The sequence below is a fragment of the Papaver somniferum genome, chromosome 8, assembly GCF_003573695.1.
Source record: "Papaver somniferum cultivar HN1 chromosome 8, ASM357369v1, whole genome shotgun sequence".
NCBI lineage: Eukaryota > Viridiplantae > Streptophyta > Magnoliopsida > Ranunculales > Papaveraceae > Papaver > Papaver somniferum.
This window is the reverse complement of record NC_039365.1, coordinates 85,715,161-85,787,249: the sequence shown is the minus strand read 5'-3', so window position 1 is coordinate 85,787,249 and position 72,089 is coordinate 85,715,161. Positions and strand designations below refer to the sequence as shown.

Below are 72,089 nucleotides of genomic sequence, written 5' to 3'. Positions count from 1 at the left end.
ATTGAAGGAAGTTGAAGAGCCAATGAAATCAAGCATGATGGATAAAAATCTACAAAGTTTATTTATTTTGTAATCCATATATATTGAAGGGGAGATTTTTAGAGCATTGCTCGATCGAACTCGCAAGCATTGCTATCTCAGGCTTGTTTGTCACTTTGATAAAAACTATATACTTGATTTCTAATCTACTTATAGCTATGTCTCTGTTTATGGGTGAAAAAAATTTCTGCTGGTTTTGGTAAATTTGTATGTGTGTGGATGAGAAACGAATCTAAACCCTAAAAAAATACACTGCACGGGAGTACTTTAGATTCGAGAGATCAATCTGTACAATCCTGGCCTAAACCAAGAAATGGTCGTTCCAGGCTTGCTTCGCTCACAAAATGAAGGAGAATGGTTGGTCTTAGGGAGGGAAGCGAAGAAGGTGTTGAGACCAGAATGGTTAATTCTGAAGGTGTGGCTATTTTATGACTTGTATCAGAATATGAACTTGCTTGCGAATGTAAGCTATCAGTTCTTTGGTGATTTCTGGATACTGTGTTGTTGTTCTGACCAAAACTTGTTGTTTGGTGGAAAATAGGTGAAACCTATTTATACAAGTCATAACTGAACGCACCCTGGTTTCATAGGAAGTGGGAGTGACTGAGTGATGGAAGAGTGGAGAAATGTGTAACCGCCAGAAACCACGTTACCACGATGAAGGAAACGGGTTTGTTTGCACCCATTACTTCTTGCCACCACTAACGGCCATGTTTCCTGACACTTTCTTATAATGGGCGTGTTGCACGCCGCACGTTGTAAACCGCCAGACCAATACCCTGATGACTATCCCCCAGTTTGTGACATGTTTGATCTATCGAGTGTTTTCGTGGAAAACGTGTAGCAGTCTGCTACGTGCGGCAAGTCAAAGTCAAGATACTTGCCACAGGAAAATAGCATGTGGTGCTATTTGGCTTGTCTTGGATGGTTGCCTAAAACTTGCCACAGGCCTGTCAATTCCGTTGCGAATTTGGACGGCCAAGATTCCATCTTATGAGAAAGGGTGGCCATTAATTATGGCCACAGCCTATTTGTGCCTGAAAATAGCATAGTAGCGCCATTGGCACATGCCAACAGTGTAGTGGCGCTTTTAGCACATGCCAATGGCATGGTCTATGCATGCCAGCGGCACGATGGTGCAAGTGGCGCCTGGCGTAGCCATGGCCGTCAGATTTGGCACATTGGTGTTGGACTCAAATGTGGTGTGGCAACATCAATCCCAATGTTATGTGGAACATTATTTGGCTTGGTTGGCGTAACAACTTTTCCTAAATTAGGGGTTGGCATGTGAAATCCTAATTAGCGCATATGGCATGCGGCATGTGACCGTGGTACATCGGCTTTTTGTGCAAACGATGCCAGAGCCACGCCAAAGGAACCATAGCCAGGCCATCATGTGGAAATGGCCACAGGAGCAAGTATTGCCACGAGTGGCTATGGTATGGCGCCTTTATTAGGGTTTCCTAAATCCGCACGGGTCGTGGCATGTTTTGGGCCCGAAGTGGCATAGTTTGTGCCACGACCGGAAATTAGGGTTTCGTCCATCGCCACTAAAGCAAGATCGTGCTTATGGCTAGAGTAACCACGTTGAAGTCCATCATGACGTTGGCCACGAACCGAAAGTGGGTTGGCACGTAGGTGCGCCATTCATGGCGCGTTGGCGCGTTTGGCGTGCTATTGCGGCAAGGTAGCACGTTTGGCATGCACGTTTGGCATATGCGTTTGGCATGCTTGGAATGCCGTTAGCATGCCATTGGTATGTTGGCGCGGTATTTGGGAAGCCAATTTTGCATGGTGACCACTTGACGCAATTCCGCCTCTTTTAATATTGTGGCAGGTTTAGAGCAACCTGATTGGTCAATAAAAAGAGGGGGCCGGTCAAGCACGGGCGTGGCCACACTTATGGTGCGCGTGCCAGATTTAACGCGACCTGATTGGTCGATGGGGAATAGGGTCGGCAAGTATGGGCCCAACCACAACTCATGTGTGTGTAGCGGGTTTAAGGCGACCTGATTGGTCGACGGGGAACATGGGCTGGCCGAGCAGCATGGGGTGTGGCTACCTGCAAGTGGCGCCGGCTGGCCTATGGCATGGCTACACCTCCCTTTGTTGCTTCTCTTATTCCATGGCTGCTTTTATTCCCTGTTTTCTGATTTTGGGTAGGATTTTGCACTACTAATCCATGGCGGATTAATTACCTAGTTCGCCTAGGCTTAATTTCGACAGCCAAGGTCTAATATACTGCGCAGGGCGCAAAACCCTAATTTTTGCAAATTAGTCAGGGTAATATCTGAATCTTGTGAATTATCACAAAATTGATTGAACTTTATGCCTTAACCTTGATACTTGGAAATTCGTGCTACTCTGCTGCGAGTGAACACAAATTGTCATGCCATATCAATATTAAGGGTTCATCCGGGGAACATAGCATAGGAAAAATAATCGGCAGGCTCAGGCATTAGTGAGTAATGCATCTAGGAGCTTATATACTCATTAGGCTCTATACTAGTGAACAATTAATCTAGGGGCTTGAGTTTCAATATAATGTGAAGAGAGATATAGGCACTCATCAGATTTTGATATATTCTCCAAATTCCCTGCGTAATATAGACATGTCAATGTCTACTACATCTGATGTCGGGTCAGATAGATAGACTTTTACAGTTTTCGCCCTATACTCAAAACCACCATCAACAGTCTCGGATTAGGATAGAAGTGTGTAGTTGAGCTTTAGACATCATAGCGTTCACCAATTGAAGAAGAAGATCTACTGAAGAACTTGGAGGAACTTCATCAACAAAAGGTATGTGGAGACTAAAACTTATCTATCACTCATAAGTTTATTCTATTATAACTATCTTCTATTGAGACTAAGTCGTATAGCTATATAAACTTTTACATTATACACATTTGATATTTCGAGCCGAATTTATCTCGTATATCTATTTATCGAAATATGTGTTGGAAGCTTTTAGATTTAGACAAGTTCATCGTATACTTGACGAGTTTCGTTGGAGACAATTTATTTGTTGGAAACTAAATATTAGGTCAAAGATGATCATGTGAAAATTACCTTGAAGATATTACATGATTTGTGTGAGACGGTCATTTGATGTTAACTTGTAAAGTTTCGTATTGATCGATTAATCACTTGAAAATTACTTGAAGCTAGTGGTATGTGTAAGATTACCATTGTCGTCTTCCATGGTTGTTTCAATGATTAAATGAGAGTTTTAGAACGACTACCAATGCCTGGATATATCATAATATGTATACTTTGTATGTGCACTGTGGAAGTCTAGTTCATGTCCGGAACTCTTGTTTGCAGACTATGTTTACAAACGGGATTACCTGTGAAAAGGTCCGGAGCTATTGTTCGCGTACCCTGTTTATGAACGGCTAGACAAGGCCCAGTCCGGAACTGTTGTTCGCATACTCAGTTTGCGAACACAATGGTCAAGTTCTAAATTCGGTAAGTATGGATTTACATACTCATAAACTCAGTTTCGTTTGCGAACTCAGTTTGCGAACTAAAGTCCCTGGAACTTTAATGTAATAACGTATGTGAACTAGTTTTACAAACTGTGGCATTATTTTCATGAATTGGTTCTTGTATAAGTACTTTGTACAATTACAAACCAAACCGATTTTGTTTCAAATGGTTCATATATATATATATATATGAGATGATGAACATTTGAACAACTCTCTTGAAATACATTTAGATTCATTTGATTATCTATCATGATTAATTGATCATCATATTTGATCTAGAACTGCTAGATGAATATGGCTAAGCTATAAGTGTTAATATGGCTAACTTAGGTTAACTATTATTGAGCCAACAAGGTATGCACGTTTGGGTATGGTTCATCCATATATAAATATAGGTATATTTCATTTGTGTGTATCAAGCTAGTACCATCTAACGGTGGTGATTGATTGCCTAGTTTCTAAGCAGACTTAGCTTGAACCTTAAATCAGGGGTTCATCTAACGGTGAATATCAATTGCTTTGTTACTAAGCTATCTTAGCTTTTATTGTAAGTAACCCTGATTTGAAAGACTATATAAGGGAGAACTCTAGCATCTGGGAAACCTAATCTCGACACTTCCGTCTGTCCTAGTTGTAAACTAGAATGGATTCTCCTTAAACCTAGGTTTTCCAAAACCATTATTAGTTTAACGACTTGAAGATTTCATTTGGGATTCGTGAAGCCAGATCCAACTATTTTCTCTGTAGTTGTGTATTCTGATCTTACTTGTTTTATCGTATTGAGTTTTATCTTCTCAAAGATTTACTCGAGAATCATATCCGATAGGTAAGATATAAAAAGTAATCACAACAGTTATTCATCTCAGACTCCTGTGATTCCGAAATAACTTCTTATGTTAATCAGTTAGGTTATTATGAGGTGACCAATATTTCTAGGCTGCTCTTCGGGAGTATATGGCCAGATTATTAGTTGACTTTCCTGTTCACCTTTATTTATCTAAAGACGGAAATAAAACCGGGATAGACATATCTGTGGGAGACAGGTTTTTTTATAAGTCTTCGACTTTGAGTCGTAGAAATTATTAGTTGTGGGTGAGATCAGCTAAGGGAATCAAGTGCGCTAAGTCCTGCTGGGATTCAAGAGGCGTAAGGAACGCGACTGTACCTTAATCGGTGTGAGACTTGGTTGGGGCTCAACTATATTCTAGTCCGAAGTTAAATTGTAGTAGACTAGAGTCTGTAGCGGCTTAATACAGTGTGGTGTTCAAATCTGGACTAGGTCCCGAGGTTTTTCTGCATTTGCGGTTTCATCATTAACAAAATTTCTGGTATCTGTGTTATTTCTTATCCGCATTATATTTGTTTATATAATTGAAATATCACAGGTTGTGCGTAGTTTAATCACAGTTGATAAATCCGACCTTGTTTGTTGGATAAAACTTGATTGACACTTGGGCATTGGTCTTTGGTACCGTCCAAGTTATTCTCACATAAGTCAGTCTCACGGAATTCTATCTAGTTGATTAACTGATTGTGTTGAAAAAGAGATACAACTCTTAGATATATTTCTTGATTGAGTCTCACTTTTAAGTTGGTGCTCTCAGAATTATATTGGAATTTAGTCGTACAGATTGTCGAACGAAATATTGGGTGCGGTTGTTATACCCCGCGTTTTCAGTTTGGGGGTTCAATCTCTTAAGAACATGAATAAAGCTCTTTTCTTTAAGTGGTTGTAGCGTTTCAATCATGAAAAAGACTCCCTTTCATGAAAAGTTATCGATTCGAAGTTTGGGTGAACTAATTTCGATAAAGAAACCAAAGCTACTAAAGTTGGTAATGGTTACGGTGTTTGGAAGGCCATAAGTATATCAAATATTTCAAAGAAAATTTTATCTTGCAAATGGGAGATATTACTACATTTTGGGAAGGTAAAGGTACGAATGTTTTCTCCATTCCTTCCCCTGAAGTGTATGCCATTGCTAGTCTAAGGAATTGGACTATCAACAGTTGTGCTCTTCGATTAAAGGAAGGGTGGGGGTGTAATTTGGGCTTGGATAAACGAACTACTCAAACTCAAATTGTTGAGGTATGCGATTTTACTTCTACTCTTGACTTGGTTACATGTCATGGTTGTATCAAACATGCATAGCTTCGGTAATTTCTTTGTTTAATCGTGTTACACCACGTCAGGAAACGAACAAGCTTCTCCAAACCTCCATCTCAACATCTGGTCTAGGTTGCGTCCTCAAAGAACTGGGTTCGTATGGGTTGTGCATTGTAAAATACTTACTACGATGGACACTCTCTGCCAAAAAAGGTAAGTTTATCGTCAATGGGTGTTTGTTATGCTGTCAAGCTAGCGAAACAGTGAATCATCTATTGTTCCACTGTAACTTTTCTTTGAGATTATAGAAGCATTTCAAGGACGCAGTGAGGTTTATAAGACCATTTCCAAATGGTATCGACCTCATCATCAACGGGTGGATATCTCGTTTGATTCATTAATTACAGAAATTGGTTCGGTCACTTAGAGGTGTAAAACGTGCCGGCCCGGCACAGCCCGGCATACTAAGTCGCGTGCTTCACGTGCCATATGTCGTGCTGGGTTGTGCCAACGATTTAAATGTGTTGTGTCGTGCTGTGTTTTACTAGTCAAAAGCTAGGCACAACACAGCCCAAAGGCACAGCACGTGACGTGTTGTGCCGTGCTGTGTCGTGCTGGCACACGTGCTATAAACAATATGAGATCACTTAATAGTATACATTAAGTCGGACATTATCACGATATCTAAATAGACAATATGTCAATTAATGTTCTAGTCAAGTATATATGGGTAATGACATTATAACAACGATATTTCCAAATATTTAGGTATTATATGTGTTGTTATAAAAATAAGTCGATATAAAAGGTCAAAAACTAGATAGAATAGTAACTCTTCTGTAAAATATACACAAAATGTGATGTATTATACCTTGTTATATTATGTATTTGTGCATGCTATGACGTGCTTTCTTAACGTGTTGTGCTGGGCTTGGCCACATGCTAATCCGTGCCGCGTGTTGTGCTGGGCTACTGTGCTCATTAGTCAAACCCATCACGTCCCATTTAACTAACGTGATGTGCCGTGCTGGGCTGTGCTCGTGCTGGCACAACCCAATTTACACCTCTACGGTCACTCATTCCTGCCTTAATTTGCTGGTTAATTTGGAAGTTGGATTATAGTCCGCTTTGAAAGAGTAGAAACTAAAACAACTCAGTTACCAACTCAGTGAAATTTCGCCATTAATGTGATTCATCTACCTCTGCGTGTCCTAATTTGAAGAATCAAATTACCGTTAGCAACTTTAATTGACACTCTGTCGATGTCTGAAAGGGCTCTTTTATCCATAAAAGCTTTTTATCAATTTAAATTCTAGATTCCATTTATTTTGTTCGTTTCTTCTTAAAATATTCACTGTTTCACTCATAGATTCTTTCTCTTCTTTTATGGTTTACAGGTGTTGATTTCGTTTGAATTTTATTGTCTTGTTTAAAACCTTGATGTTGATGTTTCAGACGTTTGTCCCAGTTAAATAGAGTCTTCTTGGTTCCATGGCAACTTCGAAATTTCCTTCATCTCGATTTAACGATGGACTGAACCAGTTTGCAGAGGTCCTATCTTGTTGCTCGATATTTGTCATTGCCGTTATGACAACTAGAACACGTCTCAAATGGAAGTGAACACGTAGAAAGATAAGATTGCTAAAATCCTCTATAAATCCAGTAACTCTGTTAGTCAACAACATTATCATCTCTTTGTACTTTCAAAATCAGCTTTACCCAATCATTGCAATGGAATCTGAAGATATTAACAACCTTACTGATCAATTGGATTCAGCTTCAATTGAGTCTTTTGATGACATCAGACAAGTTGTCAATGTCGCTCAAATAAATCCAAGATTTTTCCTTCAAAGAAATGGATGTAGTGTTATTGGAAAAGTTATCTCTTCCACCAGCATCAACAGAGGTTTTGCTGAAAAACAAGCTAGACTGATCTGGGGAAATAAAGTAGGCAATTTTGAGCTAAGGAAGAAGAGAAAAAACCTGTTTACTGTCACTTTTGAATCGAAAGATGACTGGAGATGGGTTCTAACTGAATCCCCATGGTGTTTAGATGGTTTTCTTTGGATTCTCAAACCATGGAATCCAACTCAAAACTACAGAGATATTCCCTTTGACAAGCAGCAGTTTCGGGTCACATTCAAAGATTTGCCTCAGGAATTTTTCAATGTTCCAGTGGTTAATGAAATGAGAAGTATTTTGGGTGAAGATAAAGAATTGGATCCTGAGGATGCTAAACCCGTGGAATCTAATGATGTTGGAGCTTGAGAGACACATTTTTGTGTCTAATTTGTCCTCAATGTCCGTATTGTTGGAACTCTATTTTTGTACTAATATTGTGTTTTTATGTATTTTTAGGAAATAAACATTTTTGGAAAATTCGGCTCGAAAAGTTGATTTTGGCACCCGGAGGACAAGTGTTATTCGGACTCTCGCTTTTGGATAAGGGGTAACCTAATTACTATGGGGCACCCCCAGGTCACCCCAAGGCAGCTGCTATTCGCACTCCTACTCTTGATAGGGGACTACCAGTTTCTTCCCCATTTGAAACGATTTTGGCGGGAAATTTCTAAACAGTTCTGGCAGAATTTCGATCGTTAAAATGAAGGGGTTATGGGTCGATTCAATGGCTGAAATTGGGTATAGAGATGTGATATAGGTTAAGGAACAAAGTTTGGGTGGTGGTTTCGATCAAATTTGTCTGGAATACGTGTTTTGATTCTCGAGTTCAAAACAGGGCAAGCATGCACTGGAGGATGATAATCACGCGTCATGGAGAGTTATGGACGTGTTCTGATGATGTGGAATGGCTCGAGCATCACTTTGGGTCGTGAAGAATCGATTTGGAGCATGGAGGGAGGAAGTTTACGAAGAAATTCCAAGTTTGGTAAGAAAATATTCGGAAAATATTGTTATTTACTGCCCGCATAATGAAGAATTATATTGGAGTTATTGGCGAGATTTGGAGCTGTTGTTGGGTATAAATAGGCTCTTTGGGTCTACTAGAGAGGGCATCGAGAGTCTGGGGGCTGAGGAGAGCCAGAGAAGAAGAAATTCGAGTTTTCCCAAACTCGGTTTCTGCTGCTGCTGCTGCTGAAGAACACGAAGAACGGACCTGCACCATCAGTCGTTTTTCTACAGAAATAACGACTCACACCTGTGGGTCGTACATAAGGAAGACTTATTTGCTACAACGTTTGCGACACAGCTGCAGCAGTCTTATTTTGTCACTGAGGGTCGTAGTTCTCTGGTTTGTAACAAATATAATTGTTACAAACCCGGTTTTATTGTATTTCTCATATTCTCATCATTTGTAAACCATTTTTGAGCATCAATGAAATATTTTAAGAGGTTTTCCAACATGATGAGCGGCTAATTCCCTCGTAACCAAGGCAATGGAGGAAGCTATTCACGCAACATAAATGGGTAACTATTTCATTTAATTATATAATTCACCTAATCGCTGCTTTTGCAGAGTTTTAAATTATTTGAATGATCGTCTTAATTATTTGTTATTCAGTTTGATAGGTTATGCTTGGTTTAATCTCTTGATAATCTATGCTTAAGGTTTACAAATAATGTTTGAGAATTTGTATGATTGATAGTGAATTAAAGATAAAAGAGGACTTAAGAATTGAATAGAGTTTTGAAATATTTATCATTCAATTTTGCATAATAGTGGAATCTAGTGTCTTGGTTACCTCTCGCACCCATTTTTAATAATTTTGTATATAATTTTATTAAACCTTTAAATTTAATCTTCACAAGTCCGAGAGTTTGAACCTCATTACTACAACCCACGAAAAATCTATAATCATTTTGGCGCCGCCGACGCGGATTTGTGCTTAGGTAGAATTTTTAGGTTTTTATTATTTTTTTACTATTATTTGTTCCTTTTTACGTTTCTTTTTGTGTCTTTGATTTACAGGTTCGAAGTGGAATACCAAGGACTTGGGAATAAAAAGCTTAAAGCTAAAAGCTAAAAGAGAAGAAAAAAAAGACATAATTGTTTTTTAGGATTTGTAAATAGGCTTTATTTTTCATAATTTTTGTAATTTTTGGACTTTTTATTTGGACTTTATTCTGGACAATTGGACTTTATTATTTTTTTAACCCTATGGAAGGGTATTATTAAAATATATATATATATAAATTGTGTGCAGGGAAGGACGACGATTACTATATCGTCTCGGCCCCTCGGGTTCGTACATGACATAGGAGTCGTGGCCCGAGTCGACTTCAACGGTTCATCCCCCGTCTGGTACGGGAGGTAAGTCCATCGAAACACTCGCGAATCTCCTGTCAGCGGGTTTACTGTATTCCTTAAGGTGATTCATTGATTGAGGACGAATTTGGACTGTTTTTAAATTCCTAATAAAGGGCAAGGCCTTGCCAATACAAGATAAGGGTTCGGATTTCATCACCGCTCCCTTCTTGCCCGCCTTAGGAAAACGAAACCTAACGCGAACCCAAGCTTTAAAATTTGGAATAGAACGAGACCGATAGGGTAACGAGCTTAATAGGAAACTCGTTCGAAAAATATTGGTTGCTCTTTAAGCACACTTCAAAGTTCATGATGGTTTCTCTGAGTTGAATGCGTGACTGCGCCGCCTTCTAATGCGGTGAGGCCTTGGGTATCAAAGCTCTACTAAGCTTCCCTCGCCTCGATTCAACTTACATTAACTCGGATTAATTCCAGAGGGGTGTGCTCAAATTGTAACGAATTCCTTTTCGAAGGAATAGAAGCTGGTCTAGAAAACAATCTAAGTGAAGTCATCATGCTTTTTGTTTGCTAGAAATCTTTAGGTTTGTTTTGGTAGAGTCGAGTCGGCCTTGTTTGTGGTTGTGTAGAATTCCCTTGCAATTAAGAATGTCGAACTGGTATGATAGAAGCTAATACAATGAGTATCGACCTGAATTTGAATATGGACATTATTAGTTTTATGACAATGGTGGGAATAGTAGTTGGGAACGCCAACCTTTTCAAGGTTATGGTTCATACCATGGTGAGCCCAATTACTATTCACACGCGAATTGGTCTTACGAGCAAGAAAATCAGGAACACTGTAGTACTGGTTACTCATTTTTGGAAACTAGTCCTGATTATGATATTTCTGAACTCGTTCCATCTCTAGAAGAGACCCAACAACGGATTGAAAGGACGTATAAATACTTAGTTGCAATGAATAGTTCAAAAGAAGAGTGTACACGATATTCTGAGATGATAAACGAGAGTGGTGAACGTATAAGTGTTATACTCAGTGAAATTCAGGCACGTCTAGAGGCAGAAAATGAACAGTTGGCTAATGCTGCTCGAAATAATCTAAATTTCCAAAATAGGGTTTCTAATTCTACCCTTGATATCAATAGTGAATATTTGCCTAATTTAGAGGACGAGGTTAGAATTGGTAACACTACTTGTTTTGATAAGGTTCGATCATTTTCATGTTATTATAGTGATGATTATGATGAGGATAGTATTGATGAAGAACATGAAATATGTAGGCATAGTGATCAGGAATTTGTTACTCCGATTGAGATTTATAATGATAGTGTTGTTTCTAATACAAATCCAAATAATTTGAATAATTATTCACCTATTCAAAAGGATGTGGATTTGACTAGAGATACCACCGTTTTAGACGATGTAGTTCATGATCCTTTAGCCTGCAGTATGTTGGATAATCCATTATTTGATGTGCCTATCAGTGAATCGGAGGAGGTAACTATGATTAAAACCTTAGTTTATGAGCCTTTCTATGATAATCCTTTATATGATTGTGATGATGGTTTAGAGGAAAGAGTTTACCCTGATAATACTGTTTTAGAATCTAGCGATTCTTAGAAGATAATAAACTCGTAGAAATGAGTGGGGATGAACCCAACTTAGAAGAATCTATTGACCATTTCCAGGAATCTGATGACCTAGAAATTAGGGAAGTTGTGACTAGTCTTTCTAGAGACACAGAAAACTCTAAGTTTGGGGGTGATTATCATTCTCCGTGTGCTTCAAATCTTAGAAAGTACCCTCCTGTAGGACTTGACATTTGTGCCTCAACCATCTTACAAGATTATCTTCATACACGTTTTCCCGAACCTAATGATGTCCAGAAAGAAGCCCAGTCGTTAGAAACCCATCCTCTGGTTGATGTGGTTTGCCAGGCTATGATCCCCAGATTGACTTTGTTTTCCCACCAAATAGTTTTCTTCCAACTGTGGGAACGTTTATATTCCAAATGTGTCGAATATTAAGTTGTGAGACTAAACCTAAATGCTTTAGGAAAATCGACACATTTGCTTAAGAAAGACCACCTCTTTCACTATGGTCAACTATGTAAGTCATATCTGATTGACTTAGAGGATCCGCAATTATTTAGGTTATTACTTCGTGATTCTAAGTTCGTATTTGAGTTTTTACAGACTCTAAGACCTAGTGATTCGGATCCCATCTATGAAGAAACGCAGCCAATGAAAATATTCTATTTAGACCCTTTCATAGAACCTGAACCGCAATTAGCGATAGTTTTCAGGAAACTAGGTAAGGGCATGCTTTTCTTGTCCATTTTCTTGGTTCACTGCAGTTTCCTATGGTCAGCTCTATTTGATTTTGAAGACCCACAGTTATTTCGACTGTTACTTTATGGTTCGAGTTGACCAATCCTTTTCTAAGTCTGGCTGAAGACTTTAAACTTAGCACTTCTTGGGAGGTAACCCAATCTCATGCAACACGGTAATATCCTTCCTTAACTCTTTTGCTTCAAATAGTAACCGTTTCTCCTTGTTCATGCTTTTAATTTCATCTTTAGAACATTGAGGACAATGTTAGATTTAAGTTTGGGGGTATGGGAGAAACTTTTTAGTTGCAATTAGTAAACTCCAGAGCCTAGAAATTTATGCCTATTAAGGTTTGCACTAACCAATCTAAGTGGATGGGAACATCTTGGTTATAGGAGTTGAGGAACCAATCTGATTAGATGAAAACATCGAAATAGTCTATTCATAAAAGCACAGAGCTCAGGTGTTAGAAATAACATGATAGTTGCACCATATCTCGTTGAGTCCTTTTCATTTTTTTTTATTTTTTTTTTTCATTTTAAACTATGTTTCTCTAAGTGATTAGGTGGGGCACACGATTCAAGTTGTTACCACTGCTAGGGTGAATCAGAGTGACTGAGTTACTAAAAAAAAAAAAGACCGGACCAGTTAGACCAATCGGAATAAGTATTAACACTTGGATAGCAATATGCGTGTGTTCTCCCTGTTTCCGTCGCCTAAGCAAGCGTGGGATGCAGGACCCGTGGGAACTATCGTGTAATCTGCTGACAAGAAGCATGCGCTTGGATCAAAAAGATCTATTCATGCTGTTAAGTTAAAAATAAAAAAAAAGGTTATTGTTCTGTGTAGTCAACTGCTGGTTCCCTTGTATTTGCCAGTTTGTTGATCTAGATTTAAGTTATCGACCACTGGTTCCCTTGTATATGCCAGTTGTGTTGATATTAGTCAGACCGGTATCGCAGTCCATTAGGATAGGTTCATTCTGGCAGTGGCCTTCAGACAGATATGTGAAACATCGATCATTTGGTTAACATCAAAACCATCTACATTTTTCTATTTCCATCTCCTTTTTTATATCCATATGATTAGTTTGACTCCGAATATGATGTCCATAGTGCAACTATCTGAGTAGAGCTCTGTCACTTTATATGAATTTTAGTATGCTTGAGTGTAAACTCGTGTACAACAATTGGAATTTCGCATCAGGGTACTTCCTCCTGTAGTCAGTGATTGTAAGCCAACCAAGGAGATTCTTTAGTGCCTTCCAAGGTTCTGCGTAGATAATCTAGGGTATGGAGTAATGGTTTTATGGGCACACCTCTGGTAAACCCTCCCGAGATTAACTCGGTTTTATTTGTTTTTTATTAGTTTTGCTCGAGGACTAGCAAATAATAAGTTTGGGGGTATTTGATAGACACATCTTTGTGTCTAATTTGTCCTCAATGTCCGTATTGTTGGAACTCTATTTTTGTACTAATATTGTGTTTTTATGTATTTTTAGGAAATAAACATTTTTGGAAAATTCGGCTCGAAAAGTTGATTTTGGCACCCGGAGGACAAGTGTTATTCGGACTCTCGCTTTTGGATAAGGGGTAACCTAAATACTAAGGGGCACCCCCAGGTCACCCCAAGACAGCTGCTATTCGCACCCCTACTCTGGATAGGGGACTACCAGTTTCTTCCCTATTTGAAACGATTTTGGTGGGAAATTTTTTCTAAACAGTTCTGGCAGAATTTCGATCGTTAAAATGAAGGGGTTATGGGTCGATTCAATGGCTGAAATTTGGTATAGAGATGTGATATAGGTTAAGGAACAAAGTTTGGGTGGTGGTTTCGATCAAATTTGTCTGGAATACGTGTTTTGATTCTCGAGTTCAAAACAGGGCAAGCATGCACTGGAGGATGATAATCACGCGTCATGGAGAGTTATGGACGTGTTCTGATGATGTGGAATAGCTCGAGCATCACTTTGGGTCGTGAAGAATCGATTTGGAGCATGGAGGGAGGAAGTTTACGAAGAAATTCCAAGTTTGGTAAGAAAATATTCGGAAAATATTGTTATTCACTGCCCGCATAATGAAGAATTATATTGGAGTTATTGGCGAGATTTGGAGCTGTTGTTGGGTATAAATAGGCTCTTTGGGTCTACTAGAGAGGGAGTCGAGAGTCTGGGGGGCTGAGGAGAGCCAGAGAACAAGAAATTCGAGTTTTCCCAAACTCGGTTTCTGGTGCTGCTGCTGCTGAAGAACATGAAGAACACGAAGAACGGACCTGCACCAGCAGTCGTTTTTCTACAGAAATAACGACTCACACCTGTGGGTCGTACATATGGCAGACTTATTTGCTACAGCGTTTGCGACACAGCTGCAACAGTCTTATTTTATCACTGAGGGTCGTAGTTCTCTGGTTTGTAACAAATATAATTGTTACAAACCCGGTTTTATTGTATTTCTCATATTCTCATCATTTGTAAACCATTTTTGAGCATCAATGAAATATTTTGAGAGGTTTTCCAACATGATGAGCGGCTAATTCCCTCGTAACCAAATTAATGGAGGAAGCTATTCACGCAACATAAATGGGTAACTATTTCATTTAATTATATAATTCACCTAATCGCTGCTTTTGCAGAGTTTTAAATTATTTGAATGATTGTCTTAATTATTTGTTATTCAGTTTGATAGGTTATGCTTGGTTTAATCTCTTGATAATCTATGCTTAAGGTTTACAAATAATATTTGAGAATCTGTATGATTGATAGTGAATTAAAGATAAAAGAGGACTTAAGAATTGAATAGAGTTTTGAAATATTTATCATTCAATTTTGCATAATAGTGGAATCTAGTGTCTTGGTTACCTCTCGCACCCATTGTTAATAATTTTGTATATAATTTTATTAAACCTTTAAATTTAATCTTCACAAGTCTGAGAGTTTGAACCTCATTACTACAACCCACAAAAAATCTATAATCAGAGCTCTAATTGAAATTGATATTTCAAGATCACTCATAAGAGGAGTTTTAGCTCAGAATGCTGCAAACTGCACTCAATGGATTCCTTTTTATTATCAGAAACAACCTCACCAATTATGCCCAGCTTGCTTCATTATTGATCATGATGCTGACGACTGCAAAAATAAGGCTAAGGATGTTAGAGACTTGTCTCAGAAATTGTTCAGGTTCCTTTACAAGATTCCATTTAACATGACAAGTAATGAATATTGGAACATTTATGATGCTCCTACCAGAATCTCTCCAAAGAAGAATAGCAAGAACAGAAAGTCTAATATGGTCTTATTTTTTATACCTAAAGATGGTCAGTACTTCAATTCTGTCTATACTGAGTACTTTCAAGAAGAAGAGAACATCAGTGGAAACATCAACTTTGAAAGGGGTCGGAGCAGCAGGAGTGGAAACATTAGAAGATTCAAAAGAACTAGAGAGAATGACATCTCCAGAGTTAGCTCTAATCAGATGGAGGAAGTTGTTGAGGAAGGAGGGCCAAGTCAGCCAAAATGGGAAAATAATCAGCAAATGAATATGCAAGAAACTGGATACCGGGAAAAATACATAATCAACAATCAAGGCTCTGATGCAGGACAAGGAAATTCTACGGTACACCCTCAAAATCCTTGCTTTCAAAAGTTTTCTCTTCTTTTATTTCAGTTCACTGTTTGGAATTCTAGGAGCATACACAACATGAAAATCCTAGCTTGGAATGTGCAGGGCCTAGGAAATAAGTTAACTAGAGACCATCTTAAAAACTGCATATACAATTATAACCCTGAAATTATTTTTCTATCTGAAACAAAATCTGATGTGGAAAAGGCTACTTATTTTCTGAAACAGATGAATTATCCCAACATTTGGTGCAATGAAGATAGGGTAAGAGTAGGGGGATTATCTCTTCTATGGAAAGATGGTGTAGAATTAGAATTTATTTATTCTTCTAACTATATGATTAATGTGATCATTAAAAATGGAGGCACTAACAAAGAATGGTTCATAACTTGCTTGTATAGCTCCTCTTATGATAATGATAGACAGGTTCAATGGAGTTTTATTAATGAATGGGAAGAAATATGAACATTCCTTGGGTTATAATGGGAGATTTTAACTCCACTCTATACAGCTATGAAAGACATAGCTACTCCATCAACCCCACCCAATCAAACCCAATAATTATCAATGGTGTTACTTCATTGGGACTAATTGATATCCCATTCACAGGTTGTCCTTTTACATGGCCAATCACAGAACACAACTCTATCAAGTTAGAACCAGGTTAGATAGAGCCTTGTGCCTCTCTTCTTGGATGGCTTTATTTCCCAACGCTATTCTCAAAAACCTTATCCCCTCTGGCTCAGACCATGCACCTATTCTTTTAACCACATACCCATAAAATGAAAACCTCTTTAAACCATACAGACTCTATGAGCATTGGCTGCTGAAGAGCTCTTGCAATGATGAAATAAGGAGACACTGGAGGTGCAACAAACAAGGAACTGAAGCTTTCAAGTTCACTATAAACTCAGATCTACAAAGAAGGGGCTTAAGAATGGAGAGTTAAGGAGTATGGAGACACAGATAGAAGGATCAAAGAAACTCAAGATTCAATCCAGCAATGCATCCACCATCAACAGATAGACATTCAAGAACACCAAAGACTTCAAAATCAGCTAAAGAATCTGTATGATATAAAAAAAATTATTGCTTTTCAACAGTCTAGAGAAAGGGTAATCAAATACCAAGACAGAAAATCTAAGATGTTTCATGATCAGGCCAACTACAGAAGAAGATGTAATCAAATACATTCCTTGAAAAGTAAGGAGGGAGAATGAATAGATATAAGAGAGGAGATAGCTGAAATTCTTAAAGCTCACTTTCAAGAAATTGCTATAACCAGTAATCCAGAGGAAGATGATGAAGTTATGAACTTAATCAATCCCTGCATCACATAAATTGAAAATCTTGAGTTAATATCTATCCCAACAGTGCAGGAAATCAAGAAGAATGTGCAACAAATAAGAGCTTGGTCTGCTCCAGGTCCAGATGGTTTTCAAGCTGGCTTCTACCAACAAAATTGGGAAATTGTGGGTGCAGATGTTGTCAACATGGTGCAAGAATTCCTCAGAAAGGGTAAAATTCTCAAAGAACTTAATCATACTTTTCAAACTTTAATCCCAAAGAACAATTGCATTCAAAGTCCATCAGACTTCAGACCTATCAGTTTGTGCAACATATCTTACAAAATCATATCAAAAATCTTGACAAATAGATGAAACCCCTCTTACATAAAATAATTTCTCCATGAAGAAACATAATAGATAATACAGTTATTGCTCATGAAGTCATACATTATATGAAGACAACAAAATCTAGCAAGGGAGAAATGGCAATCAAGTTGGATACGTCAAAAACATTTGACAGGATGGAATGATAATTCATTATCAACATTATGAGGAAGTTGGGATTCTCAGAACAATGGTGAAATTTGGTAAATAAATGCATTACTACAACAACTATCTCAATTGTTTTAAATAGTTCTCTAATAGAAATAATTCAGCCAAAAAGAGGTCTTAGACAAGGTTTCAGTAGAATGATAAATACTTCAGTGATCAATAAAATCATATATCCCATCTTCCCTGCTATGAAGGGTCCCCCAATATCTCATCTGTTCTTTGCAGATTATTGCATATTGTTCTCCTCTACCAATGTCAGATCTATTAACAATCTGAAGAACATAATCAATAAATTCTACAAGGTCTCAGATGGTGAATCTAAATAAGTCAAGCTTACACTTCAACAAAAAACTAAGTGATGAAAGAAGAAACCAAATCTATGGCATTCTAGATATGAAAGTGATGCTACTGGAGGAGAAATATCTGGGGATTAATCTTTTCATGGGAAGAAAAAGAACTAAATGCTTTAGACACATTCAAGAGAAAATGCAACACAGACTGGTTCAATGGCAAGCAGGAATGACAAATCAAAGCTGGCAGGAGTACTCAAATACAGTCAGTGACCAACTCTGTGGCTCAATTCCAAATGAGCTTCTTTTTACGTCCTCAACAAAACATAAACCAACTTGAATCCATATAAATAAGATATTGGTGGAATAAGAAACAGGGCAGGGGAGGTTACTTCAAATCATGGGAAAGTGTTGGCATTCCAAAGAGATGGGGAGGCCTGGGATTCAAAAATTTAAAAACATTCAATGAGGCAATGATTACAAAACTAGCTTGGAGATTAGTTCAGGAAGGAAAATGGGTGGAAATACTGAAAGCTAAACACTTTTCTAAGGATAACATTCTGCAAACAATGGTAGTGCTATATGGAGAAGCATATGTACTGGAATCAACTGGGTCAAGAAATTTCATATATGGAAAATTGGAAATAGGAATTCTGTGTATGTATTTAGAGATAACTGGATTGAGGGATACACTGCTCAGCAAATACAGCAAAATTTCTCACCATATGAAGAGTTTCCATATTGCATGAAAGTTGCAGAGTTATTGGATGATTACACTCAAAGTTGGGATTTAAACAAGCTTCAAAAGTATTTCACTCAACACCAGATAGAGAAGATCCTAACATCAGACCATCCTCTCAGCATGAAGATAAAATATTTTGGTCTCTTACAAGAAGTGGTCACTTTACAGTTAATTCCACTTATAAGTCTATCCTCTGCCAGAAGAATCCCGATCTAGCTAGTAAAAAAGAAGAAGCTAAATTCTGGCTCAGCATATGGCACCTTCAGATTCCTCAGAAATGTCAATTGTTCTTATGGAAATTGTCTCATGATATTCTTCATGTGAATGAAAGATGCGCTAGGCATAATCAAAATTTGGAAGTTCATTGTCATAGATGCAACTATGAGGCAGAAACTATCACTCATCTTTTGATTCATTGCAATTATACCAGAAGTGTGTGGAATACTATTTCTTATTATATTCTTCAAGATCTAAGCACAATTACAGACATCAAGCTTTGGTTAAGAAGTTGGTGCAGTCCAGATAACAACATCTCCATCAACAAGAAAGGCAAGATAAATCTGATTGTGATTACCATGTGGTTCATATGGAAGTCTAGATGTGAACTGATTTTTAACAACAAAAGATGCCCTAGTTCAAGTCTGAAGCACAGATTATCACTTTCTGCAATGAGAATAAGATTAACACAATCTTTGGTGGTAATCAGGTTTAGACAGCTAACAATGTAACAGGAAGTAATGGGATCAACCATAATGACAATAGGATCTGGAATCCTCCTCCCATAGGAAAACTGAAAAATAACATTGATGCTTCTGTTTTACCTAATAATTTTCATGCTGGCATTGCTCTAATCATAAGAGATTTTACAGGGAGGTTGGTGGAAGCGTGGACTTTGGTAGAAAGATCTAGAGATGTTGCTCAAGCTGAAGCAATGGCCGTGCTAAAATCTCTTCAGTGGATTCTCCAGTTGCAGCTTCAGAATGTCATTGTGGAGGGTGACAACAAAGAATTTACGGAAAGCATCAGTGGCCAGAATATCATCACCAGATGGGAAGACAGTAATATTGTTAAAGAATGTCAGCATTTAGTTAACTGTTTAGATAATGTTCAGGTGTGCTTTAAGAGTAGGAAATGTGATCAATTAGCAGACTTACTTGCAAAGTTTGCTAAGAATAATAATTGTCTTAGGAAATGGAGTTCTGAACTCCCTGTATGTGTCATGTCTAGGTTAGAAATTGAAAAAATGTCCTATATTGCTTAACTTTGTTTGCTCTGTGCTTAATGAAAATCCTTCAGTTTTTCTTTCAAAAAAAAAATGGAAGTTGGAACAATATAATTTTGAAGATGATAATACGGACATTGAAGGGGTTATCCGACAAGTAAAAATCTAAGTTTATCTATGGAAAAAATGCAGATCAAACTCAATGGTATTAGTTTAGATGTCATGTTGGCGATTTGGGAAAATTTCTTTGTAATGAAGTGTCTTCATAAATGTTTGTTGTGGGTTTTCTGTTTGGAGTCTTGTACTACAGTCATGTTTGTTAGCTCTTTGAGCTACTTTTTCTTACCCCCACTAAGCCATTTTTAATATATTATAAGTTTTCTGAGGAATTAATTAAAAATACCAACTAATGTTTGCCAAGGAATTACGAAAATAGTACCAAATTCTTGCTTGCGAAAGCATAGCAAAAGTTTTATTATCAAAAGTTGCTTAATTATTATTCATAATTTTCTAAATCTATATTTCTTCTCCTCCCCAAAAGTCCCCTCTCCAAACTCTAAAACTAGCTTACTACTTATAATAATCTTCTCTTAACCTTAGGGTAATTCAACTTGATCGAAAAACTCAAATAAAATATCCAAATTTATTTTATATGGTGTACCAATTTGTTTGGGGCGTACAAAATCCATGTAATACAAAACATCCACTACTTCTGGATTAGTAGTTGGGTTTATCTCGTTTATATATTTCTCGGAATATGTGTTGGCAAGCTTTGCTTCGGCCGAATTCATCTTACATTCGTGACGAAAGTCCGAATAAGATCATATAAAATTGCCGAGTTACATCTTACATGGTTTGTGTGATACAATCATTTGGTGTTGTCTTGGAATGTTTCATTATGATAATTCCAATAACTTGAAAATTGCTTTGACGAGAAATAGCTTGTGAACAACAACTATATAACGTCCTCTAAGGAAGTTTCAATGATTGAAATGAAGCGTTGATTATGTAACCATCTTTGGATATAAGCATATATAGTGTGTTCACATAGAAAAGTTTACGGTAATAGATAAATCTGTCTCCCACAGAAATACCCAAGAGTTTTTGTTCCGTCTTTTGATAAATCAAGGTGAACAGGAACTAATTGATAAACCGGACTTATATTCCCGAAGAACAGCCTAGCATTATCAACAACCTCACAATAATCTAAATCGTATGATGGCGAAACTAGATATTATGGAATCACAAACGATGAGACGAAGATGTTTGTGATCACATTTTATCTTGCCTATCAGAGAAATTAATCTCGAGCAAATCTTAAAGAAGATAGTACTCAAACAATAGAATCGAGAAAGATCAGAACACGCAACTACAAGAGAAATAGTTGGTTCTGGCTTCACAACCCCAATAAAGTCTTTCAACTCGTTAACCAACAAGGTTTGGGAAAACCTAAGGTTAAAGGAGAACTAACTCTAGCTTATGCAACTAGTAACACACAGAAGTATGGGATTAGGTTTCCCAGTTGCTAGAGTTCTCCTTTATATAGTTTTCAAATCAGGTTTTGCAATCCAAGTTACCTTGGTAACAAAGTATTCAATATTCACCGTTAGTTGAAAAACCTGATTCAACCAAGCTAATATCTTTCAACCGTTACATCGAACTTAGCTTGTTACACACAAATGAAATGTACCCTCATTTAGGTTTATGAACCGTACCCAAACGTGTACACTCATGTTGGCTCAACAATGGACAGCCGAAGTTAGGTATATGATAACTCTCATATCGACCATATTCATCTTATCCATAACTAGTTCAAATTACTCAAATAAAACTAGTTAAAGAGTTGTTCAATTGGTATATTCTCATAGAAGTATACAAGAATACAATCGAAACAAAATCAGTTTGATTCACTTGAATCAATTATGAACATTATAGCCACGGTTTTCAAAGATTGCATTCCTTATGATTTAAATGTTTAAGTTCATGAACTGACCGATTTGATAAAGTAACCAGCTTAAGTATGCATACGGGTATGCGTACTTAAGCAACCAGATTTGAGTTTGTTTTAGTTTCCAAACTCAGCGGAAATTTTCGGTTTGAAAACTTACGCCAGTATGCGTACGGATACGCATACTTAAGGTGACTAGTTAAGAGTTTGTCAAAACCAAACTCAGCAAAAAAATTCGGTTGGAAAACTTCCGCTAGTATGCGTACAGGTACGCCTACTTAACCTGTCTCCTTCACCAATTTCGTATACACACATATGCATACACTTGGCTCCCGGTTTATGGATTTATACACTAATGCGCGAACACACTATATATGCTTATATCCAAAGATGGTTGCATAATCAGCTCTTCATTTCAATCATTGAAACTTTCTTAGAGAACGTTATATGGTTGTTGTTCACAAACTATTTTTCGTCAAAGCAATTTTCAAGTTATTGAAATTATCATAATGAAACATTCCAAGACAATACCAAATGGTTGTATCACGCAAACCATGTAAGATGTAAATCGGAAATTTTCATATGATCTTAATCGGACTTTCGTCACGAATGTAAGATAAATTCGGCCGAAGCGAAAGCTTGTCAACACATATTCCGAGAAATATATAAGCGAGATAAACTCAGCTCGAAATCTCAAATGTGTATAATATAAACTATATCGTAACACGACTTATGTCTCAATACAGGAGATAGAGTATAAATAGACTTTCCAAGTGATAGATAAGTTTCAGTCTCCACATACCTTTTGTCGATGAAGTTCCACAAGCTCCCCTTAGTAGTTCTTCGTCTTCAAGAGATGAACGCCGTGAAGTCTAAAGCTCAACTACACAATCCATGTCCTAGTCCGAGACATATAAATAGGTTAGAAATCAAGACTCATAGTTTTGATCACTAACATTGACAAACATGCTTGAGATAGCAACGCATGCGATTTCGACCGAGCAATTCTCTAACAGATTCTGTGGGTAAATCTGTATTTAAACCCTCAAGAGACTACAACTCGTCCATTAGGGTCGTCCAGAGGTTCAAAGTCTTGATGCACGTGCTAAGTGCATCCGTGATGCCCACACAAGTGGTTAGATTTTATGTTTCAATGAATTACTATGAATAAAGTAGATAACATCTTTTTTTAGTATAAATATATGTCGACAGGGTTTTAACATACACATCATTTCGACTATTCTTTCTCGTCATTTTCTAAAATTATAACCTTGACGACAACTGTCTAGCCGGCAGGTTAGAAAATAAATACCCAGCCGACATTTGAAGCATTTATAACACATTTCTCTGTATGTCAAAACTCATTTAGTCGGCATTATGTTTTATTGCTAACATGTCGTCTAAAAATGGTCGTTATCTTCTTTGTTTGTCGACCTTGCTGACTTTTCATACTTTCAGTTCTGAAAGTGTTGATTTCCGTAGTAATTTTGAGAAATAAACCATAAACATCATTGCAAATCCCCTTTTAGAAGTGTTTGGCTAGTGTGGTTTCATTTCCATTACAAATGAAATTATCAAAAATCTCCCACATAATCCGTAAGTTCAATTAAACTAAAAGTGATTTCGTAACTTTTAATCCAACATCATTAATTAAGTTAAACAGATTTATTAGTGTTAATTAAACAAAGGCATTTTAGTCATTTTCAAATATATATGGATAAGGGGTTTGGTTTTTACTTCCTAATGACCCAATCTAGCGAGGTTTTTTTCATAAAAAAGAGGAAGAAGCCCTTTAACATTATAATTCGTAATTTTTTTTACCAAGATCGGATTGGGATTTAACCATGGTACAGGATCATTAAAAAATTGATAATTAAAAGAGTTAAGCAAGCTTTCTAATTCATCTCTTTTCTATCTGTGTTGGAGATTATAAATATTACAAAAAGTTGCAGTATGGGCTTCCCACATTGCATTTAGTCTATTACAAAAGATGAGTTCTGAAATTTTAAAGTTCACTACTTCATGGTTGATACTTTAAAAATCATTTCTAATAGAGTATCTCAAATTTCTTGCTTCAATATACATTCCTTTGAGTAGCATCAAAGTAGGCATTGAATCACTCTGAAAAGTTACTTCATGGACACTCCATCCTGTTGGCCATCGGAAAACAATTTCTGCACCTTTTCTCTCTAGTTCTTCTCTATTGGTACAATTGCAGGTGCTTCTCCTAGCTTCAACTGTGTACCCTGCAAAATCAGTTAAAGTTAGGCTAATTCCAGAGAAGAAATAGGGTCCATCTTGGTCAGGGAAATATCTATATTGTAACACATTTTTGTTTCCATTGATATTTTCTACAAAGTATGTATATCAATACATTCATCATACAAAGTCGGTATCATTGGAGGATTGTCATAGCTCTACTCCGTCATCCTGACGTCGGCATTTTTTCTTCTCAATTTTTCCTGAATGTTTTCCATTATCTCTTCTCAAACTTACCTGATTTTTACTTTCCTTCACTCAATCCTCCTTTGTTTGCTCACTGTTTGTGATTCCTGCATTTGCAATCCTATTTACAAGACTTGGAAACATATAATCTCAAGATTAAATTCAAGAAACACTCTGTTTAGTAACATTAAGATTGTTCATTCAACTAATTTTACACAAGAAAAAACTGGTATCAAGAAAGTTCATTACAACTCTATCAACACCCAGTTGAACACCCTAAACAAAGCTTCTAACCATTACATCATCTGTGCTTCTGTAAACCAAAATTTTCATTCTAAGCACTATACCCATTACCATAAGCAATACCAATACTTTCCTGTTCACTAAACACTTGGGTATTAACCACCAAAACAGACTTCAACCTTTTCAAGATCACAAAAACCAGAAACCCATAACAAAAACCTATCAAAACACCAAATCCAACATCCTTTCCTATTCACATCACCTGCACCAACAAACGAAAGAAAAAACTGTTCGACTAGAGAAAAGCAACTACCTTAAAGCTAACACCACCTGTAGGAGACTTAGGAGGAACGAGAAGAAGTACTGGAATTACCTTTGTGCAAAAAACTTGCAGACCATCTTCAAAATCTTCTCAAACATTGAAGATTTGGCTAATCCCAGAACTTGTAAAGAGATGACTAATAGTCATATTCATCAGAATCCCAAACTTCCACTTCTCGGAACCACTCATCAACACTTTCAGAAGGCGCAGGAGATGTGTCGACAGATGATGGAGTACTATCAACATCATCAGTATCACTTCCATCCTGATCCTCATCGGTTTCATCCTCTAGGGTCTCCTTACTATCACTGCTACTCTCCCCCTCACGCATTGTCCTTGCATAAATCTTGAGATTTAACAGTTCAAACTCAAATCTCCACTTAAATTTCCTGTCATTATATTGCTCCATCCTTGCTTTATCTGCTGCAGCATTAGAGTCCAGATCACTGGTGTTCACCTCCTCAAGATCATACTCCATCCCTTCTTCTGAATCCTCAGAATCCTCATCTGTTGCACACTCATATCCTTTATATCCTGAATGTTTCTCTATCCATTCATCTGATCATATGCCAAAAACTTTGGCTTCCATGCAGCAAACTTGCGATCATATTTTTCCTTTTCCTCTCTTCGTCTCTGCTCTTCTTCTTCCTGCTGACGAATTAGCTCATGATGGCGATGATCAGTCTCTGCTTGAATGTGATCTCTCAATTGCTGAAGTTCACTGGTACTCAAAGTCGGAACAAGATCTCTGGCTTGTTCAAAGGAGATTGAAAGTGGAGGATCATTCTGATCATTGGCAACACCATTGTTGGAAACAACTTCATTAACTTGATTTTCCATATTTTAGTTTAACAAAACTCTCCCTAATCTTTTCCTCTTCTGATAAAAAAACCAAACTTTTAAGTTCTGAATTTGCTAATCTCTCCCATAAAACCCCTTTTAAAGCACCTATAATTCCCATTCATTACTATTTAAGGCACTTGGTTAAGCGTCATGTCGCTTTGTTTACCACGCCCTTTCAAGACCATGTGTATGGTTTAAACACTGCATACCATAAATTACCCTACTCATCCCTATTTTCAACACCTAATTTTTCTCTTAGCCATTACTTCTTTTGGAATTGCTATTAAGGGAGTATCTGGTAGGTCATCTAACATTGATATGCATTTTTGGGGTCTAATTAAGATTTTATGTTTTATGCATATTAGAAGAATGCAGTATCAGTTGAGAGGCACCATTGCGATCTGGGGTATGTCTGCCAGATGGGTTACTAGCTTCACTACCAAAATTATGCCTACAATGTACTTACAACAACCCTTTCAAAACCCTAAACCAAAACAAAATCTTTCCCTCCATTCCCATCTTTCCCAGTCTTTACCCTTTCTACCATTATTACATTTGGCAGTTTGTACCATCATACATACGTCACTCTAAAAAAATACAAACCCATTAATAATTCACCAACTCCAAACTACGTCAAGTTTACATACCATTCTCTTCCACCCCAGGCTTACATACAAAGTATTATGGGATTTGTCTTTACTTGGGCATCTTATCATCATTCGCACGTGAATACCCCAAATCTAAAGTTGTCCATAAAGCATGGATACGAAAATGACATCTCTTGTGATGAACCCTCTCCCCAAAACAGTCTTTGCAGTATCACTACAACTACCTTACACCAATTTTCTACTGGAATCTATCCAAATTCTAGTCAACATCTTTCTCATTCCCTTTTAAGATTCAAATTTATAAACAAATAAAATCCTCTTGCTTTCTCCATATCCTTATTGTCTGTGATTGATTCCAGTACAATACCAACAAGAGATTCCTTTCTCTTCAGCTACATTTTATATTAATTATCTGTAACACCGATTACAACCAACATATATTCATATATATTCAATCTTCTTACCTGATGGAATTCTCAAATTCCTCAGAAAATCCCCAAAAGTTAGATCAAGATATTCAAAACCTGTCTACTCAAATGGCTGAAAAATTAACCTTACCTTCTACACTTGATGAACTAGTGTTCATAGATAAAAAAGTTGTCATAGCTAAATCTGATAGTAACTGGAAATGGTGTATGGAGGGATATCTATGCTGTGAAACGTTGGTTCCTACATCCTCAATCCGTTTCTACATATGCAATAATTGGCCTTTAGCTCAACATCCTACTATCACCACCTTTAATGGTCTACGAAACAAAGTCCTTATTCATTTCTTATCAGAAGAGGATTTCAATAGAATCAACTCTCAGAAACCTTGGTCCGTTTGCGGTTACTTAATGGTGTTAAAAGTGGTTCCAGTTGAAGGATGGCCTGCAAACCATAAACTCCACTTCGATGAATAAATTATGTGGTTTATATTTTGCAACATTCCAAACGAATGTACAGAATTTGAAGATCTTCAAAAACTTACTCTCAGCATGGGAGAACTCATTGAAGCTCAAAATTCTTTTGGTAAACACCCTCTAAAGAAGAATGCCAAGGTGTGTTTCAGAATCCCAGTGCAGAAAGCTTTACCAATAGGCATTCCTCTCTTTACCAGTGGAACTCAACCATTTTTGATTGAATGTAGACACATCAAAGTTCCAAGGTATTTCTGCACTTCTTGTCGTGTTCTTGATCATAAAGATCAAAACTGTCCAGCTTGGAAATTGAAGCAGAAAAAAATTAAAGAAATTGAAGCTTCTAGCAGCAAGTATGTTCTCCATGTTGTCTCCACATTAATGATGCCTCAACCAGTGATAAACAAGCAAGTAGACTCTTCTTCCAATGCTCTGACAGATACCATTATGCAACAAACCGAGACTGTGCTCGAAACTCAAATCGAACCTCCTGCTATCACAATATGCAACAAAGGAAAAGCAAGGGATATGGATCAGAGAATAGAAAATACTACTCATAAAGGTTTATCAAACACTTTTCAGATGGGTCCCTTTGTAAACAGATCCTCTACCCTGAAGATCTTTGATGTCGGTCCTGTTCAACAACACTCAACTCAGCTGGACAATGGTCTACCAATCATTTTTAAACAAGTTATTACTCAAAATTTTACTGTTGAAACAACTATTTTCTGGTTCTGAGCCAACTCCTAGTGGACCGATTCGCACTACCAACTCTTCAAGAAGGTTCAAGACTGTTGCTTCCCCAAATATTAACCCCAATATCACTAGATGAACTCGTAATTCAACTGAGCATGATTCTTTAGCTAATATCAAAAGGAAGATTAACCCCAGGGCTGGTTTGAGGAAACGTACAAGAGTTAATTCTAGTTTGGCAAGTATTGTGGTTATTCCTGAAGAACAAGACACCACTGGACCTGACTATGCTCAGTTGTGTCCTCCAATTACCAAACTGGGGGATTTACCTTCTATCGATGTTTCTACCTGTTCTCTCAATACCCAACCAATGGTTAATTCTTATGGGAGCTACAATGTACCTGCTGACAATTCCCCAAACAACAATGGTGTCCGTAATAATTCTCATCTCAATGTTGCTACTTCTAATCTCGATTCTTCCAAAATGCTTCTCAAAGTGATGATGATACTAGTGCTTCTATTGGTGGTGGGTCTGACTCTACCACTCAGGTAAATCAACCTATCCCAACCCCTTTAATTGATACTTCCAACAATACTATTAACCAATTTCTTGTCAACAACATCAATCTGATTGCTTGGAGAATTAGAGGATTTGGAAGAAAAAAATCTGCTAATAAGGAACTTAGTCTACTATGTAGGAATGTCAACCCTGACATCATTTTTCTCTCTGAAACAAAAATGAACAAAGATATGGCAGCTAGAAAGTTAAGAAACATGGGATTCCCTTGTACTTTTAATGTCCCTAGTATTGGTAGAAGTGGTGGCCTTGCTCTTGCTTGGAAGAAATAAATTCATCTCAACATTGTCTCATCCAGTATTAGGGGTATCTATGTTACATCTACTGACATTATTCACTTTAAGACATGTCATATTTATTTCATGTATGGTGAACCCAATAGTAGTTTGAGACAAGCCTTCTGGGAACAACAATGCCAACAATCTAATGCTCCCTTAGATGAACATGTTTTTTTATAGGAAATTTTAATGCTCTCGTAGGAAATGAAGATAAAAATAGTGGTCTAGAAGTTGATGATCCTGATTTTGAAAATCTTAGAAACTTCTGCTATGTGTTTAACTTGCATGATCCTGGTTTTTCTGGACCTAGGTTCACTTGGTCCAATATGCAACAAGGTCCTGACTTAATTCTTAAAAGATTAGATAGATGTCTTATAAACCAAACAGCTGAAGATCTTTTTCCTAAACATTGTGTCAACAATCTCCCAAGAGGTTCCTCTGATCATTTCCCCATACATATAGGTTTTAATTATGAGGATATTTGTATGCCTAGACATTTTCATTTTATGTCTATGTGGATTGAGGATCCTACTTGCAGAGACATTATTGCTAACTCCTGGTCCGTCAATGTGGTAGGCTCTCCTTATTAAAAGCTTAAATCTAAATTGTTAAGTACTAATAAAGGTCTAAGAGATTGGAATAAATCTTCTTTTGGTAATATTCAAACTAATATATCCACCATCGGGAAAGATTTAGCTGAGCTCCAACTCTCTAATCCTACTGATATCAGTAATACTTCTAGACTCAAAGATAGACTTGAGTACCTTTATAACTTAGAAGAGTTATATTGGAAAGATAAATCTAGGGAGGTTTGGCTCATGGAAGGTGACAGAAATTCACCCTATTTCCATAGAGTTACTCTCTTTAGGAGAAAATAAATACCATTAGCTGGATTAAGAATTCCTTGAATACTATTCTAACTGATAGAGATAGTATTGGAACTTCTTTCATAGACTATTTAAAAAACCTTTACTCTTCCCATCCTCAGCAGTTTCAGGATGAAATTCTTGCTGATCTCCCTATTAAGCTCTCTGATGAGGATAATGCTCTCTTAAATATGCCTCTTTCTCCGGAGGAAATTAAGAATGTTGTCTTCCAAATGGGGGGAAAGAAGTCCCCTGGACCTGATGGTTTCACAGGTCATTTTTATCAAAAACACTGGGATATTGTGGGAGATGCTGTCATTGATATGACACAAACCTGCTTCAGAACTGGGCATATTGCTAAGGTCTTTAACCATACTAATATTTCTCTAATCCCCAAAGTTCCTCTTGCTGAACTTGTCTCTCAGTACAGGCCAACAAAGCTCTGTAATTTTATTTACAAAATTCTTTTTAAAACCATGGCTAATAGACTCAAACCCTTTATGAACAATATAATATCCCAAAATAAAAGTGTTTTTATTCCTAATAGGAGTATTTATGATAATATTCTTCTAGTCAATAAGGCCATATATGTTGTCAATCACAATGACAAAGTTGAGGGCATAGCCGCTATCAAACTTGATATGTCTAAGGCTTATGACAAGCTTGAATGGGATTTTCTAGAAAAGGTCTTAATAAAAATGGGTCTCTCTAACCACTGGGTTAAACTCATAAACTAGCGTGTTTCTACTGTCTCCTACTTTGTTCTTCTTAATGGTAGCCCAACGGGGTTCTTCCGACCTGAAAGAGGGCTTAAACAGGGAGATCCTCTCTCCTTACATCATTTTCTCTGAATCTTTGTCTTCTTACATTGATAGTCTTCAAAAGAAAGGTATTTATAGGGTATCAAAGTCTGCAAAGATGCTCCTGAAATGACACATCTTCTGTTTGCTGATGATTCCCTCCTTTTTTCAAAATCTACTCTTCAAAATTTTAAAGTCATCAAAGATTATCTCCAAAAGTACTGCCTGGCTTCTGGGCAAGAAATAAATTTTGAAAAATCTGGTATTTTATTTAGTAGGAAGATTCCTGAGCATAGAAAATCTCTCTTGGCTAATACTTTATAAATCCAGAGCAGGGATTTAGGAGAAAAATATCTTGGCACTCCTACTGTGTTTCAAGCTTCTAAAATCCAGACACATATGGGTATTCTCCAAGTTGTTGATGCCAGAATTTCTGTCTGGCTTCATAAGCTCTTGTCTCAAGCTGCTAGAACCACTCTAATTAAACATATTGGCCAAGCCATTCCTCTATTTCAAATGGGAGCTTTTCTTATCCCTAAGCATCTTTGTAAACAAATGGACTCTCACCTTTGCAAATTTTGGTGGGGTAAAACTTTAAATCCAAAAGATAGGAAGTTGCAACTGCTTGGTTGGGATATTTTATGCTCCACTAAAGCTAAAGGTGGTTTGGGCTTTAGAAAGGCTGAATTAAATAATTTGGCTATGCTAGCTAGGAATGCTTGGAGAATCCTGGAAAATCCTAATTACTTACTAGCCACTGTTCTTAAGGCTAGATACTTTCCTAAAACTGATTTCTTGAATGCCAAGTGCATTGATAAGTGTTCTTGGACTTGGAAGTGTCTTCATGCCATAAAAGAACTAATCAAGCCTTTCATTTCTTGGATAGTTGGGGATGGTCAATTTATTGACCCATGGTGTGACAAATGGCTACCCTCCTTGGGTTCTGCCATACCCAACCCTATAGTCCCCCTGATCTTAGTATAAAAGTGTCTTATTTTATTGACTCACAAACCAGAAGTAGGGATCTGTCTAGACTTAACACCCACTTTGATAATGCTTATGTTCAGATGATTGTCACTATTCCCTTAAGCCAGCTTTGCACTCCTGATAGGAGGGCTTGGGATCTTTCAAAGAATGGAAAGTTTTCTTCTAAATCTGCCTACATGGGGCTTAGAGGTCTTAGGCCCTCCCCTTGTAAAAATTTTTGGAAGCGTATCTGGAAAATCAGAGTTCTTTACAGAATTTAAGTTTTTATTTGGAGAGCAGCTAGAAACGCTTTGCCTTCCAGAACTGTCCTTCACACTAGAATGCCCATGCATAGTGTGGATTGTCCTAGGTGTACTGATCCTCATGAAACTATTATGCATTCTTTGGTCCTATGTACCTTTTCCAGTTGAGTTTGGTTTATCTCTGATTTCAACATTAACACCCAATTTTTTCAAAACAAATCTTTCATTGACTGGCTTATTTTTTGGTTAACTGACCCTCAGTCTAAACTCTCTGATGAAGCTCAGTATTTTTGTTGTTATCTTATGGTCTCTTTGGACTAACAAAAACAATTTCATCTTCCAAAATATTGTTGAAAATCATACCACTGTCCTAGCAAGAGCCAGAGCTATGCTTCTCACTAGGAAATCTTGCTTGATTGCTTCCACTACTACTTCTGTCAGTATTTGTGATAAATGGATGCCCTCCTCTTTTGGTTGGATTAAATGTAATACTTATGGTGCCTTTTGATGATACTTCTAGAGAAAATGGTGCAGGGTATGTGATGCGAGATTTCTCAAGAAAAGCAACCTTTTGTGCGTCCTTAGTTTTTGAAGTACATTATGTTGAAGAAGCTGAAGCAAGATCCATCTGGGAAGTACTAAAGAAATCCTTGGAGCAGCATTTAACTCACATCATCATTGAAAGTGATGCGAAATCTCTCATCGACCAATTTTCAGCTGGGAATTTCGAAGGGAATACGCGTACGGATGCTATTTTTAAGGATATTCTTCTATTTTATTCTAAGTTAGTTGCTTGTATCTTTAGTTTTCAACCCCGTTATTGTAACTCTGTAGCTCATGAACTTGCAATGTGAGCCAAAAAAAATAATCCTACTATGTACTGGTATGTCCCTCCAGTTTGGCTTCTACCAACAGTTGAGGAGGACTATTAGCCTTTTTGAAGGCCTTTGCTTAAAAAAAAAAAGACATTCATCATACCTAGGATTATAGTATAAAGTTTGAAATAAATTGTAGCTTGGATCATTCATAGTAGCAACACTATTTATGCATTTAACTATAGAGTTAGCCGTAGCCGCACTATTCTGATTATCCTTTCTAAAGACTCAATTACATCTGGCTTTCCAGATGTGCTATGTTATAATGCTACAAAACTCAGCCTACTTCATTATATAACTATTTTTTATTATTATTAGAGAACCATGAGTTAAGTCATTCATGAAAAGTAGTATTGTTTTCCACTACATAATCCATACTGAAATTTAAGTTCATCCATACTTGTTTTACAAAGTTACAAGTCATGAATAAATGGGTTAGAGATTCCTCACCACTATTACAAAGAGTACACCTGGTAGTTATATGAGGCAAGATTGCAGACATCCTCATGCTATTTGGAAGAATAACATGTGTCGCTTTCCATATAAAGGCTTTTACTGGGGGAGGGACTTTCAACTTCCAAATTAGATTCCAGTCATTATTATCATTTTCAGAATTGTTAATTTGATTGTACATCGATTTAACCGTACAATTACCTTTTGTGTTTAAAGACCATTGAGCTGTATCTTCCGTATTATTTGTTGGGATGCTTATTTTCAGAGTATGATTGATCGTATTTTGGTTAAAACAACTCTCAACTTATTGATATTCCAAGTTCTAACATCATTTATAAGATGACTCACCAATGTTATGCTTTTTGTTCCCTTGTCAGGTTTTTGTATAGGAGGAATGATTAATGGAATCTAGTAATCAGTCCATACATTAACCTTATTTCCTCTTCCTATTTTCCATATACAATATTTCTGAATTTGTTCAACACCAACTAAGATACCCTTCTAAACCCAACTGTCTCTATGGTTTGGTTTGGTTTCGAATTCATATGTAATATATCTGTGTTTGGAAAATATTTAGCCTTTAAGATTTTAGCACTTAGAGAATCAGGATTTTCTTTTAACCTCCATCCCATTTTTGCCAACATAGCAAGACTAATTTTTTTTTATATTTTGGAAACCTAACCTCCCTTCAGAAAGCGGTTTATAAAAGAATTGTCAAGAGTTTCCAATAAACATCCTTTTTCCCTTGGTTACTTTTACCATTAATATTTGTTCCCCACCAATAATTTCTCTAAAGCTTTGTCAGGTTCTTACAAATTTTCTTAGATATTCTAAAATAATTCATTTGATATACACACAACGTAACATTTTTTATCCTAATTGTTTTGTTGACTCCTTAAAATAATTTCTCGTGGAAAAAAATTTGAACTCGCACCGCGAGTTCAAAACTGAGTTCGTAGCCTCATAATCGTCGTATTACTAAGATCTGACATCATTTAATTGTGAACTTAATTGTAGTTAGAGACCCGTATTTTGTTTAAAGTTAAACTTGCGTATCTTTACTAAATATTTTAGAAAATTCTAACACTCGCAATCCTTATTTTGGCCTTGGGATCTTTTAATTCTCTTATAATTCTTATTCTTTTTTGGAAAAACTAGAAATTTATACATTCCACAAATTATACCCAAAATAAGAACTTATGCTCCAAGAAATGAAACCACGAAAACGAAGTTTCTCAAGACATGTATTTGCTAATACAGATGAAGATGTTGAAGGTATCCATTTGTTTTAGATTTACAAGAAATATCCTTTGAATTTCCTTTTAGTACTGACACAGAAGAAGTTCCCCCAATGCATGCTTTAGATGTTGATAAAAAATTAACAATGAATCACTCTCACTTGGAGTTTCAGTGTCGACTCCATTAAATGGCAATACTATCTTAAACAGCTCAACTGTTCAACAAAATTCTACTATCAAGTAGGAGATTCTACCATGCCATTGCCATCCATACTTCGCTATTATGCACAACTTCATTCTGAGATTTGTACTTGATTAACTTGTTTCTCTCAAACAATAGTATTTTACATGATTTTCTTGAGATTTTTATGTGTTGGGAACTATACTCTAGATCTATTTACAATGATTTTTGCCCGAAAAGAAAAAAAAACGTCATCCCGTGTTATATTGATTTATGTAGCATCAATCTGATAGTCAAGTTTAGTACACAGTTTGAAACTCCATCCACGTTATTTGAATTAATCCTACCAGCACCTAATTACTAAGAATCCAAGTGCGCAATACAAAAAAGTCCAGTAGCTTCAACCATTGTCAAAGTGGTATACTGGTATCTAACTTGGCGCCAGATTTGAAAATAATAAGAGATTAAGAGGTATCTGATAAGTGAACACCAACAATAACGAAATAAAATATATGAAAAATTAATTAAAAATATGGCAGTTACGGCCGGGTATTTAACTGGTTAAGTTCACAATTATATAATGTCTGATCTAAGTAATCCAAAGATCATTGGGGGTGCGAATTCAATTTTGAACTCGCACTTAAAATTATTTCCATTGCTCGCGAGTTCGTTAAAGCCCATCTTTCCTTCGAAAACAAAGTTGGTGTATTTTGGAAGTCAAAGCAGGTGATAGTACAGTACATATAAACGTCCGACCAGGGTCGGGTATGGACTGTGGGGTTTGTTGACTCCGGTACACATCTTCGATCTTTCCTTTCCGTAAAAAGAAAAAAAAATGGAGAAAAAAATACGATAAAGTGGATAATATCAGTAAAATTCGTACTGGTTGTCTGTCTGGAAAAATAAAAAGGAAACAAAATCGCTCTCACTCTCTCTGCAATTCTCCGTTAACGATTGGAGAAATTATCGTAGAAGAAAAAGGCAGCTATTGTTCTCAGAATTAAGTTTGTTTCTTTATCTGGCGAGTAACCGCCGGAGAGGCATGCTCATTTTCGACTTCTCAGTAGTTGTCCGAAACCTATTATTACCTTCAATTTCAATATCATCAGCATTAGCATTACAATTTAGGTTAGGGCACCACCAACAACAACAAATTCAAGAAGAATTGTTAATTACTGGCTGATTCTAAATGTTCTTCAAGCCGAATAACAACATCGTATCCAGGATTTTCGATCGCCAAATTCGCACTCCCGCTCCTGGCACTGCTGTAAGCACTCAATCTCCACGATTTTATTTTTTTTATTTTTACCTATTCAGTTATCTAGGGTTTACATTTTGAAATACTAGAGATAGTAGATACGCATAAACATACCTCATGATACTGAATGACGCTTTAATTTGATGTTGGGGATGAATTAACGAGGTACAGGTTAATAATGCGAGGAGATTCTATGAGAATATAGTACCAAGCTATACCCTATATAATGTGGATTTCCCAGATCATTCGTTCCGCAAGTTCACAGATGATGGTCACTTCCTAATTAGTTTCAGCAGGAATCATCAAGACCTCATTGTTTACAGACCAAAATGGCTCTCTTTTTCTTACAAGGATGAAGAAGAAAAAGACGGCTGCGATGATTCTCATGATCTTCCTTCTAAAGCAAGGAGGTTTGGAAGTTTTTTCACTCAGCTATATTGTGTCTCACTAGCTTCTAGCAATGAGTTCATCTGTAAAGACTTCTTCTTATATGTCGAGAGTAACCAGTTTGGCTTGTTTGCCACTCAAACTGCACAAGTCTATGATGCACCTAATGTTGAAGGAGCTATTCATGGAGTCCCATCTGTTGAAAAGATTACATTTCACCTTGTGAGGTTTGTTAACTAGACCTTCACGATATTCTTTGGGCATCAATTGACTTACATGATGTGTTACTTCCTGATTCTGTTTCATAAGGCATTATTCTGAATTCCTTAAAAAATTATATTGGTGTACATTTGTGACTATCAGATTGGAAGACGGGGTTGTACTGGATGAAAAGATTTTCTCCAATGATTTTGTTAACTTAGCTCATAGCATGGGTGTTTTTTTGTATGATGATTTGTTGGCTATCATGTCCCTCCGCTACCAAACAATACATATTCTCCAAATTCGTGACTCTGGAAACCTTGTCGACGTGCGAGCTATAGGGGAATTTTGCCGTGAAGATGACGAATTGTTCCTCAATTCTCATGCCCAGGCAAGTATTGCCGATAAAAGAGTAAAAATGAATACAATGAATGCTTCCGTTGATCTTAAAGCTCTTCATTTCAACTGAACCAAGTTCCAACAACTTACTTGTTTTTTCTCAGTTCCTTATATTGTATTTATTGGCATTATCTTGTATGCTAATCCTTAACCTTTCACTCATAAGAACTGTTTTAACTAGTTAATTTCAGTATTTCAACTAACTATTTATCTAATACATTGCAGTACATGGTAAATCAGGCTGAAAATGGTTCGATTCTTCCCCAACAGATGCGAAGGGGTTCTTTTCTGAGTGGCATCAAACAGCGGTTGCTCTCCTTTATCTTCCGTGGAATATGGAATGATGAAACAGATTATAGCCTGGTTGGTTATTGAGATCTCTAATGCAATCTACTTCTGAGTTTCAGGTTTTAAAAGTTTTTGTCATAACTAATCTTTTTTTTTATGCTTAGGTATCATGCATATTTTACTTGCTAGCAAGTGCGTAAACACAAGCACTATCTTTTTTTTTCTTTAATATATATCATCCTGCTCTATATACTGCTAGAATTATTTAGAGTATGCATGTTGTACAGACTTGCTTACCCATTACCATGACCATGAACACCTAACATATGGCTAGTCAGAGCTAGAAACTAGGAGGTTGCTGAGATTTCAGGGTTAAGGCCATGATGATGTTTTAGAATGACAATAGTAGTTGCTGGTGACTTATTTATAATTTATCTTTGAAACTACAATGTAGTTTGCTGTCAAACATAATCTTTGAATGTCCAATGTAACCAGGAATTAAGTGTACCTTGTTTTTTCAGAGGGTTCAAGGTCTAAAGAAGTTCTATTTCCATTTCCAAGATTATGTTGATTTGATCATGTGGAAGGTAGGTTTGTGTTTTTTCTATATTTCTGTACAATTGCCATTTATACATGTCATTTTCATCTGCTAGAAAGTTGCACTTAGGTTTTTCAATCTGCACTTTGCTGAGCAGGTACAGTTCTTAGACCGGCATCACCTGCTAATCAAGTTCGGTAGTGTAGATGGAGGGGTAAGATTTTTTGTTTTTTGTTTTGTTAAGGGGTAACATTTGTGGGATTCCCATCTCTTGTGTCTTTGCAGCAAGCTTACATCTTTGAAGTTTCATGGTTGAAGACCTGTATACCTGTTTTAATATTAACTTGGTAGCATGCAACTTCACCTTTTCCTTTGATCCAATTTTATAGGTATCCAGAAACACCGATCATCATCCTGCATTTTTTGCTGTATATCACATGGAAACAACAGAGTTTATTGCATTTTATCAGGTATTACCGGTCTTCAGTTTTGTGTTTTTCTTTACTCTTCGAATTCAGCCATCATGGATGGCTTGGCCGTATGTAACCATATACTATTTTGTTGAATTTGTATTGTCTGCCCTACATAAAAAATCGTCCAAATTATAGCAAAATGTTAGGATTATATATCAGTTCTTTTCGTGTAAATTCTAGTAACTCTAACAGTCACATGTGCATCTCTATTATCTGCAGAATTCAGCTGATGAGCTGTATAACTTGTTTGAGCGTTTTGGTGACCACTTCCACGCAACATCGAGGAATTTGTTGTATATGAACTTCATATCATCTCACTCCAATAATATATATGCTCTTGAGCAGCTAAGGAGCAGTAAAACCAAAGCTAGTAGTTTTACACTGGTAATTTCAGATTTTAGTTTTGATTGCACTCTTAATAATCTTAGTCATGGGGTGCCTTTCGAATAATATTACTCCCATATGCATTCATTTCTCATACTTGCGCTACATGATGGAATTTTCTAGTAATCCTATTTTTGTTCTGCAGTTTGTGAAGAAGATGATGACCTCTTTACCTTTCAGTTGCCAGTCCCAGAGTCCTTCTCCTTATTTTGACCAATCACTCTTTAGATTTGATGAAAAGGTCTGATATGATCATATGAGGAATAGATATTGGTTATCTACTTGTCTATGTATTTATTCGTCTCTGTTTCTTCCTTTTCTCACTCACAAATAGAATCAGAGTTTTAAGTTTAAATTTGTTCCATTTTCAATTGTTATGCCATATCAATCTCTTTTAAGTAATGATGCTCGACTGTTGGAATCATTCTGCTACTGCAGCTCATCTCTGCAACGGACCGCCATAGGCAATCTACGGAGCACCCAATCAAGTTTATTTCAAGAAGGCACCCAAACACCCTCAAGTTCAAGATAAAACCAGGTGTGTATCTTTTCCAACTCAGCTTTCAGTCCTGACAACAATAGCGTACAAAGCGTACACCCTTGGTGGATTGTAAAAATTCTGAAACCAAACTTATTCCCACACATTCACGTTATGGAAATCATTGACACCTGGGCGATTGAGTCGTTCCAGGGCTGGAATAGACCTGCATCGCTATCCTGATTTTGAAAAACAAAATACAATTTTTTCTACACTATAGAGTCTGGATAGTTGCACTCAAGGCTGCCTTGAATACCACATACTTGGTCGTTGGCAATGATGAGCGGTAACTTTCTCAGCTTTGTTCCTTAAACTTTAACTGTACTGATTTGTTTACTGCTGTCTTTGAAATTTTAAATAGGTCCAGAAGCTGGTGGAGCTGACGGTCAAACGAAAAAGATCTCTTCGTTCCTCTTCCACCCAATTTTGCCGCTTGCACTTTCCATCCAGCACACGCTCCTTCAGCCGTCGGTCGTGAATATTCACTTTCACAGATAAAAGACCGCATAAAAATCTAATTGATGTGATGAAGTTGTATCTGTTGTATGATATCTTAATCATCATTCATTATATTTATTTATTGTCAAAGAGAGATCCACCTCCGGCTACCCCTTCTAAATCAATGCTAATCCATATTTTTTAACTAATGAGTTGTTTTGCAGGAGTATAAAGTGAACGGAAATGAGTAAATAAATTAAGAAAGGAACAACCTCAAGAAGGGAGTTCAAAGATTGGTTTATGCGGTAATTGAAAACCACAGAAGCAAATGAAAAATAAAATAGACCACAAAAGGATTGACCCCCGGCCACTCACGATTCACGTCCAAAGACCACTTTAGGACCACATCTCAGTTGTGCTTGCGGTGATGAACTTATTTGACAAAAATATACTACACAACTTTCTAGAAAATCACCCAGGATAGTGCTGTATCTGAAAGCACAGTTACTTGAAAACTACCTCAGACTACATGCGAGGGACGTCCTCTCCTGGGTCTGCCACTGTCGACGTTAGTTCAATTTTGAACCCGGATAAGAAGAGAACAAGTGTAACGCATTTCTGTTGGGGAGTGCTGCAAGCTGTTGCTCTGGCATCTCAAGCATGGAAGCAACATATCTAAGTACCTGAAACAAGTGAATTAACATGTCACTACTTAATCATAAAACCCAAACAATAATCTAGGATTTGTAAAAGAATACTGGGTCTTTTGGTCACGAAACTGCCACTTTTGTTTTTCTCCTTGCATGCTGTTACTCAGATTGAGCAATAGAATCGGATAAGAATATACAGAAAATGAAAGAGTACTCACTATAGGAATGTTGGCTGGTTGATTATATGTATCATTCATTGACCTTGGTAGGGCATCAGGTGCGTCTGACTTCAATAAAAACCTCTCAATAGGGATCTATATATTGTTTTGAACCACCAAAAGGTGGTGTATTAGAAAAAAAATCCCTTCTGGAAAAGGAATTTGTTGAATCTTGGTTTAATAATCAATTAAGGCCAAGTAGAGGAACAGGTTAACTAACCGATTTCAGTATTTCCTTTGTCTTCTGAGGTTCCGAATTCATATTATGTCCAGAAAACGAAAAATAAGCACCAAGCTTTGTCAGAGTCGGAACCAGTTCTGCTGATCCCGCGTAGGAGTGAAGAATCACCCCTGCAGGGAAGGGGCCGATAGACCTTCAAGTGAACGATATATATGATGTTACAAGAGGATTGTAAACCTAGCTATATCTAAAAGAAAAACGTATAGGTATAACAAGCAGCAATAGTAATTGATGTGCTACGTATAAGAGAAATAAATCTTGGGTATACAAGTCCAAGGGAAGACATTCATGCAATAGTCCAAAGTAGTTGTTTATAAAAAAGAAAACATACTGCATTATTTCTTTAAGTTCGTCAAAGGCAAGAAGACAATGGACGGAAACTGGTTTCTTAACTCTTTGGATAGTGCAAGTTGCTGAGTGAAAATTTGAACCTGAGATAGAAAAAATTATAATAGGATCATGTAAGATATACTATGATAACTCGCCAAAACAAAAACTACATATTGACAAAGATGAAAGACTTCTGATAATTGTCATGTTTGCTATTACATGATCCTGTTAGTAGCCTTATTATGCAATATATAACAGCCTAGCTTAAACGAAGTAATAGTAGTGCAAGTCTTGAAGTGTTCATAAAGGTTTTTTCAGTATATATAAGTTAGCATCAGTCTCAAGGAAATACACAAGAAAATGCATATAACGAAAGGATGAAATAAGCTTGATGACAGTACTGTTATATATGATGAGATTAGAAAAATACCTGATCATTGAAATCAAATTGCTGCGCAAGGGGGCTTTTGTCCAAACCAATCTAAATATTCAGATACATATGCAAACACGAAGCGAACAAAAATGCAACTTAATAAAGTAAAAACTAATCGGAGTACCTGCATATTGTTCAATAAGTACTTATATATAGAAAAAATTATCATATCGTCCATATATCAACACTGATAGGAGTAGTTAAAAGTGACCTACCTCACCGACTGTAGTGGAAGGGGTGGAATTAAAGAAGTCCCTCAAAGTGTTATACCAATTCGAAGTTCTATTTGTAATAAACCTGGTCCATTCATTCGGTGCATTGTATAAAGTACAAAGAATTAAGTCAGAGAAACCTTGCTATTTGGTAGTCATGTATACTAAAGTTTGTGCAAGATGTACCTAAAGTTGAACTAGAGGTAGTAACTAACCAGGGATGGAGACCAAAGCAGGGAATGACAGATGAAGGATAATCCTCACTCATCTTTTTCACCAAAATCCAATCATATTCAGACACACCATTCACTGCAAAGTGAGTGACACCGTATTCAATAGCTGTTTGAATGATTTGAGGGGGAAGATTGTATATTCTTGGATCCTGAAGGTGGCATTGTGAATCAAATAGCTTCACATTGCTGCTACTACCACTATTACTGCTGCTGCAGCTGCCGCTGTTCATCATCGACAGCAGTAGCATCATTATCATCATCATAAAGAATCTGTTCATTCTCGGTTTTCGAATCAGTACGTGTGCTTCCTCTTCGTCTGTCTTTCCGTCTTGGGTGTTTGATGAATTTGATTGGCATATAGATCGTGTTTTCTTTACATATGCATGGTTTCAATGTCACCTGAATTTAAGGCTCATGCATGTGCAACATGCAGGTTGATTGACAAGAACTATAATGATTCATGGGAAAGATAATATTGATAATTCATTCATCGACTAAAACAAGTACAGGCCAGGACGATCTCCCCAAAAATAATAGGGGAAAATACTTCAGTCAGTCGGTGCTAATTACAGTTGGAGTTAATAAAGTTCCAAGCATTTTATTTTCACAAAATTGATTAAAAAGATCAAAATCAACAATTCCTGGGTGAAAAAGACATTTAGATTTTGATACTGTTTAAATAGACAAAAATATAAATATAGCCAGGATGTAAACAGTTTCATCCTACCCATTTTTAAATACTTTTTCTTATTTTTAATTTACATCAGGATGCATCCAGTTTCATCCATTTGAACGATGTTTTAAAAATATTTGGACAAATGACCAATTTTCCGTTTTATTTTTGCTCGGCAAAACCAAAAGTTCATTAACAAAACCCAGCAGACAACATCTTGGAATGGAAGAGAGTTCAAAGAAGCAACTCAGCCAAACCTGTACTACACTAAATCTGGCGAAGTTTTAAGCTAGGTTTGCATTTATTGTTAATGCTAATTAATGATTAGATAAGTCAACTGGAAGAATTTGGGAGTAGTGAAGATAAGAACACCTTGGCTTTGCTGGCTCACTGGCTAGAAAGGGCTAAACATGTGACTAACATCAAGATTAAGAGAAACTTATTGGTTATTGTCTAATTATTAGTTAATTAACTCGATTACAAACAGCTAGAAAGTTCATTTTTAGGGGATCCCACCTGCTCGCTCTGTGGGTGAAAGCGCTAAGCATGCGACTAACATCGAGATTATACAGTGCGCTTCGAGTATTACTTATTGCCTAACTATTAGTTAACTCAATTAGAGCATCACCAAGGGTAGTGTATAATCCCATACCTGCCATATAAAGGCCAGCAATGGGTATGGCAAAATGCAATCTGTACCATTTTTGCTAAACTCCAATGGTACACTTATATACCAACTCTCAAGCGGATCTCTAAACACCACCTAAAAAGTGAAAAATATTAGTTGACGTTAGGCAGTGTTTAAAACAGCGTGGGGTTTTAAACTTTTTACTGGCCTTGTTTTATACTTCACTCATTGTACAACATGGTTGACGCCTGAGATTCCTATTTTGTATTTTGCATTTAGGATAAATTATTATTCAGTTCCCCACTGTGGATGCTCCCTGAAAGTTCATTTTTAGAAGAAAAGTGGGGATCCCACCTGTCCTAATATCTTCTATCAAAAGCTAGAAACTGTTCCAAACAGTGGGGTAAGATTTCACTCGAGGTTAATAACCTTTAGAGCTAGCACTATGGTGCTCTTCATCCCTTTCCTATTCCTCACTATTTCTCAAAATTTCCAAAAATCATCTACTATGGTCTCCCATATCCCTACAAGCATAGATATCCACCCATTTGCCTACATGGAGGATCACATCTGATCTCACTTGTAGGGAAGGGAAATCACACGACTACTCAATAACCGTATAAATTTACGCTTTACGGATACTGAGTTGACGTAACATTTTTTCTGGTTTTTAAAGTTTTACCTTTAAACCTTCCTTTTTTTCACTCTATTTTTTTTTACTAAAACTCTTTTTTTATCTATAATATTTCCTTTTCACCTATTACATATCTTTTTTTTACTCTAGAATATCTTTTTTTACCTAGACAAATATTTTCCCATAGAAAAAAAACGAGTTGAAGTTTGATACTATTCATACGGCTACTCATGTAGGGAGGTTGCCTTGTGCTATCCCTTCCCTACATATGAGGGATAGGAAAGAGATGAGGCCAACCATAGTGCTAGCTGTTAGAGCTAAATAATTAACAACAATTACTTTCACAACAATGATAAGTAAACCAGACAGATTATTATTGCTCTGTGAATTACATCATTCATAGAAGAAGAGAATCACCTGCAATGCATTTACACGAATCATGTTCATCCACGCACTCATCACATTCGTGACGGCAGGGGTACTTTGTATATCACACAATTGTTCATGCCGACAGCTTATAACACTTTGCTATGCTTAAAGAATATACTGTAACATATAAGATATAACTAGTTGAAGCTTAATTTCACGAAGACGAAAAGTATAAAGATGATCATTCGCTGTTCTGAAACTACATACAGTGAACAACTGCAACGCATATCGAAACACATATCGACATTAGTTTACTTTTGAACCAGGATAAGAAGAGAACAACTGCAACGCATTTCTGTGGCTAAGTTCAGCAAGCTCCTCTTCTGGCATCTCAAGCATGGATGCGACATATCTAAGTACCTGAAACAAGTTGGTTAGCATAGCATGTCAGTATTCCAACAAAAAACCAAAACAAATCATTCAGATTTTGTTTGCAAATACGGGGACTTTAGGTGATTTCCTAAAGATCATGGACCAAAAGAATTAAAGAAAAATATACAGAACCCCGGACTCACTATACGAATATTAGCTGGTTGATTAAGTGTTTCTTTTGGCAATGATTGGTCAGAGGAATTGCTAGACCCTAGAATATTTGCTTCTTGGCTCTAAATTGCTTGCAAAGAAGTCACTTCCCCTTGAAGAAAATTCAAACTCGACTTCGGTAGAGCATCAGGTGCATCTGACTCCAATAAAATCCTCTCAGTAGGTACCTAAAAAATGATTTCAAACAAAGAAAATAAAAGGCAACCCTTACGGGAATGGATTTCAATCTGTTTTTCCGTGTAAAGATCAATGATGTTAAACTTCAGGAATAGGTTAACTAACCGATTTCAGCATTTTGTTTGCTTTCTGAGGTTTCAAATCCATAACATACCCGGAGAAGGAAAAATAAGCACCAAGCTTCGCCAGCGTAGGAACCATTTCTGCTGATCCTAGATAAGAGTGAAGAATCACCCCTGCAGGGAAAGGCCCCATAGACCTTTAAATGAAAGATAAAATGTCACCACCTGATAGTAGCAATTAGATTTATTTGAGGCAACATTGTACTAAGCATCGAAGAGGAATTTTCAGAAAATTCGTGGTATAAAAGAACCAGGGTAAGATTTTGATCCTTTGCACCTCTCTGCCTTGCTCAGATTGATTTTGGAAAATGTTTTATAGTCTTGGAAATTCTTTCATGCTAAATTACTAATAATGATAACCAGAGTAGTTAAATATGAAGAACCATACTGCATTATTTCTAGAAGATCACCGAACGCGCGAACACAATGGACAGAAGCTGGTTTCTTCAACTCTTTAGATAGTTCAAGTTGCTGTCTGAAAACTTGAACCTGAAAATCAAAAGTTTATAGTCGGATCATGTAAAATATATTTTGATCATTTGCCAAAAATATTACGCTATAACAGAAGGTTTTGGTGTTCTAATTTTAAACAGATGACTGAGGAGGAACAAATTGTCCAGCTTGTTAAGACTGAAGTATAAGCAAGTATCAGTCCTAAAAAAGCTACAAATAAATGCATATAGTGAAAGAACATTTAAAAGTTGTTTCATGAGGAGACCTAAAAGGAACCTTCTTTGAAAGGATTGAAAAAGAACCTGATCATTGAAATCAATTTGCTTTCCATGGGAGCCTTTGTCCAACCCAATCTGAAAATTCAGAATTCAGATAAGCGAATACGAATTTAAAACTGGCAAATTCATAATAGAGCTGGTAAGTATTGAGGTTAAAATAAATAAAAACGGTTGCAAGTACTTGTACAGAAAAACATATCATCATCATATGAGACTGAACCAACTCAGAGGCTATTAAAAAGTAGATGGCGAGTTCAGATGTTAATTAGACAATGGTGATTGAGTGATGGATATGGATGAACGAAATGAGAATTTGGGGCTGATCAAATAACCCTACCTCGCCAACAGTTGCGGAAGGGGTTGAACCAAAGAGGTCACTCAAAGTGTTGAACCAATTAGGAGTCCTTTCAAGAATATACCTGATTCATTCAGTTTCATTGTAAATTAAAGAAAATCAAATCAGAGAGAAAAACGGCTGTCGCGGTAACTAGAGTATGTATTTTCATCAGAAACCGTAAGCTGAACAAAATTGGATTCAATTTTTTATTTTTGATAAACAGTGAAGCAGAAGAACATAGTAACTAACCAGCGATGGAGACCAAAGCAGGGAATAACGGAGGAAGGATAATCCTCGCTCATTTTTTTAACCAAACTCCAATCTTTTTCAGATACACCATTCACAGCAAAGTGACTGACTCCGGATTCCATAGCTGTTCTGATGATTTGAGGTGCCAGATGGTGAATTCTTGGGTCCTGAAGGTGGCAGTGTGAGTCGAATAGCTTCATCATTTCGCTGCATCTGCTGCTGCTATTCATCATCTAGTCTCGTCTTTTTCATCCGGAGAGAGGTGTTGTGTCACTGTGTGTAGACTTCTGTGCCTCTGATTCGCATGACTTCAGTAGGATTGTGGGCTTCAGGCCCAAGTGAAAGAAAATGGGATTCTTTAGAAAACTGTTTTTTCGGGGTCTACTCAAAATTTTGCGAAAATGCTATGTTTATTTACCGAGTATTTGTCCCGACTAAAAATCCCGTCACTACCAATATATGGGAACCACATTCACCCATTGATAATCCCATTGTAGAGAAGGTTTTGATGAGCCATCCGATCCCTTATCGGGATCTTTTGAGGGAGCAAGAGTCAGTAGGTATAGCATTCCTCCAAAATTTTGTATTCTCTATTCAGGGAAGACATGTCGGTGTCAGAGTGAATGCTCCATTAAACTTATATAAATATAAATATATTATCAAATTTAGGTGTCAGAACTATTTTTTGATTTAGTTTATTAAAGTCGAGTTTGGATCAAAATAGATTAGGTAGTGGAGTCTTATGATTTTCCAAGTTATTCAAGAGTTTCAGGACGGATGAAGAATTGAAGATCACACGAAGACATAAATTTGACAAACTTCATCGAGATAAATAACAAAGATTGGTCTTTCATTTTGAACTCGTTTTCATCGATCTATTTATATATCTATCATAGCAAAAGTCGAGGACTTTAGTAAATGATCATATCAGGGATTAAATTCTTGCTAAGTCTAATAATGTTTTGAATTCCAAGCACTTACTTGTATGGAACTCAAAACTAAACTTGAGAGAAAAGTACAACTATTATTGAAAATCTCAAGACTTGCAAACTCATTTTTGAGTTTGTAAGGTTTTGTTTTTTTAGTATAATATTTGTGATTTTCAATCACTTGAGTTCACAAACCTAAGAATTGAGTTTGTGAATCTTTAAGCTTGTAGAACTCAAGATATGAGGAAAATAAACTCTTTGAGTTCGCAAACTTGTTATGGTAAGTTTGTGAACCTATTATAGAGAACTTTTCTGAGAACTTTGTGTTTTGAGTTTGCAAACCTATTTCGGTGAGTTTACTGTAAAAGAAAAATGACTTCTGAGCTTTAATGTTAGTGTTCTCGCACGTTCGCGAACCTAATACAAGAGAATTTTTCTGAGACTTTTGAGCATTTGTGTTCCCGAACGTAAAAAGGTGATCCCGAACCTAAAACAAGGTTATGCTCATGTAATTTATTTGCATTTGAGTTCGTGAACCTATTTCCTTGAGTTCTTGAACCTACAAAGCTTTAGTACCTTATTTTTTGTCTTTTAGTTCATGAACCTTTGTTGGTCATGAACCTGAAAGCTTAATGAGCCGGTCCATAACTCTAATTAATTTGGGCTCATTCATTCTTCTTTGGATAGCAAGACAAAGTTTCCACATACGTAGGAGTTGTTACTCCTTAGTTAATTCTCTTTTGGGTAGCAAGGCAAACTTTCCACACACATACTTGGTTGGGAAGTTTAATTTTAGTATATATATTACACCATAGGAATATCATTCAGCTTTACCATCTTGGGGATTTTGGATAATCAATCTTTACTTGAACCATGCAAAAAAAGGAAAAAAAACTGGTCGAATTGGAGTTTACCCAGACTAATCAGGGGCTATGAGTTTTGTTCCTAAATATGATAGTGTGCAAAGGGGTATCTTAATGATATAGAGTTACCATATTACCCCTTTATCTTAAGACTGTGACGCGTGTCCTTTTATTATGTTTTAGTTATTTTTTGATTGTTTGATTTTTTTTTACTATTGAAAACGCGAGGGTACCAAAATACACCACCAACTTTTTCTTAGGCAATCTGTATGGACAAAATCAATAGGACTCGGAGAGTTCAACTCAATCAAGGAATAGTATCTAGAATCATATCCCCATCTTTTGCGATTAGAACGTTTACAGAATCAAATCCGTGAACCTAATCACAAAGAGATTACTTAGACGGTACCAAAGACCAATGTCCAAGAATCAATTAAGTCGTATCCAACAAACTAGGTCGGATGTATCTACTATGATTGATCAATGCGCAACCTGTGATATTTTAATTATAAAGATAAACAATATAATAAGGAAAAACAAATAACACAGACACCATAAGTTTTGTTAACTAGGAAACCCCAAATACAGAAAACCCCGGGACCAAGTCCATATTGAACACCAAACTGTATTAAGCTGCCACAGACACTATCCTACTACCAATTAACTTCGGACAGAAATGTAGTTAAGCCCCAAAAGGTATCCCGCAAATTAAGGTACAGTCGCGCTCCTTACTCCTCTTTAATCCCAGCAGGACTCCGCGCAATTGATTCCCTTAGATGACGTCACACCAACTAAGAGTTTCTTCAACTCAATTGAAGAATTAAAACCAAATCTTCTTCCCACAGAGTAAGGCTATATATGATTTCCTTTTACAATCAAAGAGTTTGATCAAAGGAAATGGATATCAATAGACAAAGTCTAGCTAACCTCAAAATCCAGACTTATGCGATCCAAAGTGCAGCCTAGATTATTATTCACCTCACAAGTATAAAACTTGTGGAATCAACAAAGTTTGAGACGAAGAGAACATTGATGATTTCTATCTATCCTAATCGAGTGAGCAGCTCAACAATCGATCAAGATCAGGATACTCGAGTTATCAAGGAAAGATAACTAGACCTGGCTTCATGAATCCCTATGAAGTCTCTACAGTCGCTAAAACCTAAAAGGGTTAGGAAGAGGACGACTCTAGTTACAACTAGGACACACCAAAGTAATGTCGGGATTCAAAGATCCCAGTTTCTTGAAGCTCACATTTTATAGAAATGTTGCTTTAGGTTTAAGCTAAGATATCTTTGGAACCAAGCAAACAATATCCACTGTTAGATGAATCTTTGAATATGATTTATATAAATAAGATATACACTCTGGTTAGGTGAAATCGTAACCGAAACGTGTACAAAGACTATGTTGAAGGTGGTTAGCGAAACTAACCGATTTGAACTTAAAAGCTCAATATTCATTTCATGAACACTTAAGACATTAACCTTGAGTCACAATCATGTGATCAAATAAGTCTAGTATTTTTAGAGAATTAATCAAATGCTAATTATCTCGTAGAAATAATTTAATTGCACTTGAAGATAATCGGCATGGTTAGTAGGTGTAGAAAGTACAAATACCATAGCCGTTCGTGACTCAGATCAGTCAGAGTACGTGTACCGGTGTGTAAACATTTAACAGAACCAAGTTCCGGAGTTAACATAACTATTTAAGTATGCGTACTGGTTTGTAAACCTTAAGACGATGACCGGTTCCGGAATCCACATAACTATTTTGGTTTGCATACCTGTATGGATACTAAACCGAGTTCGGGAATACATAACTATTTTTGTAAGTGTAGCAGTTTGGTTACTAACCCGGTTCCATGACCACAGTTCCTAAATGGGTTGCGTACGAGTATGTACACCGATTCGGTTCACGAGTTGAACAGATTTTTCACATGATATATATAAGAATATACGCACCACAAATATGCAAGTCGAATATATAACTACTCCGCTAGTGTACAAGTACATGTAATACGGGTTCATACTTATAACAGGTTTCCCAGTTTGTAAGACTGATAACACTGTCTTGTATCCGAATCTATAGTAGTTCTATATTTCTCTCTAAATCGATTCGAAACACTCCTAAATAATATCAATGACACATATCACTGTTCCATGCTATTTTCGAATGATAAAACTTGAATCATGATTTTAATTCCGAACAATAAATTGTCCTTAACCGAAATTCATCAAGTATGAACAAATGTTCATTAAGCTTGGTCATTATATTTTGAGAACTAATTACCAAGATAAACTTGACTCGAAATTTTTTGTCTATGCATAATAGTCTAATTAGTTATGCGATATCGTCCCAATGATAGAAAAGTGAATATAACTTGAGAAATAGGTGGTTCAGTCATCACTTGCCTTTTGTTCATGAAGTTATCCAAAAGCTTCGGTTGATCTTCGCCTTCAAACGGAACGCAATGATGACTGCCGTGATCCACTGTTTCTCAACTACATTTCTATCCTAGTCCGAGACTTAACTAATTGTAGACTAGAAATCAACATATATTTTTGACAACTAAATTTGATAACAAGCTTGAGATAGCAACACTTGTGATTTCGACCGAGCAATGCTCTAACAACTATGTTTAAAATTAATTTTTATTAATTTTATTTTTTTGAAATTTTTTTGTGGTGAAAAATCGTCATGGTATTTTGGTTAACCATGACAACTTTTTGCAACACTCGTCATGGTCTGATGATACTATTATGACGAAACCAAAACAATCGTCATGGTCGATATATTAGGACCACGAGTCCATGATGACTATTTCAATATTTCAAACAGAATGGAATCAAAAGAAAATTCATTACAGTCGTCATGAGACATGAACTAACTTTTATAGCTTTACGACACTTAAACAATCGCCATGGTCCTGAATTTGACGACTTTTTTAACGTTTACCAGAAGTATTTGATGCTTGAAAAGTCGTCATGGTCCTAAATTTCAACCACGACAATTTTTACAATTTTGAATAATAGTGACGAAATATTTTTTTTTATAAAGAAACGAAAGAAAAACTCAAGCTTTCAACTGTCTGGAAAATGAAAAACATAGATGTTCACGGAGCAATTAAGCCAACAATGGTCATTTTTTCCAGAGTACCCATGGCGAGTGATATATAATTTTTTCTAAAGAAGATATAAAATAAGGAATAATTTTGAAATATTAGAAGTCTATGTGGTTAAGGCGTGCTGATTACACGTTGTGAAAAGATAAAACAGAAAATAAGAGACACAAAGTAGAAAGGAAGAATGAGAGAGAAGTTCTATTAATTTGTGTTTACAAAGCTTTAGGACTCAATTTATATAGTTTAGAAGCTTGATGCCGAAATAATGGGATCCCACTTTCATACCTGGATATAACCAATTCGAAGAATAATAAAAAAGAACTTTAAAATATAAAAAAATTGTTAATATAAGCATGTCAATAGATCGCCCTCATATATATATATATATATACACGTATGTATATTAGCTTCAAGTTAAACTTTTAAGCGTTTTTTGGGTCCACTAAATTCTACCAATCTAACGAAGTATTAATTTATAGATAATTAATATATCGAAACATGCCAAATTTAAGTTTAAATTTCAAAAATAATAACGTTGATGATTTTCTTATAATGACAAATATCTAATGATTTTATTTTCAATTCAGATTATTTTCTAATTATTTTATGTCATAATATAAGTTAACGTATTGCATACTATGTGTTTAAATGTATCACTTTGATTAAACCAATAAGAAGAACAAAGCAACAAATTTACTTTGGAACTTCTCAATGGACTACAAAAAAATAAAAATGAAGTCTAAGGTTATATCGTCTGGATGGTTTGAGGCCTATCACTAGATGTCAAAAGTGGGTCATTAAGAAGTAATTCTGAAAATCCCTTAGCTAACTATTTTACAAAATGACTAGTTTACCCCTCATTAATGGGTGCTACTTAATCTTTTTAGGTATTAATTAACCGTGTTACATGTGAAATCAACTAATGTTAATCGAACTTCAAAACATCAAACGACTGAACTTTTTTGATTTTTTTCAAAACACCCATCTAGAATCGGTGGATGTTTATGTACTCGTGGTACGATTCTGGGTTGATGTTATTCATTAACGAAGGATACACATAATCATTTAATGGATATAATATATAAAAGACGAAGGACACAAAATTGATAGATGTATATAATATATAAAAGTCGATTCTCATTACCGGTCTATTATTAGTCAGATATAAACCGATTGATTCATTTTCATAAGAAAAAAAATTAATTCATACTAAACATATTCATTCATTTCAAATCAATCTAACTCCCTTTCAAATCAATCCCTAGGCGATCCTAGTGGACGAATTATAGTCTCATGAGGGTTTACAAAGAGATCTACCCACAAATCTACACAAAAACTTCTAAACTATCAATCTTCGTAAGAGGAATCAGAGGAATCTCCATCCGCTTCAAAAAAAAAACGCCCATAAAGTCCGGGACATACTCCGGATTTCGGATACCATGAAGTGATAGCTTTCCACAAATGTGAATGCTTTTCCCCTTTCCTCTAAGTAGTGCGCTTTTATGACTTCCTCCTATAAAAATACAACACAAACTTACTTTGTTAGTGTTGTTTAATTAGAAGATCAAAGAACTTATTGCTAGGGCACTGCTCGGTCGAACTCGCAAGCGCTGCTATCTCAAGCTTGTTTGTCAAGTTTACTTGATTAAAAATATATCTTGATTTCTAGTCTACTTAAAGTTATGTCTCGGATTAGGATAGAAGTGTGTAGTTGGGCATTAGACTTCACGTCGTTCACCGATTGAAGAAGAAGATCTATTGAAGAGCTTGGAGGAACTTCGAAGATAAAAGGTATGTGGAGACTAAAACTTACCTATCACTCATAAGCCTATTCAAGTCTATTTACTAATGAGACTAAGTCGTATAGCTATATAAATTTGTGTTATATACATCTGAAATTTCGAGTCAAGTTTCTCTCGTTTATATAATTCTCGAAATACGAGTTTAACGCTTAGAATGCTTCATCATCCACTTGAAAAATTTAGTTGTAAACAATTCATTTGTTGGAAACTAAATATTAAGTCAAGATGATCATGTGAAAATTACCTTGAACATCTTACATGATCTGTGTGAGACAATCATTTGTTAACTTAGGATGTTTCGTATTGATCAAATAATCATTTGAAAATTACTTGAAGCTAGTGGTATGTGTAGGATTACCATTGTCGTCTTCTAAGGATGTTTCAAATCGATTAAACGATAGTTTTAGAACTACTGCCAATGTCTGGATATAACACAATATGCGTACCTTCTATGCGGATTATGAGGTGCTAGATCGAGTCCAGAACTCTTGTTTGCGAACTGTGTTTGTGAACCAGTTTATCTGTGATGGGTCCGGAACTGTAGTTTGCGAACGACAAAAACTATACAAGGTCTGGAACGGTAGTTTGCGAACTTAGTGGTTAGGTTCTAAAATCAGTAAGTATAACAACTTGTTCACATACTTTGTATGCTAACTATCGTCTATACTCATGAATTCAGGTTCATTTATGAACTCTGTTTGCGAACTGAAGTCCCTGGATTTTAATGCTTTAAGGTATGCGAACTCGGTTTGAAAAACGTGGCATTATGTTCACGAATTGGTTCTTGTATAAGTAATTTGTACACCTACAAACCAAGCCGAATTTGTTTCAAATGCTTCATTAATATTTCTGTGAGATAGTGAACATTTGAACAACTCTCTTAAAAACACATTTAGATACATTTGATCATTTATCATAATTGACTGATTATCAGATTGAGTCTTCTTAAAAATACATTTAGATACATCTGATCATCTATCATAATGATTGATTATCAGATTGAATCTATAAGTGTTAGATGAATATAGCTAAGCTAAAAGTGTTCATATGGTTAACTTCAGGTAACTTTTATTGATCCATTTCGTTACACACGTTTAGGTACGGTTCATCCATATCTAAATATAGGTGTATATCATTTGTGTGTATCAAGCTAAACCATCTAACGATAGAGATTGATTGCTAAGGCACCCATCCAAATGGATGCGGGCTCCCTGCTGAACAGTTCTTATTAAAATGAAATGGAAGAAGATCTGAAAAAAGTCTTGGGGTGCCTAAATAGTGTTTTGTTCGTAAAATGACTATTTTACCCCCCACATACAAGTATGATAATTTCTTTTCCGTCTGGTATCAAAATGACGCGTTCGAGTTGTCCATTTCACGTAACTTTTCAAGATTTAACTATTGGTACTATTTTCATACTCATATTTAGCTAATTACGTCATTAGCGAATGAATTGTCTCTTGACTTGTCAAATATCGTTGATGAACTTATGGATCCTTATACTATCATGAAATTGTTGAATATTTCTTCTCTTTGTATTACCATAATCTCACATGTATTTGATATATATCTTCTCCCAAAAGGTTGTGGGATTTACAACTTGACTTTCGGCGTACCATGTTTTGATTATGGCCAAATCTTCACTTAAATCAAATGATGCCATGCTTGTAGAGGTATGAAATATGTGTTTTTAGAGTGTATGAAAGTAGGTGTGTGGTGTTTGAGTAGTGGATGGAGTACGACATGCAAGTTTGGGGCAAATTGGGTACGGAAATGAGGTCTCTTTATATAAAGAAAGATCACAACTACTAGTTTTTTCGAAAAAGAACAAAATAGTTGAGACAACCGACCCTCATGAATGCCCGTGAAAACCGATTGTGTTTGATGAAAAACATAATCGATCTTTATAGTTAACAATACTTACTGATTGTAGCTCTCAAAATTAATTAAAAAAATTGCACTTTCCACCAGCCATAATCGGTTCATATTGTTGCACACGTAATCTGATTATGTCTAAAATAAGATGCAGAAAATTGACATTTCTAAGGCTTGAAGAATCGGATTATACGAATACCTACATAAATCGATTCAAGGATGAAACCTAAAGAATCAGTTCGTAGGTATAATCATATACACCGATTATGTGCTTGTATTTACCAAATATACTTTGAAGCATGCATAAACTCATTGTACCATAAAATCAAATAATTATAATTTAAACCCATAAGTTCATTATGCCATAATTAAAGAAAACCATCATCCAAACAAGTCTTTCGGTAATTACAAATCATTAAAAGTCTTAAAAACTTAAACTTATAATTAGCTAGTATCACTAAGTATCGGGGAGCATCAACATCAGGAAGATGCAATATTTGCATCACTAGCATTTGGAAAAGCAGCATCGCCATCAGCAGAAACACCATCGGCAGTAGCTTATGCTAAAGCTTCTTCCATTTCCGCATACAATATATTCATCTCTTTGGCGTGTGCCCTCCGACTTTCAATTGCATCCCTACCTTTTCTAGTAAATCTAATGATCTCAATGAGCTCTGCAAGCTTGTTATCCAGTGCCAATGAATGCTCCAATTTGGTCTCCTTGCCAAAGGAGAACTTGCATAGGCCTATATGTACTATATCTAGTTTCCTATCAATATCCTCTTGTTGGAGATCTCGACCAAATAAGCTCAAGTGACTAAAGTCCATAGCTACAAAAAGTAAGATTAAAAAAAAAATCTAGTTAGACAATCTGTGCATAAGACAATATATGTAATCCGATTATGTCTATAAAACTTCAGAAAAAAACAAGACCTTAGGAATCGGTGGATAAGATAAATAAATATACCTCGATTCTGATATGGGAATCTCAAAAGACAATTTACATAATCCGTAGATGAACCGCGTATATAAAAACCGATTATAGGAACACAAAATTCAAAGAAAATTAGTACCCAGAATCGCTTTATGTCCATGCATTCATAACCGATTCTGGTTATGTCTTTATAAATTATTATTTCTACCCAGAATCAATCGATGATAATCATCTTATAAACCGATTCTGCTGCATGTTCATCATGGAGGAAAATAGCATATCTCATAATCGGAGGATACGATGGATCCACATAAATCAATTCTGATTAGAAATCAGAAATTCCGATTTTCAAAAATGGGTTTTAAATGTGTAAATCAATGAATAAATCTCAATAATATAATGAGTTTGATGGGGATTTACCTTACCTTTATTGGGCCGGTAATAGTTGGACAAAAAGATTATTTTTTTTATTAGTATTAGGGTTTATAAATTTGGTATTAGAAGTATATGGAAAGCTTTTTTTTTTTTAGAAGTTTAAGTTTTTTATTTTTTGCCGAAAATAGAAATGGTTTGTATTTATATGAGTTAAGATTAGGGATAATTTGAGGCTAGATTGGTTTTTTTTTGTCCAATTTAGACACCTCATTACCATTTGCATAATTGGGAGAAGAAATTGATAGGCCTCAAATTATCCCGGTTATATAAATGTGAACAATAAACAAAGAATTTTGGATTTATATCTTCATAAAATATCATAATGTACTGCTATTACACTAATTATTAATCTACATATCAGTTGGTTCCTATTGGAAGTTTGGAACTTAAATATTTTTTATTATCTTACTAGGTCTCAACCCGTTCTGTAATGACACAGGCAAGGATATGTGTTTCAAACTTATCCATCGATTCATACATGTCGTAATTGTCTGAGAAGAATGGAACCAACCGATCCAGGTCTAAATGTTTTGAGGATTTGGTTAATAAACATGTCTTTATCCTTGAATTTTTTAATATTGTTTATGTAAGTCATACAACCCTTTGGGACAAACATAGTTAACTGTTAGAGCAAATCCTATGGGCAGTATAAAAACTTTACTTCGATCACTACTTCAAAAAAATATCATCATAGGTCATTCACCAAACTTGTAACAAAACTAAAAACACCTAAAAATTAATTTAAAATCAATTAGATTAATCTCGCAAATATGTTAGCATTAAAATTTAATTTTTCTCTTTGATATAAATTGTTGGGTTCTCAATTTACATAGATTTGTGTTTATTCATTTTCCTAAAATTTATAATAATATTTAATTCTTGATCCATTTATTTTATTGTCTCTTTACCTATTATCATGAACTATTTCTCAAGCATGCATAATTACACGAAGTTTGGGAGAAATAACAAAAACAGAAATCATGACAAAAAAGGGGGATAAAGAGAAATATGAGAATCTGAATCGATTACAATTAATTCACGCGTAGCCTTGCATAATCCCATGAAGTAGGGGAGAAATAATGACAGAAACAGAAACCATGACAAAAAAGGGAATAAAGAGAGATGTGAGAAACTGAACCGATTACAATTAATTCGCCGGTAGCCTTGTGTTTGGTCTATTTTTTTTTTACAGGTTTCACTTTTCTTTCTGCCCCTACCCGACAAATCTTAAAATCACAACATCTTCTTTTTTGGGAAAATCTGGCCTTTAAAAAATGTTTTAATTTTAAAAATAATAAAAAATAATAATTTGAAAACTAAAATAAAATTAAAACAAAAGAAAGAAAAATTAACCAAGGGTGATTAAATAATTTACCTGTTAGGACACCTTTTCTCACCCTACTACCACTACTTCTTCCACCGCCACATTATCGTCATCACTCCACCAGTCTCACCAATACCCACCACCGTTATCCCCACCGCCGATCCACCACCACCACCCACTATCACAACCACCATTAGTGCTAAATTTACCTATCTTAGGACCCCTTTTCTCACCCGACTACCACTACTTCTTCCACCACCACATTATTGTCACCACTCCACCAGTCTCACCAATACCCACCACCATTATCCCCACCACTCCCCACCATTAATGCTTACTGATATGGTTAATATCAAATAAATTATGTACCAACAAAAATATATTCATTTGATTAATTTAAAGAAACATTTATTATGAAATATCAATTGAACATTTATTATTAAATTTTAATTAAAAGTGATCATTTATAATTGTAGATTTATGTTCTGCAAGTATAAATTTGATCGTTCTTCATCTAGCCTAACTTGTCCAAACCTTGTTTTGTATTCTGGAGATGTAATCAAATTTTTTTAATACTAAAAACAGTGATTTATTCGATCGGGTACTATAAATAACTGGGATCCCATTTGGGTGATTCAGCAGTCATGATCATATTGTCTTGTATGATTTAATATCCTCCTCAAAATATTTGTGTTTTTCCTTACCAGTTGTGCTAAAAACAGTCAACTACATCTATCACAATAAAATGTTGCCCATTTTGTAAAGACACAAAACTATTATTGTCCACTACTATTCACTAACATCTACCACCGTACGTAAAACCAGCCACTCCCACTATTTTTTCCACCACCAGTAATGTTACCACCTCCACCACTCACAAATACCCGCCATTGTTTCCACCACCCACTGCTTCTTTCACTACCATCATTAAAAATTATTAATATAATTTCTTACCGGGGTCACTGTAGTACAATGATAAAGTCATTGGGTGATGATACCAGTTACCTGAGTTCAAAACTCGTCAGCACCAAATTTTTTACCGACCAATATATATATATATATATATATATATATATATATTTTAATAAACTTATTTATTAACAAAAATAATGTAATTCTTTTGAGTGATATGGGTCTTAATGTTGAATACAAATATAATGTAATTCTTGAACCGACTCCGATTTCTATGCTACCTCATGTACCTGCTGCCATCAATGAAGATTTCGAAAAGGAAATTGATCTCATGATGCTAGACTCGGACTCAATGGATGATGATACCTCTACTTCTCATGACCTAGTAAGTTCATACTTTGCTCTCCTTTTCTGTTTTAGAAGCTATTTCTGATTTCGCTTTTTATTCAATTCTGTCTTGTTTTTTTTACTTGAGTTAATATCTGCTGCTACTGCTTTTTAGAATTAGGATTACATCAAAAAATGAAGTTTATTTGTTGGAACATGAATGGTTGCTGCTATGATAAAAAATGGTTACACTTATTGAACTTGTTTAAAAAATTCAGACCTACTGATATATGCCTTATTGAAACCATGGTAGACTCTGATATGGTTAACAAGTACACTCATTTTTTGCCTTATGATTCTTGGTATATCATCCCCGCGGTAGGAAAATCGGGAGGAATGGCTCTAGGTTAGTTCAAGAACTCAAATATTGAGATTTTAAGTAGTGCTTGCAACATGATCCACATATTATATGGCATCACTCATGTTATCAAGAATTGTCTCATTTCTTTCATCTATGGTTCGCTTACTTCTCTTGGCATTAGGAATCAATGGAATTATTTGCAGCAGATGAATGATTTGGATAGTAGGCCGTGGTTTTTACTAGGTGATTTCAATTTTATTTTGAATACGTCGGAAAAACTAGGTGGAATTCCTGAAAACTCTTTGGCTCCAGATTTTGTTAGAAACTGCCTTTCTCAGTTAAGAACGAATGAAGTTTTTTCTTTTGGAAATCCTTATACTTGGTGTAATAGAAGGTTTAAGAAGCCAGATAAATTGATTTTTGAAAAACTTGATAGAGGGTTCATGAATGATAAATGGGTTTCGATTCTTCCTCAATCTAGGATCACTAATCTGGGTAGAATTTATTCTGATCATTTTCCTATAATTCTGAAATGTTTCCACAATGTTAAGAGTCTCTCTATTCCTTTTAAATACTTTAAATGCTGGCAATCAAGTCCTGATTTTAAAAATGTGATTGCAAATTCTTGGGAAAAGAATAGTAGAGGATCTCCAAGTTATATAGTGGTTGGTAAACTAAAAAATATCAAGCATGATCTTAGTAAATGGAATCTAAACACTTTTGGGCATATCAAAACAACAATCAATAGGTTAAATACTGAAATTGAAAGGCTTCAGACTTTGGTTTATACACCCGATATAGGTAGTTTCATTTTGAATTACTCAAAACAGTTAGACTTTTGGTATGAAATATAAAACTCTTTCTATAAACAAAAATCAAGGATAGACTACTACACTCAGTATGACAAGAATACAAATTTTTTCCATAATTCAGTTAAACTCAGAAACATGTATAACACCATCCACACCTTAAGAGATAGTCAAGGAAATTGGTTGGAGAATAGAGAACAAGACGTCTCTTTGCTTTCAATGCATTTTAAAAGTATTTATACTTCTTCTTCGCCGTGTTCAGCTGACATTGATGATGTTCTTCAAGATATTAAGCCAATTATTACAGCTGATCTCAATGCAAAGCTTGTTGAGATTCCTAGTGTTGAGGAAATTCATTCCACTGTTAATAGTATGGCGCCTTGGAAATCCCCGGGGCCAGATGGTTTCCCGGGGGGGTTCTTTAGGGATAATTGGGATATGGTTTCTGCTGAGGTAATTAATCATGTTCAAGGGTTTTTTCGTAGTAAGTTTCTTCTTAAGCAACTTAATCACTCCTTCATTGCTTTGATTCCTAAAGTTAGTAACCCCTCCACTCCAAATGATTTTCTGCCGATTAGTCTAACTAATACAGTATACAAGATTATTTCAAAAATTCTTACTAATCGTTTAAAACCCCTTCTAGATTCCTTAATTTTGCCATATCAGTCTGCTTTTACAGCTAATCGTCAAATTCATGATAATATCATCATAAGTCATGAAATCCTCCATTCTTTTAAAACTATGAAAAGAAAAAATAACAAAGATGGATTTATGGCCATTAAGTTGGATTTGTCGAAAGCATTTGATCGACTTGAATGGTCTTTCATAATGTCTGTTTTTAAGAAACTTGGTTTTTCGATTGACTGGTGTCAAATGATTTTCCAGTGCATAAGTACTATCTCCTGTTCTATCTTGGTGAATGGCTCACCAGGAGATGTGTTTTTTCCTACTAGAGGCATTAGGCAGGGACATTGTTTATCTCCCTGTATTTTCATCATTTGTATGGAAGCTCTTTCCCAGTTTTTGTTGAAAGGTGAGAAAGAGAATGTTATTCAAGGTTTCAAATTGAGAAAGGATAGTCCTCCAATCTCTCATTTATTTTTTGCAGATGATTGCATGCTTTTTTCAAAAGCTTCGCTTACCTATGCTAGAAATCTAATGAGAATTATTAACAAATTTGCAAAAGCTTCTGGCCAAGCTATTAATCTAGAAAAATCGGGTTTTTTTACCAGTAGAAAAATGCATCATAAGCATATTAAGATGCTCTTAAAAACTTTAGGGAGTAGCTCTGAAAAATACCTTGGTACTCCTATGTTTTTTAAAAGAGATAAAACTAAATCTTTCCATTTTCTAATTCAAAAGTTCTATGATTGGCTCAGTAATACTAAAAGATCAAATCTTAATGGGACTGGTAGAACTGTGGTTACTAAGCATGTTCTCTCCAGTCTAGTTGTTTACCATATGTCTTGTTTCCCATTTCCTAAAAAAATTACTTCTAAAATTGACTCTATTCAGCGAACTTTCTGGTGGTCTAAAAAGAATTCAAGAAGAGGGGTACTTTCGTTCTTGGGGGGACATTGGGAAATCAAAACTGAATGGTGGTCTTGGTATCAGAAATACTTATGCTACAAACAGAGTTCTTATAGCTAAGCTAGGGTGGAGAATTTGTAAAAACCCTGATCAGTTGGTTGCTATCTTCCTTAAAAACAAGTATTTTCCTAATCAGAATATATTAGAAATAGATAAGGCGGCTAATACTTCTTCTTGGATCTGGAAAGGTATTGTAAATAGTTTGGTTTTCCTTAGAGCTAACTTGGTGTACAAGATAAATGATGGTAGCATAACTAGGATTTGGGAGCATAATTGGTTGCCCGGTAGCTCTTCTCCTCCTACTTCTACAAATCCTAACTTTGGGAATTATATTTATGTTAGTGAACTTATTGATAGGCAAGTTAATGGATGGAACATTGGTCTTCTTTCTTCTCTGTTTTCGCATGAAGATGTTAAAAAGATTAGAACTTTAAAAATAAATGTCACTAAAAAAGATGATATTATGTGGGCTCATACTTTAAATGGTAATTTTACGGTTAAGTCAGCTTATAAAGCTTATATGAATGAATCTTACTCAACTGATGATGCATCTTTTTGGAAAAAAGTTTGGTCCTTAGATTGTTTATCTAAAATAAAATTCTTTGTGTGGAAGATTTTTTCTCACATGCTGCCTGTAAATTCAGTTCTCAAGTTCTATAATCCAGCTATTGATGATTGTTGTCCGTTGTGTAGAAAAGAAGTGGAAACTGTTATGCATCTTTTTATTCAATGCCCTATTGCTTCTCACATTTGGTTTGCTCTTTCCTTTCAACATTTGGTTAATTCTGCTTTTGTATGGATAGATGATATATTTATGTCTTGGTTTGAGAATAATTTGGGTAACTCTCCCTGTGCTGTGAATTGTCCAAGCATTGGTGCAATAGTGCTCTGGTCAATCTGGAAGTTAAGGTGTGATGTTGTTTTTAGAAATGAGCAGGTGTCTCTTGACAGAACTATAATGGATATTAAGACATCTTTAAATACCTATATAACAGCTCCCTGTTCGTTTAAGATGGATGCTACTTCTGTAAATAAGTTTACAATCCAGGATTTCGATTATATCATGTTCATTGATGGGTCTTTCAAAAAATTTGACATGGGTATTGGAATCATGCTTTGTGACAATGCAGGAAGAATAAAAAGGTGCAGAGCAGACTTTGGACTGACTTCAAGTGCTTTTGCGCAGAGACAAAGGCGCTAATTTTGGCTTCTTCTTGGGAGGAGGAGACGAGTCTTTCTAAGGTCCCTTTTCTAAGTGATTGCCTTCAGTTAGTAAACTTTGTGAATCGAGGAAAGGGTGATATAGATTGGAGGTGTCTGGATCTCCTAGAAGATTATTGGATTTCATTTTCTGCTTGTTTGAACTTTAAAGTAGGTTATATAAAGCGTATTAAGAATAAGATTGTGGATATACTTGCTCGTCAAGCTAGGACTTTAAGTTTAAGAAACATATGGAATTCTTCTCCTCAATTCCTGAACAATGTAATGGGAGAAGATTACTTAAATGATATTTGTAATAGTCTTTTTAAATAATGTAAGTTTGTTTTTCTCAGCAAAAAAAAAATTAAAGAAATCATATTGTATACTTTAGCTTTTTCTTCCAAAACTAGTAATAACGATATGGCAACTACCCTAATAGTAATAATGATATAGCAACTACTCTGCTTGTTAGTTTCTACACTCTGCTAGTAATAATGACATAACAACTACTCTGCTTGTTAGTTTCTATAAACGGAATGCATGAGAGGAGATGTGTAGGTGTATAACAGATGCATGGTGTCAAAAAATATGCTGATTTTCATGGCTCGTGTGCTATGTACGAGTGCGGATGGATTCTTAGACATCTATGTGAGTCATGGCCGACCGAGCGGAGGGAGGACCTTCTATATGGTCATTTTTTTGTAAAATATAAGTGATCAATTGACACAAAAAGATTGGAAATGGTCTGGGCCGAAAAACCAAAAATGCACCTCTAATTAAACTTTTCTTTTTTGTCCTTAGGATATTTTCGTAAATAAACCGAAGAGGAAAGACAAATAGGTATTAGACATTTTCGTAAATAAACCGAAAAAGAAGGGCAAATGGGTATTAGACGTTTTCGTAAATAAATCAAAGAGGAATGGTAAATAGGTATAAGAGTCAAATTGTATTATAATTCCTTATGTATCATATTTTTTCAGGGGTATAATTAGGGCTGCACAAGACCCGCCCATCATACCCAAACCCGCCCGTACCCACTAAACCCGTGGGTTTTTAATCCGAACCCGCCCGTTGTGGTTGTGGAGTTGGTTATGAAAATAAAAACCCGCTGTCTATGGGTGCGAGGTTGGTTTTAGTTAAAACCCGCACATACCCGCCCGAAAAACCCGCTAAATATACACCATTGATTGCAACTACTATTAGGTTGTAGATAACCCTCTGTCTCCACTTTCTAGGAGGAGGATGATAGAAGAGACATGAGCCACTTACTGTTGGTCTAAAAACTTTTATTGTTTAAGTTTTAATCTGAACTTTTAAGTAGTAGTACTGTTTAAACTTGTTTTTATTGGAAGTACTAGTTTAAGCTTAACAATGAAGACTTATGTAGTTATGTTTATGGTTTGTTTTTTTAAGTTATCAAGAACTTAAGTAAGTAGTTTATTTAAAATTTCAAACACATGTGTGTGTGAATGATTATTGAATATAAAGCGGATTTAAACCCAAATCCGCCCAACCCGTAGCGGTCGGGTGACAAAACCCGCCCGCTATTTGTGGGTGCTGGGTTGGTTATGGAAATAAAAACCCGCAGTCTGTGAGTGCGAGGTTGGTTTTAGCTAATACCCACCCAAACCCGCCCATGTGCAGCCCTAGGTATAATTGGCAAGCAAACTGGAATATAACATATCTAAAAATCCTTGCCTTGGATTTTTACAAATTTTATTTCGTTGAAAAGATTTTAAAGAAATCTACACAATGAGTACAAACAACAATATCAAATTTAGATTTTTTACGAAAAATTCGGAGGTGTTTATCATTTTAGGCACAATTTTCAAAATTGATTTCATAGCCATCATGCAAACCACCACAAAGGATGCGTAACACATTATGTAGCCATATTTTGGTTTATACATCAACTAATTTTCCATTGCAACTAATAAAAGGAATACTAAAACTGTAAAATGTACAAGAAACTAATATTTTAAATTCTCTTTTCTGTTTCTTCTTTCTTTTCTCTTCCTTTCTAAAAAACCTAGAGTCCTTTCATCTTTCTTGCTCAGTTCTTGCTCCGATTTGGTCCTTTTGGACCAGGTCTGAGCAAGGATTTCCTTTCCTTTTCTAGTTTAGGTAATAGTTTATTGAATAAGATGTTTCTACATCATTTTGTGTGTCTTTTGACATGTTTCTTCGCAATTTTGGGGAGATTTTTCTTCGCCGTTGTGGGCGAGTTTTTCAATCTTTGATGGCTGTTTCGTGGATCACTACTCTCGATTAAAAAACATCGACGATTCAATACGAAATCGCTTTAACTCTAGGGATTTAAGGCATCCAAGTTCGTTTGGATCTACAAGTTTATGGGAAAGATACTCCTTCCTTGGAGCATCTCTTATCATGGAAAAATACAATCAAATCAACTGGTCGGAATTATTTCCGGAATATACCATCATCTCTCCCTTATACATAATAAAAAATTGGATATCTCCGATTTATTGTTCTTTCTCTTCGCGGTCTACTTGTAGTTGATATCCTTATTTGTATTAGAGTCTTGATTATCTTGATATTTTTTTTATGTATTTTGATGTTTTTGTTAATCTTATAAGCGAACATTTTTTTTTTGTTGATTGACCAGAAAAATAAAATAAAACAATGCACTCCTTTCGTTTTTTGAAAAGTGATACTTTCGGTTCAGACACAAACTTTCTTTTACAATCCAATTACGGCAGTATTTCTTTTTTTCTTTCGTTCCGTCCCCCACCACGGTGTTCTGGTAAAATTTAAGGAAAATTGTTATGAGCATTGGACGAATGTAAAAGAAACAAAACCACATACAACGTTCTCCACAAGAATTTAGCCAACGATTAGCTCTCTCACATCACAAGTCACCACATTTATTATGTACCCAGGTAGTTGACACAGGACTGTTTAGCATTTTTTTGAATAAGCTGGCCTCACTGGCCTTACAAGACCTGAAAAGCCACTTTCCGTTATCAACAAAACTATGCGAAGGATTCTAGTTTTTATGGTTTTCTCAGGCTAAGTCCTTAACATTTTGTGAAAATTCCAAAAATGCAGTTCTCGTGAATTTTGCAAATTCCACAAATTCAACCTTCAAACTACTATAAGATTGAATTAAATTTAAGTGCTTATTTGATTTAACAATAATAAGAAAGAAATAGAAAACTATTTTTTCCACCATTCATAACAGCACATCTGCCACCACCCTAAGAAAGAAAAACTGAAAATCAAATAAAAGTTCTTTGATGAATATGGAGATCCAAGAGAACAAAAATTAAACCCATATTCTAATTCATGAAACTAGAGAAAACACACAGAAACTTCCGAGGAACTGTGAAGTGTGAACATCCTAATTAGATCTTCAAAATTCAAAATTTCAAACCGACAATAAAAGATATCCTTACCAGAAAATAAGAACAAAAGTAACAATAAAAGATACGAATTGATTTGTGGCCAATACGTGATCTCCCATGTCAACCCTCCCTCCAAGTTCAACCGTATTAGTAATAGATCAGACTATAAAAGTCAATAATCGGAAATGAGTCACCACTATTGTTCCAGCATGCGTACATGTGAACATCCGATTGGCAACAACGAATTGTGATACTCTATAGTAACCAAAAGGTAGGAGTTAATGACTTCTCATCAAGATATCTTAACTGGGATTTGGGGGTATGTGAACGTGGTGTATAATTTTGTAAAATATAATAATATATACATGAGGAGATCGTGCCATACTGTTACATTAACATTATCTCATACTGTTACGTGTGACACATACTACATTAACATTATCTATTATTCCCTCCGTCCTTAATATATACGTGGTGTATAATTTTGTAAAATATAATAATATATACATGAGGAGATCATGCCATACTGTTACATTAACATTATCTCATACTGTTACGTGTGACACATACTACATTAATATTATCTATTATTCCCTCCGTCCTTAATATATAGGCGGAGAAGTTCAAATCTCGTAGAATAAAAAATTATTTGGTTTTCATAAATTTTCGTATTTTTCCTATATTTATTCTTCGTATTATTCTCAATACAATTTCCAATACAACATAAATAAGGTTATATGGGTCAAAAGGTATCTTTGAATTAGAATTCCGCCTATTTAGTGGGACTAGGAAAATCCAATATTCCGCCTATATAACAGGGACGGAGGGAGTATATAAAACGAACACCCCTTAGCAATAGTGGTTGAAGCTGCAAGTTTTGATTTTCCGAAATTGCCCTTGCTTTGATATTTTTGAAGTGCTTATCATAACAAGAAATCAAAGGTTCTTTGGTAATTGTAAAGTATAAATCTTTATGAAACCGGATATTTAACAGGAGCAGGTCATGATAAAAAAAAAAAAAAAAACAGGAACAGGTTAATGGAAGATCTAGAAGAATCTAAATAGAGACTACTGGAGACTAGAGAGGAGAGAGTTATTACATATAATTGGGTTTTCAGTTTAATTATCTAAATAAAATCTAGAAGAATCAAGGATTCTCTATATTCAAACAACATCTCTGTATAAGAGAATGAAGGCAACATCTTTTCTTTCTTCATCCCTCTTTATGTGATTCTTTAGTGTACCATTTTCTGAAATCAAATAATTAAAATGTCAGGTTAGGTGGAGGTTTAATGGATCCTAAAACCATTATTCCCAGGGACATTAGACGCCATTATTTATGGAGCTCAATTTCTCAACAATACTCAAATTTCTTCATCATTCTATGATTTTTCATTAATTTTGTGAATGCATTCTCGCTACTGCATGATTTGGAAGGTAAAGTTTTTTGTTTATTTTTTTATTGGTTGAGGTATGGTTTATTAGATTGGTATTATGGTGATTGGTACTACAGTGATTGGTTTGATCAAATTTCTTTTTTTTGTTGACTGATTTAGTGTTTCTGTTTATGGGAATTAGATGATCCAGTGATTGTATCGGTATTGGATGGGAAATCTTTTTGTATATCCATGGAAGATGAAGATGATTTTGCAATATCAGAGAAAGTTATATAAGGAAGCTATAGGTGTTGGATGGTGGTTGTTTAGAGTTTATTTTAGAGTTGGATTGTTGTGTGTAATGGATAGATCTAAAATTGCAGGTCAAGAAAGCTATACAAGGAAGCTAAATGCACACAACAAACTCACCTGCTTAACCACAAAATACTATACACAATATATTTGATACAAAGCCTGAGAGAAGAAAAGAAAAGTGGTGAAAGAGATTTTGATTTTTTTTTAAAGATATATTGTTTTTGTTGTCGACTGTAGAGTCGATGATTTTAACACGCGCTTATGCGCGTGCCCATCACTCTTGTTCATTATAAATGAAACCCGTTATAGGAGTTGAAGGAATTATTAAAGAGATTGAACCATGATAATAATGTCCTTCTATTTGGTTAGGGGTGTCCTATTTGGTACAACAGAATGACTAGATTACCCTTTTCTCCTTAAATTGACTAATTTACCCTTACTTTTTTGGTTAAAAAGACTTAATTATCCTCCCCTATCTTTAAACCTAATGAATCAGAAAAAACCAAAACAGTTTTTTTCATCTTCTCTCCTCTCCTCCTCCTCCCATCAACCGTAACCTCCATTAAAACTAAAATTTCATCGTCCTCGATTGATTAATCGATGATTTGAAAAATTAATAATCGTTGATTGAAAACTATATTAGAGATATCGAAGAAGAAGGTTGACGAAAATTATAGCCGTTCTAATCAACCACATCCTCCAATAGGTCAAAGACATCAATTTGAAACTCCTCAACCGTCAAAAATATCAACTGTAATGACTTATTTGAGGTATGTTTCGAAAAACCCAGTTAGGGTTTAGTTTATTGTGTTTCATTTAAGTTAGTTTTGTATCAAAAATTAGGGTTCTGTATGAAAATTGAAAGTGAAATTTCTGATTACATGTGTGTTACGTTTGGTAATATATCAAATACGAACCGTAATTGTAGATTGGGTTGATGTTACAGTTTGTTTTAACTCAAATACCAACCTTAAGTTCTTAATTTTGAGAAATATGTTCAGTTACATTTTTTATTTTCAACCGTAAATAGACGTACGGTTGGTCTCGACACTTGAATTACGAACCGTAATTCTTCCTGCATGTTTCAAAGATTTTTTATGGTTTATATTTGCATAACATTTATCAACCGTAATTGAGTTACGGTTTGTAACTCAAACAACGTTACCAACCGTAAATCATCCCGTCTTAATAACTTATCAAATAGTAATTTACGGTTCAAAAGTTAAGTTGACTTACCAACCGTAGGTTAGTTACGGTTGGTCTCGATTCATTAGTTACCAACCGGAATTCGTTACGGTTGCTATATGCTGTTTCAAACCGTAAATAAGCATGCTCACCAATTTTTTTTATTTCTTGTTTTCTATATTGTTTGTTCTACCCTTAGTAAATCAATCAATTGTAATGCTTGTGTAGGAATCCTGATAGGGTGAAGAATAAGAGAGAAAATAACTTAACCACGATGTATCATACGCCAACTCCTCGCGGTGACAAGCATTTAGGGGTAGATAATAGAGGTATCCACAAGAATGAGAAGAGGAAGAATAATTTAAAATTAGGTTGAGAGAACCACTTGTAGCTCAATCTGGAGTTGATTTAAAAGGAGTGGAACCTAATGATCAAGAAGAGGTCGGAGTCGAAACTAACCGTGAAGGCAACAAAAATGAAATTGTAGAGGAAGAATCTAATGATGATGAAGATGAAGAATAAGAAGAATCTAAAGAATTCGATGATGATGAAGAGGAGGAAGAGGAACCAAATGATGAAGAGGAGGAAGACGAAGCAAATGATGAAGAGGAGGAAGAGAAATAAAATGATGAAGAGAAAGAAGAGGAAGAAAATGATGAAGAGGGGGAAAATGACAAGGGAAAAGAGGTTGTTGTAGTTGCACCTCCAGTGAAAGAAAAGAAGCCGAGAAAGGATCCTGCACCGGAAGGGATGCATATTCCTAAAGGCAAAGAGTTGTTGTTGCCACCAAAGAAGAATAGAAGACCTTGGGGCGAGGTCCCGGATCAGTCTTCAATCTTATTTGGTTATACCGGTTCCTGGGACGCAAAAGTCTGTGAGACTAGGGTATAATTTTTCCTAGTTTTCTTAAAACATTGAGTTTATAACTTATTTTGATTTATTTCGTTTGTTTATTTCATTTCACCAAAATATGTTTCTATTTTTACCCTTAAGTGAAGAATGTGCTTCTGTTCGCAATCTAGTGGTTAGTACAGGATTAAGTCCTGGAATTCTGCATTCCCAATCAGAGTATGATAGTGTTTTGGTCTCTGCATTCAGGGAACGATATTGGCTTGAAACCGATATGTTTCATCTCCCATTTGGAGAGATGACAATAACACCGGACGATGTGAAGCAAATTATTGACCTAGAAGTTGAAGGACAATCTGTGGCAGAAGGTTTCGACAATAACATATCTTAGACTGACCTTTACATCCTTGTTCAAGAAACACTTGGGTGGGAAAAAGACGAAACTAAGATGGAGTTTCAGTTGACTGGTGGTTATGACCCAAGTGAACCACATAAACCACGTATCATCAGAAAGCTTTTGTTGAAGAATCTGAAGAAAAAGTTTAGAGGAACGCTCGTAAAGGAAAAGGCAGGTGAGGTGATGGATGAAACAAGAGTCAGGCGTACAACCACAACGTATTTGTTGTATTCTCTTGTGACTATATTCTTGCCCGATAACTCGGGAAATAGGGTGAATGTTCATTACCTACTATTGTTGAAGAATTTGGACAACATCAAAAATTATTCGTGGGCCATTGCTACCCTTGCATATTTACTTGACAGCCTAAGAAAGGCCTCGAGGGTTGGAGCTACTGAAATTGCCGGGAATGTTGCGCTTCTAATGGTAAGTTTGGTTACATTTTTATTATATGATAGTTTGTTGTATTTTTAGTCATGTGCCAATTTTTTATACTTGATTTTTTTTTAGACATGGTTTTATGACCACTTTCCGAGCCTGAGACCTCCTACTGAATGGGAAGAACATGATTATGGCCCTACGGGAAAGAAGTTCAAGTTCACTGGTAGACAACAAAGGAACAAAGAGGAGAAGCTCATTCGAGTGAAGAAGGAAATAGATGCTTTCACTGTTGAAGATGTTATCTTTGACCCTTATTTGAGGATCCAAAATGGAGTTGATGTTCGTCAGTTCACAGAGACCGCAAGCTACAACGGACCATTGTATCATCCCACGGGTTACGTTTTAACCAATCCTCGTCGAACTCTACGCCAAATTGGTCATATTCAAGAAAGGGTTATCAAGGAAAACTTTAAATTATCCAAGGAAGGGTCCAAGACAAAAGTCCCCACCATTGTACTCAACTACCACCCAACTCCGACGGCTGATGCTTGGAACAACCGCCATCAAGAAAGATACCAACTCGCAACGGGAGAGGCAAGGGCTTGTAACAAGACGAAAGAAGCTTCTGATGATTACATGGTTTGGTATTATCATTTTGGTCATCCACATGTGATCAATAATGATCCGGAGGCCCAGCCGTATATTCAAAAGGCTCTAGCACAAAGGAAGGATGTCGAGGAGATCAAAGAGAAAAAGGGTCTATTTGGTCTGACTTGGAAGAAGCTATATGATAGACACATTTTTGTGACCAAATTGACCTCAATTTTCAGTATTGTTGGTACTCGATTTTCTGCTTATTATGGTGTTTTATGTGTTTGTAGGTATTTTTGGAAAATAATTTTTTTTGGATATTTCGGCTCGAAAAGTTGGTATAGGCACCCGGAGGACACATGTTATTCGGACTCTCAGTTTTGGATAAGGGGCACTCCAGGGAACCAACTGCTAATCGCACCCCATTACTGGTTAAGGGGGCTCCATCTTCTTCCTTGATTTGAAAAGAAAAAATTGGCGGGAAATTTGGTTTTAACGGTAAATGATTTATTATCTTTAAGATAAGAATATCTTCTTGCCTTACAAACATGCAGTTTTGAAGAAAAAGGAAGTTATCTTGTATTAAACAAGAAAGATATCCTTAGAAGATTTTATCTTGGATTTTATTCTGCGAATTAAAGAAGATATGGGTTTAGTAAAGAAATATATAGAATAAAGAGAAGGAAAAATTCTGAAGATATTTTTAATTAAAAAGAAGAAGATTTTGGAGTTATGGAAGAATATATTTGAGTGATGTGTATTTGTATGTATAAATAGAGAGCTAGAGAGCACATTTGGGGAGGGTTTTTGGGAGAGAAAAGAAAATCACTGTTTTATCATTGTTTCTCCTATTTCATCTTTGTAAACACCCTTTGAGCAATAAAAATGAATTTTGAGCGTGTTTCCATGATGATGAGCTAATTCTCGCGAAACCAAGGCAATGGATGAAGCTATCTATGGACGAATGATTGGTAACAATTTTATTTTCTCTA

The 72,089-nt window shown here is 35.8% G+C and overlaps 3 protein-coding genes and 1 pseudogene across 5 annotated transcripts; 2 read left to right on the top strand and 2 right to left on the bottom strand.

The window, feature by feature from the left end:
• Nucleotides 1-35,177: 35,177 nt before the first annotated feature.
• On the top strand, nt 35,178-39,491 carry LOC113301888 (light-mediated development protein DET1-like). Its single transcript, XM_026550728.1, has 11 exons — nt 35,178-35,673; nt 35,836-36,278; nt 36,415-36,643; nt 36,877-37,014; nt 37,461-37,526; nt 37,635-37,691; nt 37,867-37,947; nt 38,170-38,334; nt 38,480-38,575; nt 38,773-38,872; nt 39,234-39,491. Exons 1-11 carry the CDS (start codon nt 35,596-35,598, stop codon nt 39,368-39,370), a joined length of 1,590 nt encoding a protein of 529 aa, XP_026406513.1. The 5' UTR covers nt 35,178-35,595; the 3' UTR covers nt 39,371-39,491.
• Nucleotides 39,492-39,879: 388 nt separating this feature from the next.
• Nucleotides 39,880-41,875, bottom strand: LOC113305731 (annotated as a pseudogene).
• Nucleotides 41,876-43,915: 2,040 nt separating this feature from the next.
• LOC113302298 (uncharacterized metal-dependent hydrolase YabD-like) lies at nt 43,916-46,440 on the bottom strand. 3 transcript variants are annotated; one of them, XR_003336737.1, is made up of 7 exons: nt 46,151-46,440; nt 45,902-45,983; nt 45,589-45,639; nt 45,222-45,322; nt 44,817-44,970; nt 44,507-44,701; nt 43,916-44,351 (listed from the first exon to the last, which is right to left on the bottom strand). XR_003336737.1 is itself a non-coding variant. In XM_026551203.1 (7 exons), exons 1-7 carry the CDS (start codon nt 46,381-46,383, stop codon nt 44,238-44,240), a joined length of 813 nt encoding a protein of 270 aa, XP_026406988.1. In that variant the 5' UTR covers nt 46,384-46,440; the 3' UTR covers nt 43,916-44,237. The 3 variants fall into 3 exon arrangements, 2 of the variants coding, with proteins under 2 accessions (XP_026406988.1, XP_026406989.1); XM_026551203.1 differs by having other exon boundaries at nt 44,624-44,701; XM_026551204.1 differs by lacking the exon at nt 44,507-44,701 and having other exon boundaries at nt 44,866-44,970.
• A 13,546-nt stretch (nt 46,441-59,986) lies between these two features.
• On the top strand, nt 59,987-62,639 carry LOC113305730. Its single transcript, XM_026554738.1, has 2 exons — nt 59,987-61,161; nt 61,364-62,639. The coding sequence occupies exons 1-2, from the start codon at nt 59,987-59,989 to the stop codon at nt 62,637-62,639; spliced, it is 2,451 nt and encodes an 816-aa protein (XP_026410523.1).
• Nucleotides 62,640-72,089: the final 9,450 nt, after the last annotated feature.

Excerpts from the sequence above, each read along its gene's own strand:
- LOC113301888 (XM_026550728.1), top strand. The coding sequence starts at position 35,596 with ATGTTCTTCAAGCCGAATAACAACATCGTATCCAGGATTTTCGATCGC. Across the intron at positions 37,948-38,169 it reads AGTTTATTGCATTTTATCAG|AATTCAGCTGATGAGCTGTA; the intron begins GTATTACCGGTC and ends TATTATCTGCAG. Across the intron at positions 38,576-38,772 it reads TCTTTAGATTTGATGAAAAG|CTCATCTCTGCAACGGACCG; the intron begins GTCTGATATGAT and ends CTGCTACTGCAG.
- LOC113302298 (XM_026551203.1), bottom strand. The coding sequence starts at position 46,383 with ATGATGAATAGCAGCAGCAGATGCAGCGAAATGATGAAGCTATTCGAC. Across the intron at positions 45,984-46,150 it reads TGCTTTGGTCTCCATCGCTG|GTATATTCTTGAAAGGACTC; the intron begins GTTAGTTACTAT and ends TGAATGAATCAG. Across the intron at positions 45,640-45,901 it reads CTTCCGCAACTGTTGGCGAG|ATTGGGTTGGACAAAGGCTC; the intron begins GTAGGGTTATTT and ends CTGAATTTTCAG.
- LOC113305730 (XM_026554738.1), top strand. The coding sequence starts at position 59,987 with ATGTATAACACCATCCACACCTTAAGAGATAGTCAAGGAAATTGGTTG. Across the intron at positions 61,162-61,363 it reads AAATACCTTGGTACTCCTAT|CGAACTTTCTGGTGGTCTAA; the intron begins GTTTTTTAAAAG and ends GACTCTATTCAG.